This window comes from Benincasa hispida, chromosome 11 (assembly GCF_009727055.1).
Source record: "Benincasa hispida cultivar B227 chromosome 11, ASM972705v1, whole genome shotgun sequence".
In the NCBI taxonomy this organism is placed as follows: Eukaryota; Viridiplantae; Streptophyta; class Magnoliopsida; order Cucurbitales; family Cucurbitaceae; genus Benincasa; species Benincasa hispida.
The window spans coordinates 9,645,127-9,717,215 of NC_052359.1; the positions used below are offsets into that span (position 1 = coordinate 9,645,127).

General features: G+C 33.0%; 3 protein-coding genes across 6 annotated transcripts; 1 reads left to right on the forward strand and 2 right to left on the reverse strand.

Moving 5' to 3' along the window:
• The first annotated feature begins 21,867 nt into the window (after positions 1-21,867).
• On the forward strand, positions 21,868-42,538 carry LOC120091163 (chloride channel protein CLC-f). 2 transcript variants are annotated; one of them, XR_005485670.1, is made up of 10 exons: positions 21,868-22,697; positions 23,532-23,937; positions 24,070-24,264; positions 38,823-39,277; positions 39,397-39,501; positions 40,371-40,604; positions 40,706-40,912; positions 41,356-41,576; positions 41,843-42,087; positions 42,183-42,538. XR_005485670.1 is itself a non-coding variant. In XM_039049053.1 (9 exons), the coding sequence occupies exons 1-9, from the start codon at positions 22,236-22,238 to the stop codon at positions 41,922-41,924; spliced, it is 2,367 nt and encodes a 788-aa protein (XP_038904981.1). In that variant the 5' UTR covers positions 21,868-22,235; the 3' UTR covers positions 41,925-42,538. The 2 variants fall into 2 exon arrangements, 1 of the variants encoding a protein (XP_038904981.1); XM_039049053.1 differs by having other exon boundaries at positions 41,843-42,538.
• Positions 42,539-42,732: 194 nt separating this feature from the next.
• Positions 42,733-48,823, reverse strand: LOC120091164 (probable WRKY transcription factor 2). 2 transcript variants are annotated; one of them, XM_039049054.1, is made up of 7 exons: positions 48,454-48,823; positions 47,185-47,678; positions 44,880-45,095; positions 43,883-44,766; positions 43,631-43,789; positions 42,997-43,542; positions 42,733-42,843 (listed from the first exon to the last, which is right to left on the reverse strand). In XM_039049054.1, exons 2-7 carry the CDS (start codon positions 47,644-47,646, stop codon positions 42,840-42,842), a joined length of 2,271 nt encoding a protein of 756 aa, XP_038904982.1. In that variant the 5' UTR covers positions 47,647-47,678; positions 48,454-48,823; the 3' UTR covers positions 42,733-42,839. The 2 variants fall into 2 exon arrangements, with proteins under 2 accessions (XP_038904982.1, XP_038904983.1); XM_039049055.1 differs by lacking the exon at positions 42,733-42,843 and having other exon boundaries at positions 42,861-43,542; positions 44,907-45,095; positions 48,454-48,821.
• Positions 48,824-65,026: 16,203 nt separating this feature from the next.
• On the reverse strand, positions 65,027-67,399 carry LOC120089761 (putative 4-hydroxy-4-methyl-2-oxoglutarate aldolase 3). Of its 2 annotated transcripts, none has more exons than XM_039047149.1 (2): positions 67,119-67,399; positions 65,027-65,838 (listed from the first exon to the last, which is right to left on the reverse strand). In XM_039047149.1, exon 2 carries the CDS (start codon positions 65,825-65,827, stop codon positions 65,327-65,329), a length of 501 nt encoding a protein of 166 aa, XP_038903077.1. In that variant the 5' UTR covers positions 65,828-65,838; positions 67,119-67,399; the 3' UTR covers positions 65,027-65,326. The 2 variants fall into 2 exon arrangements, with proteins under 2 accessions (XP_038903077.1, XP_038903078.1); XM_039047150.1 differs by having other exon boundaries at positions 65,027-65,835; positions 67,119-67,398.
• Positions 67,400-72,089: the final 4,690 nt, after the last annotated feature.

A 72,089-nucleotide genomic window follows, 5' to 3' on the forward strand; every position in this document is an offset into this window, starting at 1 on the left:
TTTTAGAGCAAAAAAACTCAGTCGAATCCTCATCGATAATGGCTCAGCTATCAACATATTGCCAAAATCGACCATGAATCAATTGGGCATTTCGATGGAGGAGTTATCAGGTAGTAAATTGGTGATTGAAGGCTTTAATCAAGGAGCGCGATGAGTGATATGTACAACTTGTCTAGATATCACCATAGGGGATTTGCAAGCGAGCATGATATTTCACGTGATCAATACAAGAACTGAAGGATTTGGAATACCCCGAAGCAAAAACAATTGAATCCATGTATCTCAATTTTGTTTTACAGAATACAAAACTCAGAGGAATGAAAATATGGATAAACAAAAAATTAATTAAGCATGCTATCTCTAATGAGAATTTTACAAAGAAGAAAGGGAAATAAGAAATTCACTTTTGAAGACTTAACTCTTCACGTTTCCCCTCCACTGCCAAGTACCACTAACTCAACCTCTTCTCCCAAGACAACCTAAAAGGAACACCACCAAAAGTTCTTTCTCATTATTTTCAAGGTGAGAATCACACAAAGTTATGTGGGCTTGCATTTAATTTCGTGAAAAGGGAAGGAGATTTTGATTGAGAGAAAAATTCACACATAGAGAAAAATCGACAGAGAGTTAAAGGATGAAGATGAAATAGTTGAAGTTTTTCTCTCCACAATCTATGTTTCACGTATATGAAAAGGGAGACGGGTTGAAGGAGTGATTAAAATATCTCCCTCCCCTTTTTAAAATTAAAATAATTCAAACAATCTAAATTTTCATAATATATGTATATATATATATACACACACACATGTGAACTAACTTAATATATATAAATATTAAACGATATGTTATATCACATATAACATATAACCTATAATTTATATTATATCACATATAATATAACATATGGTTTATTCATTCTCTCATATAACCTATAGTATTAATATGAATCATATTCATATTAATTTTAATCTTTAGTTTTTATATGAATCACATTCATATAATTAATATTTGAATCATATTCAAATAGTTATTTCTCTCATTAAAACTTTATATTATAATATATCATATACGTTATGTCAATTATATCTTATATAATTACTTTCCTTTAGTGAACAGATCAATTAATTTGATTTTCATTGATTCTTATTTAGCTAACAAGGAGACCTTATGAACCTATATATTGAAGCTCCAATGATACTTGATTAATTAATTAAACTCTTTAACTAAATTAATCAACCTTCATTAACGGTCAGTCACTCCATTAAAGATCGATAGCTGCACTCTTTGTACTATAAATATATTTCTGTGTCCATTGAATATAACCAATCAACAGCGTGTTGACCCTTCACAAATTGCTCGTAAGACAGTTGGGTCAAATTTTCCGTTTTACCCTTGTAATTATATGTAACTTTTTAAGTACCACTGATCCCTCTAATAAACAATTAATTATAGTCCAACTATAACCAAACCCCTCTTGGGCCAAGAGAGGGTGTGACGCCACATTATTCAAATCCGAAATCAACCCTTAAGGGAACAATTTATCTACTACCCTAACAATAGGGAAGGATCAATTCCTTCTTGTGTAGCTACGTTTCCAGCTTCCCAATCAGATGAATCCCCAAAATGGCATATTGAGTTGGCAAAACTGGTATCTCTCACCTATGCAAATCAAAGGACTGCCCTTGTAGGTAGGAGTTCACAATTTACTTAGGATTAAGGTCAAGTCACCTTCGGTCATCCTGGTAAAATATAAGTTGCTTCTAGCAACGGTGTTATAAAGTGAGACTACTCATTTCTGGTCCAGTTTTATACAAAATCTTTATATAGGATACCCCCTCTCACATGTCTCCACATGAATGTTTAGGATCAGATCATCTGTAGCACTTTACAACAATTGTAACAACTACAAAGTGGGTCGTATCCTTAGCGTCACAAGGATAAGGTACCCAACCTTATCCATTTACTACAGACTATTTAGGTTATTACTTAAACATGATCCATATGTATGTCTCCACATATATGTTTAAGTTACATCTAATAACCTTGGATCTTAGTTTATTGATTTTGGGTTAATGCAACAAAATGTCAAATAAAATATAACTTATTTTACTAGATAAATAATATATTTGTACAAATACAAATTACAAACTACAAGACCACGAGATTTAAGGCATCAACCCCAACAAGAACCACCTACAGGCTATTGTTAGGGCATCCATGGATTCACGAAAATGGAGTAGTAACCTTCACGCTCCACCAATGTTTTAAATTCTATCAACAAGGCATCAAGGAAATTGACGCACACTCGAAGCCATTCGTAGAGGCTGAATCTCATTTTGCTGATGCAAAGTTTTATCTAGAAAGCAATTATATTAGTGAAGTTATATCGATAAAAGTTCTTGTGGCCAAAAGGCACTTAGAAGCTCGAGCAACAAATGATCATAACAACGAAGTTGAATGAAGTATATGCTTTCGACAACCGAGGGAATAATGAACCAACCACTCAAATCAAGTCTGAGGTGCTAAAGAATGAAAAGACCAGACGCCCCCAAGAAAAGGTCTCAAACCCTTTATCCTATGATATGTTCCTTTTTCTTGATGCAAGAAAGGCGAATCACCGTTTGTAGAATGTTAAAAAAAATTGATGATCGGAGACGTCATAATTTTGAATGAAAGCTTCATCATACCACTTACAAAGATGGATAAATGAGAAGAAAAGAAGGTTGAGAAAGAAGAGGTGAAAGCAATCCTTTTAGAAAAACGAACTAAGGATGGCTTCGATCTAAAGGCATATAAGCTGCTCGCAAAGGCGGGTTATGACTTTACAACTCGCACCAAGCTTAAAGTCTAAAAATATTTGATGAAAGGCATGAGCTTTCCCCTACGCAAAAGAAGCTTAAAAAACAAGGATATTCTATACCTAGTTCAAGATTTGGGCTTGGAATAAGTCCTTTAAGTTAATTCGCATAACTGGAAAAGGGAAAGCAAAAGTTGCAAACACGTGTCACGTTACTGTAGAGGAGAGCCACGATTCTAAAGAAGAGGATAGAAGCGAAAGTCAAAGGACTTCTATCTTTAGTTGTGTTACTTCTTCAGGGCACGTTCTTCAATTTTTCAAAGGCTAAGTACACTGCAGTTAAAGATAAAAGTCAACACTCAACTTCGGGCTCCACCCAACTTTTAGCCTTTCGAAGGCTAATTACAAACTCGAATAAAATAAGTAATGTGTGTTCGACTCCAGCCATGATGGCATCTTCTTTCGAGAGATTAAGTGTGACCACAACAAGAAGCCAGAAATGATCGCCCATATCGGTCTAAAACAAAGCATGCAAAGTTAAAAGTGACGAAAAAAATTCCCAATGCTATTCCATCAAGAATAAAAAAGGAAGTTGCTTATTTTCATAAATACAGAGAGCTCATTAAAAGTAAAATGACATGATGTCCTTATCACAAAAATTATGGTAGATGCCCAAAAGATGAATTTCCCTTGCCTATCACAAAAATTATGGTAGATGCCGCCACAAGGCATGAGGCTCTATCTTCCATGGATGGGTCATCAGGATATAACCAGATTCGAATGGCTCTAGAAGATGAGGTGAAAACAACATTTCAAACTCCAAAAGGCAAATACTGTTATAAGGTGGTGTCTTTTAGATTAAAGATTGCAGGTGCCATATAACAACATAAATATGTTGAATCACTAATTACAAATATTGCTATGCAAAGTATCTTTAATGATATACTACATAAATATGTTGAATTTATGTCAATGGCCTTGTAGTGAAGTCCATGAAGTGATATGACCACCTGAAAGACCTAAAACTTGTCTTTGATCGCCTAAAAAAATATCAATTAAAAATGAACCCTCTTAAATGTATGTTCGGTGTGACTTCAAGAACGTTTATGGGGTTTGTCTTAAGGCACTGTGGAATTAAAATCAATCAATCTAAAATCCGAGAAACCTGCACGAGTTAATAAGCCTTCAAGGCCACTTGACCTACATCAGAAGGTCTATATCTAACCTTTCAGGATGAAGTCAACCATTTCAGAGATTGATGAGGAAAGATACAATATTTGAATGGGACTAGACATGCCAAAATGCATTTGATAGCATAAAGAAGTATTTACTCAACCCTTCGTTCTTGAGCGTGCCTATAGTTGGAAGACCATTGATATTATATATTGTTGCTAAAAAAAGATCGTTTGGAGCATTACTTGCACCAAAAAACAAGAAGGGCGAGGAATGTACATTCTATTATCTAAGTAGAACTTTGACTGAAGCTGAGCTGAATTATTCTCCAATCGAGAAAATGTATGTTTCTTTGTTATTTGCGATAGACAAGTTGAGACATTATATGTAAGCCTTCACTGTACACTTGGTGGCAAAGGCCGACCCTATCAAATATATCTTATCCAGGCCAATCATCTTAGGATGCCTTGCTAAATGGACAATTATACTTCAACAATATGATATTGTGTGTATACCGCAAAATGCAGTGAAAGGTCAAAAATTGGCAGATTTTGTAGTTGATCATCCGATCCCATCAAATTGAAATTTATGTGAAGACTTGCCTGATGAAGAAGTATTTTATGTCAAAAGCATGGAGTCTTGGACTATGTACTTTGATGGTGCAACATGAAGAAGTAGAGTTGGCGTCGACATTATCTTCATTCTCTTAAGAAGCACATGTTGTCGTATAGCTTCACACTCAGTGAATTGTGTTCAAATAACGTTGCTGAATACCAAATGCTGAACATTGGCTTACAAATGGATTTAGAGATCGGGATAACATACATAGAGGTATATGGCGATTCGAAGTTAATTATAAATCAACTCACGACAGTATGATGTGAAACATAGAGATTTAAAGCTTTACTTCATTTATGCCAGAAGATTGATGGATAAGTTTGACGGCATAATACTGGAACATATATCGAGATCAGAAAATAAGAGAGCAGTTGCAGTAGAAAATTTAGCCACTACTCTAACGATCTTAGATGGTGTACCTATAAGCATCTCTCTTTGTTAAAAATGGATTGTCCCACCAATCGAAGATCAATATGAAGAAATTGATATGATATCTATTTATGTGATTGAAGAGAAGGATTGACGATAATCCTTATAGATGATCTCGAACATGGGAAGCTTCCCATTGATCTTCGACATAGAGCTGAGATACGAAGAAGAGCTACGCGATTTATTTACTACAATGATACGTTTTATCGACGTTCATATGAAGGTCTCTTTCTCTAATGCCTAGGGAAAGAGAAATCAATAAAAGCCTTAGAAGAAGCACATTTTGGCATCTATGGCGCTCATCAATATAGACCTAAGCTCTAACATCAATTAAAAAGAATGGGTTACTACTGGCCCATAATGATCCACGACTCAATGTAGTATGAAAAACAATGCGAAGTCTGTCAGTTCCATGCAAATTTTATACATCAACCACCGAAGCGGAGCCTTTTCAGCGAATAGTAGCTTGATGGCCTTTTGAAGCTTAGGGACTCGACCTGGTTGGACCTATAACACCTAAGTCATTAGCGGGACACTCTTATATCCTTGCAGGAACTGATTATTTTTCAAGGTAGACTAAAGTTGTGCCATTAAGAGAAGCAACAAAGGAATACATTTTAAACTTTATCTGAACACACATCATTTATCGATATGGCATTCCTTATCTTATCGTGATAGATAATGGATGACAATTTGCATACACTCTAATGGATAAGTTGTGTGAGAAGGTTAACTTCAAATGGTATAAGTCTTCTATGTACAATGCTGCAACAAACGGATTGGCAGAGGCATTCAACAATACTCTATATAATCTATTAAAGAAGGTGGTCTCCAAAACAAAAAGGGATTGACAAGAAAGAATCAACGAAACATTATGGGCTTATCAAACCACTCATCATACTCCTATAGGAGTCACACCATTTTCTCTTGTTTATAGAGTGGAAGTTGTTCTCCCATTGGAAAGAGAGATTCCATCACTAAAGATAGCAATTTAAGAAGGGCTAACTACTGAATACAATGCCAAGTTACGCCTTCAAGGGTTAAAAACACTCGATGAAGAGAGACTCAAGGCACAATAGGCATTGGAATGTTACCAAGCATAAATGTCCAAAGCCTTTGATAAGCATGTGAAGCCTTAGTCATTTGAAGTTGGTGATATGGTACTTGCTGTAAGAACAACTATTATCACAACGAAACATACAGGGAATAAGTTCACACCTAAATGGGATAGGCCCTACATTGTTAAAAAGATCGAGAAGGATTAAGAATTGACTTAATCAATGGCAAGTTTCTTAAAAAAAATTATGCTTGAAGTCATTATGTAAACAAAAAAACTCCTTATTGTAAGAATATAAATTACACGTTCCTCCTGGCCCGCATGAGCTTAAAAGATGAATGACAAAAAAAAAAAAAAATTGAACTACATTATGACTGTTGGGGATGATGTCTTAAAGTCTCGTATCCTGTAGTTTGTAAACATAGTTTGTACGAATGCTTGTGATGTATATATATGATATTTTCTTCACTACTTGACTTTGCATATTGGATGTTTTATTTGCTTTACCACAAACTAATAAACTAAAATCCATGGTTGTCATTATGTAACTTAAGCATGTATGTTGTGACATACAAGTGGATCATGTCTTAAGTGATAACCAAAATGGTCTGTAGTATATGGATATAGGAGAGAAACTTTATCCTACTAACGGTACGGATGTGACTCACTTTGTGGAATAGTTACAAGTGTTGTGACTTGCTACAAATGATCTGATCCTGATCATTTGTGTGGGGACATGCGAGTGGGGGACGTCTTATACAAAGAGTTTGTATAAGACCTAACCTCGATATGTTAACATCTCGTTATATAACTCCGTTCATGACAGAGATTTCACTTCACTATGATGACCATAGGTAACATGACCTCAATCCTGAGTGAGTTGGGAACTCCTACCATTGAGGGCGGTCCTTTGATTTGCATGGGTGCGAGTGGCCAGGTTGCCAACTCAAACCTACCACTTTGGGGATTCATCTAATTTGGGAGTTGAGAACTCAGCTACACAAGATGGAATTCATTCCTTCCCCGAAGTAGGGGTAAGTAAATAGATTGCTTCTTTAAGGACTGATCCGGGGGCCTGAAAAATGTGGCACCACACACCTTTTCATGGTTCAAAAGATGTCCACACATAGTAGGACTATGTTGTATTATTCATTAGAGGGATTATTGGTACTTGAGGAGTAAGATGTAACTACAGGGGCAAAATGGTAATTTAGCCCAACTATATTTATGAGCATCTGTGAAGGGTTATCGTACTTGTGATTTGTTATATCCTATGGACACAAAAATATGTTTGTGGTAAGAAGAGTTCAGCTGTTGGTCTTTAGTGGAACGCCTGACAGTTAACGAATGGTGGATCTCGTGGCTAAAGAGTTTAGTCAGCTATTTAACAGTTGGAGCTTCAAGCCATAGGTCTATAAGGTCCCCTTGATAGCTTGGATTCAAGTTGAGAATTAGTTTTTGGGTCAGTTTGAAATGTTCAAATTGACAAGAGAGAGTTCAATTATATATGATATGATTGACTTTATGTGTGAGATACATTAATTCTGAGGAAATTGGATATAAATATGATTTATATTTAGTGGAGGAGAAAACACTATTGTTGATATATGATATTAAACTATAGGTTAATGAATATAATATGATTATATTTGTTATTTTTTAATTGGACAGTTATGAGATAATTGGCTGCCGTTTTCTCCGTAACCATACGTTAGTAGGAAGTTCCATTCGTAACTGAAGAATAAAATGATTTTTTTTTTCATTTTGCAAAGAACACGGTTAATAGCTCACGGAGTGTTTTACATTCAATCGCTTAATAATTCAGAGCCTATACAATAGCTTGTGTTTACTGTCTGATTACTTACACTTGCACGCGCATATACTAAACAATCGCTTACCTTTTCCTAAACGATCGCTTAGCACCCGAGCTTTACTAAACGATCGTATAGACGATCACCTACTTTTTCCTATATGATCGTGTACCTTACATAAACGATCAAGCACCCTATCTATACGATAGACGTTGCCTTCTCCCACTTGTTTGATCGTTGTATACGATATTTTTTCCTCCTCCCCTCTACCAAATTCGAACAGAGCCCACTCTTTGGATTCTCACTCCGAGAATACTAAGGGTTCCAAGTGGTGGTGTCGTCCTCATTCTTTGTCTATTTGTGTGGAATCCGTTTGTGGTAGACGATCGGGTGTTGCTGAACAAAAGCTTGTTGTTCTAGCGATAGTGCGAGGAGTCTGTTCACTTGGAGAGAACGAGCTTTGACGAGAAGAAAGTCTTCAACAAGTAAGTTTCTTTGTTCTCGTGTTTATTTGTTTCTTAGCATGCCGATAATTTAGTAGTTTGATGCATATCTGTATGTGTGAATGTAAATGTGGTAATTCTATCACAATGTTTTTGAAAAGATCCGTTTCCACTCAGAGGTACTCTTGTATAAGAGTTCCTTCAATGACTTGATCTTGTTATAAAAGGGTATATAGGTAGCTTAAGTGTAATCACTCGCAAAAAAAGAAAATATTTCTATTATGCAAAACAATAAGATTGAACCGAGCAAAAAAAAAAAAAAAAAGGGGGGGGGGGGGGGGGGGGGGGAGCTGGTTAAAATCAAAGATTTCACTCAAAGTCTTTTAACTTTTCGCACGCAGTCTCCATGTTTTTACGAGCTGTAGCAAAAGCCTCGATAGTCGCATCCGTTATAGTGGGGGTGCTCTCAAATGAAATGATTTGTTCCTGGATTTTGGTAACTTCCAGTTCTTTTCTGTCTATGGCCTTTTTTTTCTTACAAGATAAACTCGACAAATTCCTAGACTTAGCATTTAGACTTTGAAGGTTGATTTCTAATTCTTTATTTTTCAAGGATAATTTGGCAACTCACTCTTGAATGACTTTGTTTTCTTCTCATAGCTAGCTTATCAAAGTAGGGCTTATTTCATGCAGGATGTCTTCTCACCCAATTGATGGTCCTTGTTGGCTGAAGGCAATTGTATGAAATATGAAGATTTTACCGCGTTGAAATTATCTACCCTCTTAAGATAACTATGCACAAATTCTTGAAAAGGAGCCAATTTGCTCTTATAAATCTTGGAAATGCCGGAAAATATTATTGCTATTTCTGGTTTAAGGTTTCGTATGTGCTCAAAAGAAGTGCACACAATCTTGTCTTGAATATCCTCCTACATAGATAAGGATGCTTTCTGATAGAATTTTGAAACCACCGTCTCACCAAAATATAGAGAAGGATTAGGGTGCCAGGCAATCGGTTCACTATCAGCAGATCGTGTTGGCTCATAAATCTTAAGGGTGTTGGATTTAATGTCCTAAATCTTGTATATCTTATACTTTGTATTTTGAAAAGAGTTAGCTTCCAAATCAGGTAATATCTTGAGTTCTCAAATTGAAAAGAACTCAGGCCCTGAAGAAAGATTTTTTTTTCTGCTGGCGGTACATTGAGTTGAAATCCCATTATAACTAAGGATTCTTGTGGTTCCAGAGAATCCAGCTACAGGAGAACCAGGAATGGAGAGCTTCCTCCCACCCGCCTCTTTGGTCTTAAGAATGTTGGTTTTAAGATAGAGACTATAGTAGCTATAGGAAAGGCATCTCCTCTTGTAAATGAAAAACTTTAAATTATTTATTTAATAAAATAAGAGATATTTTATGTGACATTCAGACTGCAATAATTCAATCCAATAAATTAAAATTGATGTCATTTGAATAGTGTGTGGTAGACATACAAGTGGTTCATGTTCAAGTTATAACCTAAAAGATTTGCAGTAAATGGATAAGGTTGGGTGCCTTATCTTGGTAATACTGTGGATATGGTCCACTTTGTAATTGTTACATGAGTTGTAAATGTTTTAGACAATATGATTAGTATTGTTCATGTGGAGACATGTGAGTGGGGGTATCCTGTATAAAGAGTTTATACAAAATCAGACCACGAAATAATTGGTTTCTCTTTATAAAACCGTTACTTGAAGAAACTAATATTTCATTAGGATGACCATAGGTTACTTGACCTTAATCTTGAGTGAGTTGCGAACTTCTGTTTATGAGGGTAATCCTTTTATCTGTATGGGTGAGAGTGGCCATTGTAATGACCCAGATTTGAACGCATACAGGAAATTAAAAGTCAAATAATAAGCAGGACGAAATTTTATATAAAGTGGTGGAAATTTAGAAGAAGAAAAAAAAATAATGAATAATTGGAAATTGGAAATTTATTCATTATCCAAAAATAATGAATAAAGGAGCAGAATCAGGGAGGATTAATTGGAAGTTGGCCGCTAACTAATTCAGGAGACAACGAGCAGTAGATAACTTTTGTTTGGATACTACTCATTGGAAGAATTGAAGGTGAATTAATTGCCCATATACTCTTAAAATTTGAAAAAAAAGAAGTGGAATCCACAAGCAGTGAAGGCAACCACGCGTGAAAACTAGCGAGATTGGAGAGAACATTGGAGAGAGCGAGAGTAAAGAGAGCGAGATTCTTAACGAGATGGTAGGAAAGAGTAGGAGCGGGAGCGAAAGCGAGAGCAAGAGCAAGAGCAAAGTGAGAGCGGGAGCGAGAGCGAGAGTGAGAGCAAGAGCGAGAGTAGGAGCGAGAGCGGAAGTCGCGAGAGCCAAACTAGCGAGAAAGTTGGAGAGAGCGAGATTCTAAGAACAAAGAGAGCGAGATTTGTACAGAAGCGTGGATTATGCGTTGAATTTTGCCACGATCTTATAGATTATACATAGAAAAACCCTAAAATTTAATATAAACAAAGAATGATGACGTAAGGGCAAACGTTAACCAAGATAGGGTGTCTTATTGAGAGGATCCTTAAACCCTAAGTAATTTTAAAGAAGCCACCTATAGGATGATTTGTCACACTGAGAAGAGTTGAAAACTACTATAAATAGGACCTTTTGCCGAAGATTTAACCCATTCTCAAAAAATCTCAGTAACAAAGAATCGTGTGAAAGAGTAAATGTGAGTGAGGAAGTTTTGTGAGGCTAAAAGAGAAAAGTTCGGGTAAGGTGCTGCCCAAATTTCTTCTTTTGATTTAAAAAGGAAAAGCTCTACTGATCAAATCATAAAGAATAATAAGGAATAATTAGATCACAGTCAAGGTAAGTAGTTTATCTCACCCTCTCTTTAAGTGTTCTATGGTAGTGTACCTTTATTAGGTTGCATGATTATGTTAATTGTTATATTGCATTACATGTTTAGAACACGTTTCTCTACAAGGAACCTCATGCATTATGTTTGTTCACGATTACGTTAAAATCAAGTTTTAATTAGGGGTAAGTTATGCTTCCAGTCTAATCTTACGTTTATGTTAATGGTTGATGTTGGATGCGACTCTGGCCCTACTGACTGCATGACCTGCTAATCATCAGATGGGTTAGTTTCCGCTTAAGTCTTCATCTTCCTATCAGAGCGGAGAAATTTATGCTTCCAGGGCTGGCAGGGCATGTATGGTTGCACCCTTCCAGGCCTAATCTTACGTTATGTTTACGTTAGGGACTAGCAGGGTATGTATGGTTGTACCCCTCTAGTCCAATATTACGTTTATGCTAATGGTTGATGTTGGATGCGACTCTGGCCCTACTGACTGCATGACCTGCTAATCATCAGATGGGTTAGTTTTCGCTTAGGTCCTCATCTTCCTATCAGAGCGGAGAGATTTATGTTGGAAGCATAACCGACCACCACATGTTATTATATGTTTTCGGTCCCAATCATATGTTTTCATGACATGTTGCTTGTGATTGTGCATTTGATCACTACCCTACGTGAGAACTACTTAATGGGTATATTATATACTCATCCCATATTTTTACAGACTTTATAGGTAAGGACACAGCGTAGATGGCAGAATTCGACGTCGCTCAAATGGCCAACCATCAAACTCACTATTATAAGCACATGCATTTTATACCACCACACTCATGTTTTATGGATCCTAGTGTTTTGATAAATAAACTTTTTATATAGCTTTTCTATCTAATTAATAAAATTTAGATATGTTCTTTAAAATTTTCACCAAAACTCATCTCATGATAGAAAAATCTGAGTATGCATGTCGTAGCAGTCGGATCATAATGTTTAAGAATCTGGGCGTTACAGCCATGTTAGCGGACTTAACAAACCTACCATTTTAGGGATTTGTCCGAGTAGGGAGCTGGGAATACACCTACACAAGAAGGAATTCACTCCTTCCCGATCATATGGAAAGTAGACAAATTGCTCACTTAACAACTGATTTCGGATCTTGAACAATGAGACCTCAACCTCTCACTGGCTCGAGAGATGTTAGTTTATAGTTGGACTATAAACTATTTGTTCATTAGAAGAATCAGTGGTACTTAAGGAGTTAGATGTAACTATAGGGGTAAAACCATTTTTTGACTCAACTGTAGTTATGTGCAATTTGTGAAGGGTCGATTCGCTGTTGACTGGTTATAACCATGGAAATAGAAATACATCTACAGTGTAAAGAATGCAACTATCGATCTTTAGTGGAGTGATTAGTAGTTAATGAATATTAGTTGATTTAGTTAAAAGAGTTTAATTAAATTAATCTCATACCATTGGAGCTTCTAATATGTAGGTTCATAAAGTCTCCTTGTTAGCTCGCTAAAGATAGTAAAAAGGAATTATTTAAATTGTTCAAATTAACTAAAGGAATTATATATTAATATGATTAATATGAAGTATAGTGAATTATGATAAATATGATCCATAATCCAAACTATATTATAATAGAGATGTATTTGAATGAGATTCAAATATTAGACTTATATGAATTGAATTCATAAAGAGATATATTCGTATAAATATATGATATTTGTATGTTAATTAATCAATTAACTTCATATTAAATTTTATTTAGTCTATAGTTATTTAATTTGTATGCTAAAATTAAATAATAGTTAATTAATTAATTAGCTAAAAAAAGGAAAGTGGAAAATCTTGGAGAAGAGGTTACCCTCTCTCCTTCTAAATATACTATTATCACTCTTTTTTTTTTTTTTTTTTTTTTTGGTGAAAATGACCTAGACTCCACCCTTTCTCTCTAATCTATCTTCTCCAAAAAGAATTTCTCTCTAAAAATTCCTTCATTAAAAGTTTTTGGAGCCCACACTTCCAACCCTTTTTTTATTCCAAGAGGATAACAAGGTAGCCTTAGAGTGGTCCTTGTTTGTTGAGGAGCTCGAGATTATCGTGACCTTCGGAGGGGAAAACATGAAGATGGAAAAGAATCCACAAGGGTGTGTTCATTTCTTCCATTCTTCTTCATTAGAAGCATGCTTAGGTGTTAGAATATACAAGCAAGCAACGGAAGCAATTAGAATCAATAAACACTTTAATTACATTTAATTTGAGTTTTAAAAGCATGCAAACATGGTTTCATCAAAGAAGAGGGTTTCCAGAACTTTTACCTTTGAAGAATCCTCCAAATCCGAGCTGCTCTCCTCAAATTTGTGCTTCAAAACAGTAGTCGATCACCAAAAGTGTCTTCTCTACTATTCTCAACTATGGATTTGAGTGGTGGAACTTAAGATTAAGGTGAACTGTGAAGGAAAAGAACTCTGTGTTATTTTTAGCATGATTCACTTCATATCATTTGTGATCAGTTATTACCTATTGAACCTGTTTCTTAGGATTTTCATTCTACAGATTGAGTTTTCCTCACAGTGATTCATCATTCTATAGGCATGAGTCCTATCCTTTCTGAGGTTTTGAAAATCTTCTCTCTGGCTAGTGCTTTCGTCAAAGGATCTGTCACATTTTCATCAGTCCGTATGTGATCCACTTTAACTGCACCAATAGTGAGGAACTCTCTAATGGTACTGTGCTTAGACGTATTTGTCTCTCTTTCCGTTGTAATAACAGTTTTGGATGGTACTGATTTTTGCCATATGAGAATCTCTGATAATAGACTTCTAAGTTAGTCTGCTTCTTCACTAGCTATTGCTAGTGCTATCACTTCTGACTCCATCATAGATTGGGCTAAAATAGTCTATTTCTTAGACTTCCAAGAAATAGTTCCACCTGCTATATTAAAAATATAGCGACTAGTAGCATTTAAATCATCTGAGAGGGAGTTCCAGTTTACTGAACTCTTCCAGGATAGCAAGAAACTTTTGATAATGTAATCTTAGGATTTGGTTTTTCTTCAAGTACCTTATAACTCTTTCTATAGCATTCCAATGCTCTGTACTAGGTTTTCTTGTAAACCTACAAAGTAATCCTATAGCATAAGCTATATCGGGCCTAGTGCAGTCGGTAGCATATCTGAGACTGCCTATGATGCTCGCATACTCAGATTGATTAACACTGTCACTGATATTCTTGAACAATTTAACACTAGGGTCATAAGAAGTACATGTTGGTTAACATTTAAAGTAATTATATTTCTTTAGAATCTTTTTTATATAATGAGATTGATTTAAATAAATTTCCTTTTCACACTCAGTTACTTTTATGTGTAAGATTACATTTGCTTCTCTTAAGTCTTTCATATCAAAGTTTGCACTCAACAAGGATTTCACATCAATTATAATGTGCAAGTTTGATCCAAAAATTAACAAATCATCTACATACAAAAATATGATAGTGCATAGATTATTTTCAACTTATAATAGATGCATTTGTCACTTTCATTAACTTTGAATCCTTTAGAAGTTTGATGAGATTATCGAATTTCTCATGTCATTGCTTAGGAGCTTGTTTCAAGCTACAAAGAGATTTATCTAACTTGCAAACCTTATTCTCTTGACCATGGACTATGAAGCCTTCCGGCTGTTTCATGTAAATTTCTTCTTCAAGTCCACCATTCAAGAATACAGTCTTTATATTCATCTAATGAACTGCAAGGTTATTTAGGGCAGCGAAAGAAAACAACACGCAGATTGAGGTGATCTTAGTCATAGGGAAAAAGGTGTTAAGAAAATCTATGTTTTCTCTTTCTCTGAAACCCTTAGGTACAAGTTTGGCTTTGAACTTGTCAATTGTTCCATCAGGTTTGAGTTTCTTCCTCGAGATTCATTTCCATCCTATTGGTTTGTAACTAGGGGGTAGGTCTACCAAATGCCAAGTTCAATTCGACTCAAGAGAGTTCATTTCATCATTTATAGCTTTTTTCCATAAATTGGCATCTAAAGAGGACATGACATCTTTTAAGTTCTTAGGCTCTTCTTCTACATTGAAGGTTTGGAATTTATCCCCAAAGTTCTTGACAGTACGAGTTCTCTTAGATCTCCTGAGGTATGGGTCTGCTTCCTCATTTAGAGTTTGAATTCTAATTGAAGGTAGATTACTAGAACTTGAGCTCTCACTAATTCTTGATTTGAAGGGAAATTCATTCTTAAAGAAGTCAACATCATTGGATTCTATAATCACTTGATTTGTTAGGTCATAGAACCTATAAACTTCACTATTTACTGTGTATCATATAAAGACACATTCGTAGGCTCTACTGGCAAGCTTCCTTCTTTTAGGGTCTGGTATTCTTTCATAGGCTAGATACCTCTAAGTTCTGAAATATGACAAGTTCAATTTCTTATTCTTAAGGACTTCGTAGGGAGAAATTGTGTTTTTAGATTTTTGTATTCTATTAAGAACATAACAAGTAGTACGGATAATTTCACCTCACCAATAAAAGACAACTCTTAAATTAAGTAAAATAACAACTATCAGTTCAAATAGAGTGCTATTTTTCCTTTCAACTTTTTTCATTCATTTCAGAAGAATAAGGTGTCGTCTTTTCATGAATTATTCCATTTGAGTTATAGAAATCGTTGAAAACATCTGAATCGTATTCAGTTCCTCCACTATGAAGTCTTTTAAATTTTTTGTTAAACTAGTTTTCTATTTCAATCATAAACAATTTGAACATGTCAAAAGCATCACTTTTATTTTTCAACAAATATACAAAAGTGAAGTCAGTGTAGTCATCAATAAAGATTATAAAGTATCTTTGACATTCCTAGTCAAGACACCATCAAATTTGTCGCAACGTCATCGTGACGCGGAGCGGCTGACGTCCCTCCCTAAGGGTCTATTTCAAGGTGAAAGGTTTGGAGTCGCCACCAATCATTTTAGGATGTGGTGGCCATCCATTAAAAAAATTAAAAATGAAAATGGTCTACTTTTCCAAAGATAGGTTCGGGGGTCACCAGGCATAGGGAAGATATTAGCACCCTACAACACTCATTTGAAAACATGAAAACATCTTATTTTGGTAATCCAATATTTTTTAAATGGTTCTTATTTGTACAAACAAAATTTTATTTTATTAAAAATATTTATTCAAAAAAATGTTAATGAAATTAAACAAAATACAACTAATGAATAGTTCCCAAGTAGAGGTGCTCCCTTACGGTCAACTTAAGTACCTCAGCCTATATATAACTCATTTCCTCAACCTAGACATAACTCATTGCATATAGTCGATTTTATTTAAAATTTATTGTCAAACTTTGTATTATTTTAATAATCTAAAATAGAAGATAAGCATTTGATTGACACATAAATATCAAAACTTAATTTGAATAGTATCTCACAAAATCACATTCTAGCTTTAAGAATAAAGTAAAGTTGCATTTTGTGAGTGGACAAATGTCGGTCACTTTATTATTATTTGAATGTTTACCTTAAGAATTTAAGATGCTTGATGTTTTCAACTCCGTTAGAGAATTGACATGATATTTAAGAAAATGTCTCATGTGAATCAATTCACATTTGAGAAGTGAACATATGAATTAATATTTATGAGTATGTAAGCCTTTCAAAGGAAGATTGTAATTCATTTCATAAGTCAAGATGAAAACCAAATTGAAATTATATTTAAAGTATTTAAATATGAATAAAATTAAAATTCATTTGAAAACTTTATATTAAAACCAAATTGAAAATTAGTTATGAAAAAATCAAATTGAAATTGAAATTGAGATTGCTTTTAAAGTTTCTAAATTGTAATGATTCAAAATTCATTTAAATCAAATTTGAATTTTATTTAGAGACTTCAAATTAAAATATATTTAAAATATATTAGAAATTGAATTTGAACTAACATCGAAATTCAATTGACAAATTTGAATTAAGATTAAAAATTATTTATGAAAACATAAAATTAAAGTTGATATTAGAATGTTCATTTTTTAGAAACTTCAAATTGAAACATAATTAAAAAAATTCATTAAAACAAAATGGAGGGCTTGACACATATTGATATTGGAGTTTTGTTTGTAAACTCCAAATTGAAATTAAAATGATCATTGGAAAACTTGTATTGAAAGTTGAAACTAATTAAAAATTTCAAAATTAAAAGTTGAATTCAGTTTTAATTAAAAATTATGAATTAAAGATCAAATTAAAATTTGTTTGTAAAACTCAATTAAAACTAAATCGAAACTCCACCTAAAATTTGTAATAAAAACCAATTGGAAATTTTTGTTTAGAACTTATTTGAAAGTTCAAAAATTCAAATAAAGTTTTATGAAAATTTTCAAATTGAATTGAAAACAAGATTTTGGAGAATAAATGAATTAATGAAAAAAACAAAAGTAATAAATAGAGAATAAATAAATAAGAAAATAGACAAATTAATAAAGAAATTAAGTGGGACCCACCACTTACCTTTACCAATTCCACCACCTTTTTCTTCAACCTCACAACTTCTTCTTCCACCATGGAAGTTGCAATAGGTGTTAAGCTTCTACCATTTTCTTTTGTTTTTGATTGCCTCTCTCTCTCACAATTTGTCTCTTTGGTTCCTTCCCCATTTCCTCGTGTATGTGTTTGTTCCTTTTATAAGCCATTAGTAAAGCTTAAATTAGCTTAGGTTGTTGAAAATATGGAGAGTAGAAAATGGGGAGAGAGTTGAGAGAAATGGAGAAGGGTTTAAAGAAGAACAAAGGAGGGGAATGAGGAAGGCTAAAATTAATTATTATTATTTTTTTTACTTTTTAATACATTTTTATCTTTGAATTAATAATAATAATAAAATCTTTTGATGAAAAAAAAAACAATTAAAGGAAAATTTTTTTTCTTTTAACTTTTAATTTTCTCTTTAAAAAAACATTAACAAAACAAAACAATAACAATAATAATAAAATAAAACAATTTAAATTGAGTCGGACCAAATATGGTGTCTACAAAATTCACATAAGTCTGAATGAATTAAATTAGAGGCTCATATATCCTAAATGCAAATTTATGCAAAGTCTTAGTTATTTTAGTCTGACTACAATTAATATCCGCATTTATCGAAGTCTTTTATTGATAACTTAGGAAATGTTTTCAACCTACTCGTGTTACTAATTATCTGTTTATTGACATGAAAAAGCCTAGAATGCCAAATATTAAAAGAACACAACAAATAAACAAACGACTTAGTTTTATTCATGTCACGACATTCCATTAGTTGCATACCCCTTTTTCACGAAGACATTAATTTTTTGTAAGAGTATATAAGTCGGATCTATGGTCTAAGTAAAGCCAGCCTTGTTGAAAAATAGTTCGAGACCAAATTCTTCTTTATCTCTGGAGTGTGCAAAACTTCCTTCAGAGTGACGGTCTTCCCAGAGGTAAACTTCAGCTCCACCTTGCCAACTCCAGCAACTTTGTTAAGTGTTGAACCCCTAACAATATATTTTTATCCTAAAACTAAGGTCATGATAGACATGGTGTATAGCGCTAGTGTCTATCCACTAAAGAGCCACCGGTCACATTTACTTTTGTGATCATGGCTACTAATGCCTCTTCTGTCAAGTTTGCCTGCTCAACAGGACGACGCCTGTTCCTACAGTTCCTGGTCATATGTCCAAGTTTGTTGCAAGTTTGTTCCTACAGTTATTGTACCACTTCTCATGAGGGGGGTTTTTGCTTCTTTTGGTTGCTAGATCCCCGATTCTTACCTTTCCACTTAGTTTCCTTTGACTTTGGTTCAAGTTTTATCACAGTAGAGGCAGACCTTCCTTTGTACGATGTTTACCTCCTCCCTCTGGTCTTGCTTACGGGCTTCCTCCTCAATCCTTAGACATGTTATTAGACTTTCCAAGGAGAGAATTTCTTGATCTTTTGCCTTATGATATTTTTAAAATCCTTCCATATAGGGGGTAACTTGTCTATAATAACAACTTGAAATTGCTCATTAAGGGACATACCTTCATTTATTATCTCATGAGCTATCTTCTACAATTCATAGGATTGGACCTCCACAAATTTTTTGTCTATCATTTGGAACTTTAGGTAACGGCTTACTGCATATTTTTTTTAACCGGGTATCGTATATTTTTTTTTTATAGGGCGTCTCAAACTTCTTTTGCTGTCTTTATTATATTGTAATAATCATAAAGATCATCAGTTAAAACATTTAAGATAAAGTTTATGCAAAGAAAATCATTTTCTTCCCAAACAATTGCATCTTTGATTTGTTAAATAACTGTCTTTTTCGTGGTGCAAAAGTCAACAACCTTCTTGATAGTGAGGAAGAACGACATCTTCTGCTTCCAACGTCTAAAGTGCGCCCCTTCAAATCGGAAAGGATAGTTGAGATCGGAGGGCATGAAGTCATTTTGTGTTGACAGGACTATAAATCGCGGTAGATGGAACACGTCTTAAAATTGTCAAAAAAAATTCCCAACGAACAGAAGAAGACAATAAACGAACGACACAGAAGATAGTCGTTAGAAGTAGATACTACAAAGAGAACAAACTGTGAAAGGTTGAGTCGTGGTTCTCACTCTCTTTAAGATGTTTTGTGGCTTTACCCTTTGTGCAAGCAGTTCGGAATAAGGCCACGCCATCCTTAAGATAAAATAGCCCAGAAAATTCTGTGTTGATTGGAACTGCACCAGAACCAATCAAAATTCTAATACCCTTGTAGATTGATAATGCTCGAAAAAACGCGAAGGGAACGAGGAGAAGAAGAGCAGAAGAATTTCTGATTTTTTTGTATCTTCCTTCTCAAGCATTGAAGGCAATTTGTAGGCCTTGAAAGTGCATTTCAGAAGGGGTAACGTGTGAATGCACGCATGATGTGAAAACGGCCGAAAGATTGTGTAAAAAATGGGTGACCATCTCTAAATTGTAAAAGACTACGTATTTTTTTAATAAAAAATATATAAAATAAAAATTATTATTTTTAATAAAAAATAATTCCACACCCATCCGAATGGCAGTGGCACACATGTAGAATGACCATCATAGCCATGTTTGGCTATCTCTTCACTCTTCTAAAACATGGGTATCCCTTGGGGCTCAAACCCAAAACTATAGGTGGGGGTATATAAAGGGACTTCCCCTTGTTGAATTAAGTAGTATGGGATTCTCATTTTCACAAAAATCCATAAAAGATCTAATTTTCATTTAAATAAAAATTCTCACCAACATTGGTTATAACAATAATAATAATGGTAGTCGTAACAATAACTATAACGGTAATGGTAACAATAATATGTAATTCTCATGTGCAATCGGATTGAGTACTTTTTATTCATCATTCAGATTGCATTATTTCATTACAGATTTAGATGTGGGACTCAAATGCATAACACAAGTAAACAATATTAAAAGTAATCAAATGAGGTCCACTTTTTTTTTTCTCATTAAACTATTATGTTTTCAATGGGATAAACGTGGACTAAATATTTTTGAGCAAGTGAATGACTCATTTAATTTAACATAAACATCTAATTAGCCAAACCAAAATTATCACATTAAATGTGATAAATTGAAACCAATGATATATGCGTTTAAAATGATTTGAAATGTTATCAAATGAAAACTCTTAAGTTGAAGAATTATTTGAAGAATAGCTTAACCTTGGCCCTCTTAAGTTGCCTTATACATAGGTTGTTTAGTTTCTAATTATTTGTCTGAATCCCTTTTTCAAGCAAAGATCTGTTTGAATCGACATGACAAAATATATTTTTTTAGAATCATTTTTATTTAAAATCTTTTGATAAAAGCGGTTTAAAATATACTTAGAAAGTGTATTAAAAAATATTTTTCAATGATTACTAAATACTTCAATTTTTTTCCAACATAACTTATTTTCAAATTTAATCACTTGAAAAGTTAAACCAAACATACCATAATTCGACTGTTCTAATTTCTATGTTGTGAGGCAAGTTCGTTAAATAAAAAAAAAAAAGTTTTATTGTTACACACTCTTTAGAGAAAATGACCTCTCATTATGAATTATCATTTAAGAGAACTATGGTGTAGTTGAGTTGAGCTAATTGATGAAATCAATCAAATTTTGTGTAAATGACTATAATAGTTGCCATAACCTAATTCACGTTGAATGGACTTTCATAACTTTAGTCGATGAGAATGCTAAATTAATTGTCTTTTAAAAACATATCAATCTGAATATAACTTGACTAATCAAGACATATACACATTAAATTCTTCCACATCCACATATTGAATTACAATAAAATCGCATATTCAAACCCATCATCGTGTCAATTAATTAAGATTAAGAAGAAAAGCACCAACCTTTGAGACATTAAATATTCCATGGTCTTTCTCGATTAAGGCTTTCTTAGAGAGCTTTTAATTTCCACCTGCTTCTTATTAATCTTCTAATAAACATTTTTCCAGCCACATAAAAGTTTGATCATAAAAGTTTAATCAACAATTCAACATACTTGAACTTCGAGGTGTACTTTAATTAAAAGGGAAAAAAAAGACGATTATAGGAGTAACGTGTAGCATAGCTAAGGCTGTTATGTATTGATGAATTGACCCACAAAAACATTCATATAATATATCTCACATTTTGAACGTGTAAATTATACATTGGATCGAACTTTCGATCAATAAACACATAGCAATCGAAATCCAGAAGAAACTTGGAAATTAGTGCCCCCAGAATTTGTACGAATTTGAATCCATCCCACAGCATCTAATACGGAACGTGAAGCGGCGTTGTTCCCTGTTTAACTTTATGCGTCACTTCCTTCCGCCGGGTTCCTTCCCGGCTTCAACAGAGCTCGTCGGAATTTGAATTCTGAAATTTTCCATTTGAAATTCGATTCCAATCATTACCCAATTCACCATTTTCGTTGATTTTGCCTTTTTGATTTCTGGGTCGGTGATAACTAACAAGAGGGTCACCGTCCTCGAACTTGGGGAGTAATTGGGTATGGCGGAAGGGGAATTTTCCGATCAGAATCGCCTTCTTAGATCTATGGAAGATCATAATGAGGAAGATCTTGATTTAGAATCACAAGATGGAAATGGAGTTCATCCATTGAGAAATAACAGTGGAAAACGAGGTGGGTTTCTGGATCTGCTTCATCATCTCAATCGAGGGAGCAGCTTCTCTGGTCGTCGTTTAAGTTATAAGCGTCTTGATATTGATAATCATAACGTTAATTTCAACCCTTCTTCTGTTAATATTGTTGGTAGAAGTCGTACGGCTTCTTCTTCTTCTTCTGATCGTCACAACAATTTCAATTCGCATTCTCTTCATGCCCCAACTGCAATCGATGGCGAAATTGACGACAATGTTGATGATACTGCCCCTCCTGAATGGGCTTTGTTGCTTATTGCATGTCTCCTTGGCCTCGCCACCGGTCTTTGTGTTGCAGCTTTTAACATTGGGGTTAGGTTCTCAGTTCTGTTCTTAAATTGGCAGTATCTGTATATTTTTCTTTACTAGCACCATTTGCCTGCGCCTTAATGTTCTGGTTGGTGTCTGCAATGATAGTGAAGCCTTTTCCTTTCACGTCTTCATTTTTTTCTGATGTTTTCATTACTACTGACTTGATTGTTATATGCTTATCTATTTAACTATTCAAATTTGCACCTGTTTTTTGTTTGTTTGATTGGTGAAGATGTTCACAAGTTTAGGATGAAGCCTTTAGCTGCAGAAGCCCATTTTGGCTCAGCCAAATTCCAAATGTTCTTAGTCACCAACTGTTACAATGCTTCTAATGTTAATAACGATAGCGATGAAATGATTAGCCGTTAGTGACTTTGTCTGCCATATTGTCTTGAAAAAAAAGATAAAAGTTATATTTTTCGTGAAAGTGAGCTTAGCTTAACGGTAATTAGCATGACTATCTTCCCTAGAGATTGAAGGTTCAATCTCGTCCCGCAATTGTTGTACTGTATTAGCCGTTAATTGCAAAGACAAGTCTTCTAGTAGCAGCATTCTTGAATCAGTTTTAATGACTGCATCGACTTGATGCTAAATTTTGTAACTCGCCTTTATGTAATTATGGTTTAAATGGTCGTTTGGCCTCTTGGATGACCTTTTTGTAACCCCCATGGCTTGTGTTGGATTTCCTCCATTTTTATAGAACTAATTATTTTATTTTGTTGTAATCTTCATTCTTTCAATGAAAATATGTTTCCTATTATAGAAAAGCACGGTTAAGCACTTAGATAGCAAGAGGAATTATGTGAATTTGCTGACGCTATGGTTCTCAAGTAGGTACATGTTATCCATGAGTGGGCCTGGGCTGGCACTCCAAATGAGGGTGCTGCTTGGCTTCGCTTACAGAGAATCGCTGATACTTGGCATCGCATTCTCTTGATACCGGTAACCGGAGGTGTTATAGTGGGTATGATGCATGGTTTGCTTGAGATACTCAGCCAAATAAAACAGTCAAGTGCTTCCCAAGGGCAAGGATTTGATTTACTTTCTGGAGTCTTTCCTACAGTTAAAGCCATACAGGCAGCCATCACTTTAGGTACTGGTTGTTCATTGGGTCCTGAAGGACCTAGTGTAGATATTGGGAAATCTTGTGCCAATGGGTTCTATCTTATGATGGAAAACAACAGTGAAAAGATAAAAATAGCATTTGTTGCAGCTGGTGCAGCAGCTGGAATTGCTTCAGGTATTAGATTTCCTCCTACCAATTATTCGTCAATATGGCTTAATCTTTGCATACGCTATAACTTGACCTTTCCTCTTGGTAGAGCCATCTACTTGTTCAGTAGCTAATTTGTTTCATCTCCTTTTCTTTTAGGCTTCAATGCAGCTGTTGCTGGTAGCTTCTTTGCAATAGAAACTGTATTAAGGCCACTGCGTGCAGAAAATTCACCTCCTTTTACGACTGCAATGATCATATTGGCATCTGTTATTTCATCTACAGTCTCAACTGTTTTACTTGGAACACAGTCTGCTTTTACAGTACCTGCATATGATTTGAAATCTGCTGCCGGTATTTTTGTCACCCTCACCCTCCGTTTTGGTCATTTCAGTTATCCAACACCATCTCATGTTTAGTAGGCATTTTTTTTGGTGCATGATAGTATCTATGTATGTCACATTCTATATTTTTATTAATTATTTTTTTACTTTTAAATTTAGTGAGGAACATAACAAAATTCATTAATCTTGAGAAGAGACAGAAGAGGTACTAAATAAAGGAAGGTAAATAAGATATCTGCCCATTAAAACATTAATATCATGGGTTTCTTAAAAATAGCCAAAAATCCATAATCAAATTTAATATATATATATATATAGAGAGAGAGAGAGATTAGAAAATTCTCTATATAAGGCATTCCAAGTGAATGAAGTATGCTTTACTGTCTCTAAAAGAATACAGTGAGTCCTAGATTAATTATGGAAGGTTGTATTTTCCCTCTCAATTCAACTAGCTAAAGTATGATCAGCCCAAGCCTGATGGAAGTACAACTAACATTGGAAAACGGTGCAGATCAAATCTTGTTCAGTTAGTTCTCTGTAGCCTCTTAACAATTTTTTTTTCCTCTTTTTTCTTTGGCCCCAAAGTCCATCTCCAAGATGATGGATATAATAATTCGATGTTTGTTGATTATTTCCTTTATTGTGAAATTTTATATTGTATTTATTGTATTATATTTGCTGTATTTTGTTCTTTCCTTATTTGTAATTATTTTATTCTTTCCTTATTTGTAATTGGGTATTTCTTCTATTTAAGAAACCCTTTCCTCCTAAGATTAATAAGAGAAAAAATAATGGTTTTTAGCATGGTATCAGATCAACAAAATTTTTGAAACCCTACCCCCAAAAAAAAAACCCTATTTTTTTCCTTTTTGAAACCCTAGAAAAAATCTAACCTTCTGTCGGCCACCTGAAGCTCCACCGCCGGATGTCCGCTGTTTCTACTGCCGACCGGTTGCCGCTGTCCGACAGCTATAATTTTCCTAGTTACTGGTTCGTTTAAGCCTCTATATTTTTTTTTTTCCAGATCTACTGGTTTTGTATTTTGGGTTTCCTTTTTTCAATGATATGTCGGACACTAAGGTACCCATCATTCGAGTTTGCGAAAATCATGGCCATTCAACTGGTCCCACTGTCCAAATAACTACCATTTTACTCAATGGGGATAATTTTCTTCGTTGGTCCCAAAATGTCCATATGTATATTCGTGGAGAAGGGAAGATTGGTTACATCACAGGAGAAAAAACCATTCCTAGTCTAGATGACCCTTCATTCGCCGGATGGGACGCTGAAAACTCCATGATTATGACTTGGCTTGTCAATTCCATGGTTGAAGACATTGGTTGTAACTACATGTGTTACTCTACTGCCAAGCAATTATGGGATAGTGTAACTCAGATGTATTCTGATTTGGGCAACCAGTCACAAGTATTTGAGTTGAACTTAAAATTAGGTGATATACGACAAGGAACTAACTCTGTTACACAATACTTTCATTCATTAAAAAGGATTTGGCAAGACCTTGACCTCTTTGATACGTATGAGTGGAAGTCTACAGAGGACCAAAAGCACTATAGGAAAACTGTTGAAGATGGTCGTATTTAGAAATTCCTTGTTGACCTCAATGTTGATTCGATGAAGTTAGAGGTAGAATACTTGGAAAAACTACTCTTCCAACTATTAATGATGTTTTTTCTGAAGTTCGTAGGGAAGAAAGTCACATGAATGCTATGATTTACAAAAAACTTATTGACTCAGTTGAATGCTCTGCGTTGGTGACTGAAAATACTGCAATGAAGGCTTCTAATCAATCCAATAAGCCACATGAAAAGCCTCGTGTCTGGTGTGACCATTGCAATAAACCTCGACATACACGTGAAACTTGTTGGAAACTTCATAGAAAACCTGTGAATTGGAAAAGTTCTAAGCAACATGCCTCTAATGCTAATGTTGTTGACTCCAGCCCGTTTAATAAAGAGCAAATTGATCAAATTTTGAAGCTGCTACAGATCAATTCATCATCTGATAATCCTAGTATTTCCTTGGCACAATTAGGTACTTGTCCTCAAGCTCTCTCTTGCCTCAATTCATCTCCATGGATTATAGACTCTGGAGCTTCTGATCATATGACTAGTTCCTCTTGTTTATTTGAATCATATTCTTCTGTGTATTGCAATGAAAAAATTCGCATTGCCGATGGCAGCTTCACCTCTATTGCAGGAAAAGGAACTATTCCTTTGACTACAAAACTTATACGACGTCCTATCCTTCATGTTCCAAAATTAGCTTGTAACTTGTCTGTTAGTAAACTCTCTAAGGATGCTAACTGTCGTGTTATTTTTTGTGAAACTCATTGTATCTTTCAGGATCAGGAGTTGGGGGGGACGATTGGACGTGCTAGGATGATTGATGGTCTCTATTACTTTGATGAAGTTTCTGCTAGTCATAAAAAAGTTCAAGGCTTGAGTAGTGTTTGTTCTCCTTCTGTTAAAGAAATTATCATGCTTTGGCATCGTAGATTAGGGCATCCAAATTTCTTTTATTTAAAGTATTTGTTTCCCGATTTATTTAAAGGATTTGATTGTTCAGTTTTTCAATGTGAAAGTTGCATTTTTGCCAAACATCATCGATGCACCTATTTGCCTAAACCGTACAAGGCTTCATCACCTTTTTCTTTAATTCATACTGATGTTTAGGGTCCGTCTAAAGTCTTAACTCATAGTAGTTACCGTTGGTTTGTTACCTTTATAGATGACCACACTAATTTAACTTGGCTTTATTTGTTAACAAAAAAGTCAGAGGTAAAAGAGGTTTTTGTTCGGTTTTACAATATGATAGAGACTTAATTTCAAACTAAAATTCGAATTCTTCACTCTGATAACGACACTGAATATTTCAATGAACAATTAACCAATTTTTTGCAAGAAAAGGCCATTTTTCATCAAGCTACGTGTCGTGACATGCCTCAGCAGAATGGCATTGTTAAGCGAAAGAATAGACACTTACTTGAAGTTGCTCGTGCCCTTATGTTCTCTATGAATGTTCTAAAATATTGTGGGGTGATACTGTTCTTATAGCTGCATATCTGATCAATCGAATGTCGTCTAAGGTTTTGAATTTTAAAACTCCTCTTAATCACTTCAATAAGTTTTTTCCTAATAACCAGCTGTCTTCTGATTTGCCAATTAAATTATTTGGGTGTACTGCTTATGTCCATACTTCTCCTCTTTCTCGAACTAAGCTTGATCCTCGAGCCACTAAATGCATTTTTGTAGGCTATATTTCTCATAAGAAAGCTTACAAATGTTTTGATCCTTTGACACACAAGTATTTTGAGAGTATGGATGTGTCTTTTTTGGAAAATCAACCTTTTGTTGGCCCAAATTTTCTTGAGGGGGAGATATCTAACCTTCAAGATAATTTTTGGGATACTTTATCTCTCTCAAACATCAGTGGTCCTGCAATTATGAGCTCTAGTCCTTCGATACCAAGTATGGAGAGTTCTTCTTCAGGGGGAGAAACACTACAAAACGACAAGTCGAAATCTTGAACTTCAGATTTATACTAGAAGAAACTTGACTCAAAGAGTCCGAGATCAGACAATTGACTTATCACAAGACCAATCAAATACTCCGACGAATGATCCTGAAGATCTAGGTTTTAGACACTCTACTCCTATTTCTCCTAGTTCTTCATCTCCTTCTAATCTTTAACCTGACGTCTCTGATCTTGATATTCCAATTGCCCATAGGAAAGGTACTCGTAAATGCACCAAATATCCCATTGAAAACTATCTTTCTTATCATAGATTGTCTGACTGTCATAAAGCCTTCACATCCAAAATAACCAACCTATTTGTTCCAAGGAATATATAGGAAGCCCTAAATGATTTGAATTGGAAATTAGCAGTGATGGAAGAGTTCAATGCACTGAAACAAAATTGCACATGGGACATAGTCGAACTACCAAAAGATAAGAAGACGGTGGGATGCAAATAGGTGTTCACTATAAAATGTAAAGCTGATAGTAGTATTGAAAGGTACAAGGCCAGATTGGTTGCCAAGGGGTTCACTCAGACTTATGACATTGATTATCAAGAAACATTTTCTCCAGTAGCTAAAATTAATTCTATTAGAATCTTGTTATCTGTGGTAGTTAATTTTGATTGGCCTCTTTATCAACTTGATGTGAAGAATACCTTTCTCAATGGGGATCTTGAAGAAGAGGTTTTTATGGACTTGCTACCTGGTTTTGAGGTGGATCTCGGAATTAACAAATTGTGCAAGTTAAAGAAATCATTATATGGGTTTAAACAATCTCCCATAGCATGGTTTGAATGGTTTGGAAAGGCAGTCACAAGTTATGGGTTTAAACAATCTCCCATAGCATGGTTTGAATGGTTTGGAAAGGCAGTCACAAGTTATGGATTCAGTCAAAGTCAAGCTGATCATACTATGTTCTATAAACATATTGGAAGTGGTAAGTTGGTCGTTTTGATAGTGTATGTTGATGATATCATTCTTACAGGTAATGATGAGACAGGACTGAATATCTTGAAGAAAAACCTTGCTAATGATTTTCAAATCAAGGACTTGGGAACCTTAAAGTATTTCCTAGGAATGGAGTTTGCTAGATCTAAAAATGACATTCTTGTCAACCAGAGGAAGTATATTCTTGACCTATTGAATGAGACAGGTTTACTTGGTTGCAAGATAGCAAAAACTCCTATTGAGCAAAATTTAAAATTGGTTGCTGCAATTGAAAAAGAAGTAAAAGAAAAGGAAAAGTACTAGAGGCTTGTAGGGAGACTTATATACCTCTCTCACACACGTCCTGACATTGCTTTCGCAGTTAGTGTAGTAAGTCAGTTCATGCATACTCCTAGGTCAGTTCACTTTGAAGCAGTTTATAGAATTTTGAGATATTTGAAAGGTACTCCAGGAAAAGATATATTATTCACAAAGCATGACCACCTAAACATTGAGGTTTACACTGATGCTGATTGGGTAGGAAACACGACTGATAGAAGATCTACTTCAGGGTATTGCTCTTTTGTTGGAGGAAATCTGGTTACTTGGCGAAGTAAAAAACAAAGTGTGGTTGCAAGAAGTAGTGCTAAGCAGAATTTAGGGCATTAGCCCATGGTATTTGTGAGGGTATATGGATAAGAAGACTACTGGAAGAATTGAATTTCTCTCGGACAATACCCATACGCATCTATTGTGATAACAAATCTCCATTGCCCACAATCCAATCCTTCATGATAGGACCAAACATATTGAAGTTGATAAACACTTCATAAAGGAAAAGATTGATGCAGGAATAATATGCATTCCCTTTCTCCCGACAGCAGAGCAAATTGTAGATGTGTTAACCAAAGGTCTTCCAAAGTGGCAATTCAACTAGTTGATTGACAAGTTGGCTATGAATGATATCTTCAAACTAGCTTGAGGGGGAGTGTTGATTATTTCCTTTATTGTGAAATTTTATATTGTACTTATTGTATTATATTTGCTGTATTTTATTCTTTCCTTATTTGTAATGGGTATTTCTTCTATTTAAGAAATCCTTTCCTCCTAAGATTAATAAGAGAAAAAATAATGGTTTTTAGCAATATTTCTTATGGGAGGGTGCTTGCTCTTATGAAAGTTACCATCAAATTAATGGTCTTGGCATTGGAAGAACTAAAGAGATGATAGGGACTCTTTGCTGGAAATGTTTGAGGAAATTTTATGACTTATTATGAGGGCTAAAAGATCTTGGAAGGAAGTTATTTTCAGCTAACAAGAAATTTCAATGTTTGTCGAAAATAACTCACGTTTTCTTGGTGGCCATCCAAAAGGACATCTCGATCTTGGAAGCTTGTGGCCATGGAAATGATTGCTGAGATTTTTTCTTGTCCAAGCGATACCTCATGAACTATGAGCTAGATGATTGATTTTGTGCACCTTGTAATCTCACCAGACAACTTCCTGATTCTACAACATGTGGTTGCCAAAGAAATTTGTAAATGAAGGAAAAAAATATTTTCACCAGCCAAACGCATGAAGAAAAACCAGAGCAGAGGAATTGTCAAAAGTAGCATCCTTAGGCACCACAAGAGCTCACCGACTGAACTCAAAGGATCCCCTTCCTTCTATTTTCTTTTCTCATGAAAGTCTGCCATTTGAGAGAAGCTAAGAGCAAGCTCAAAACTTGATTGCAGACTTGCATGATATAAATAAATGCCCTTGAGTTTTGCATTTCGCTTGCACATGCATGATGCGCCAATTTGATGAGATGGCCGTGTTAGTAGATCTTCTCTGAATAAAGTCACGTGTTTATGACAGTGTGGTTACACTCCCAAAGGAAGAACTTGATATTCTCAGGACATTTATGCAGATCTTGCTGTAAGTGTTTCTAGGCATCTTGACTGTGGGGGAGTTTCTTGAACATAGATCTTACAGAAAAGCTTTTTTGACTTTATTTGTTTGTCATCCAAAGAGGCTGGGAGGATCAGGAGAGCTTGTGGGAGAGGGCAATCCATTATAAGTATTTTTTCCCCATTTAATAACATTCGGAATTTGCTATCCCATGATTGTGTAGTTGATAAACATGGATCATTGACCATTGCTGCCATAATGGAGTATATGTCGCCTTCCCGTCATGCCAAAAAATGATCATTGACTGTGGGGTTTGTTTGCAAAAGGATCTACCCTTGATGAGGTCAACGAGCTTCAAAATAGTTGTCCATGAAGCCTTAAAGTAGTGGGGTTTGTTTATTAGCCAAGAATTTGCATCTGACTTCCCTATTTAGCATCAAAGAATTTTCTCAAATGAGATTTTTTTTTCTTCACATGCTTCTAAAAGATTTAGATAGAAGTGCTTGGTTCTTAATTCTAATGTTGCTAATGCTGTGTCCCCCACTTAAAAGTGGGAGTGCGACAACATGTTGCCAATTAACCAAGTGCGCTTTTTATAGCTTTTCCGGGGGTATGCTATTTTATGGGTTCTTTGGGGGAGCGGAATAATAGGGTGTTTAGAAGGATGGAGGGAGATCCTAGTGATGTTTAGTCCACTGTTAGATTTTATGTTTCCTTTTGGGTTCAATTTAGGAGACCTTTTATAATTATTTTTCTATCGGCACTATTTTGTATAGATGGAGCCTTTTTCTTTAGCGGGATTCTCTTCTTTTGTGGGCTTTGGTTTTTTGGATGTGATGTAGCCTAAAGGAAATAAAAGGAGAATTCTCTCCAAGAATCAAGATTGTGGATCTTTTATTAGAATGAATAATGTGTTTGATACAAGAGGGAAATGTTCTATTTATAGAGTTTTATTACAAGTGGGGTAAAAAGGGAATTAACCTAGAATATTATCTAATTATCCAATTAACCCCTATTCTTCTTACATTAGGTATGTCCTTGTATTCTTTCATTTTTTCTCTATGAAAGTTGTTTTAGGACCCATCCATTAGAAAATTTTGTAACTATTCTCTGTGAAAGTTGTTTTTGGATGTCCTCTCTTTTTAGCACTCATCCATAAGAAAATTTTGAAGATAGGATGACTGGCCACAATTGGAATTGAGAATAAAAACTGTAGTATTTGTTGCAAGTTAGAAAAAATAAACTTGGATGATGCTCAATCTACAACCTTTGGATATTTAAGATTAATTCCATTCGGGAAGCACGTTTTCAAAATTTTCAATTATAGGGAGCCAAAACGACATGGAGTGGTGTTTACCCATTTGAGGAAGTCTCGCATAGGATGATGGCCATGATCTCACCCCTACAGCCAAAAACATGAGCAATGTTTTTGATGGAATTGGTCTTTAAGTTAATACCCAAAATTTATGATTTACCAAACTTTTTATTGATGCTTGGTTAAGTTTACATATATATATATATATACACACACATATACATACTATATATATATATATGTATTATATTGGAAAGATTCTAGATGAAACCATAGCCTGAAAAAAGCCAACCTCTTGTATACAAATTGTTAACCATTTACACAATGAGAGACATTCTTTGAACCGAAGCTAGATATTAGTCCATACCTAACATTGGGGAGATTGATCTACCAAGGCAATCAATCAACAATCAGTATAAGGAGAGGAGATAGGGGTCCATCTGTCCAAGGCCTCTAGAAGTCAAGATTTTGCCTTTTGGTTTATCATTAATGATGATATGAAAAGCATTGGCTCTGGGATACAAGCGTATATCAATGTCCTCCATTTAATGCTGAATCCTTTGGCTTCAAGAATTATGTTAAGAAAGTTTTAATCCACTTTGCCAAAAGTTTGACATCATTAGGATTGAGTTTGATGGCAACCTTTCTCTTTTCCAAGGTTTCAAATTTCAATCATCTATAATTTTGTTAGCAAATGGCAATTAATGATGCATTGAGGATCTATCACTCTTTTACAAAGTTGATCGTTACTCTATGACAATATGAGGTAGCACGACTTTAAGTCTTATGGATTGGACTCTAGCCCAAATCTTATATGCACTTGGAGGAGGTATAGTCATGGGTTGTTTTGGCGTCTTTTTTCTTTGGTATGAGGGATATTAATTTTTCATGAAGGTTAGAATTATGGTATGATGGTATCATTTTTCAAAGGAATCTTGAAACATTGCCAAAGTGAGCATAGGTCAACTAGCATTATGTACCCTTGACTAAAAAGTCTGAGATTCGAATTCTCCCACCCAATATTGAACTCAAAAAAAAAAAAAAAAAATCTTGGCACTTTGCCAACACTTGAAAAAGGCTGTTTGGGTGTAGTGATAAACTGCTTTGACGTCTTTTTCTTTGGTACAGAACTTATTCATCGAGGTTGGCATTATTGGTAACTTTCTTTAAAAGATTGTGGAACGTAGACTTGATGTTGATGATGTTTTGATATTCTTTTGAAAAACTATGCTATAAACCAATCTGAATGTGGTGATTTGTTAGAGGCCATGACCTCCCTAAGCTCTTTAGGTTTGAGAATTCCTTTTCCATCAGAGAGCTTTGTTAATGAGAAATGGCTCTCCATGGGAGATTTAGAAAGATGATGCTTTCATTGATTTTTCTGGAGAAAAGTTGCTAGTGCAAGAATACAGTCAATCCCAGTCCTAGACTTTATAAATTTTGTGTCAATATTCTTGTCAAATGGTACTCCCAGTAAGATTTCTGTAATGGTTCCTAACCTTTTCTTGTAATGGGGTTTGAGTACTATAATGGTCGAAAATCTTCCCCATTTTATTTTAGACTTCCAACTTTTAGAATTTCAAATTGGTTCTTAAACTTTATGAATAAGGAAGAAACCTCATGGTAATAGTAATGATATGTTTCTATAAAAAGAAATAATAATAGTAACGGTTCATATAAATCACCTCATGGTAAATGCCTCACTAACAATCCTCTCATACAAGGAAAAAAGAAAAGAATAAAAAATTAGTTGTCTTGCTCTTATTGGTGACGCAAGGTACAAGGGGTTACCCAAAGAAATTTATTTATCCCCATTTTGGTTATTTTAACTTTTAAAATCTCAATCTTAGTAGGACTTCAGATATAGTTATTGAAAGCATTAACCTTGAACTTTTTTAAAAAAAAAGTATAGTAAACATAAACTATTTCATTGATTGGTGAAATAGATTACAAAAGTAAGTTCTATCTATGGAATAGTTACAAAAAAATACCTCCATTATGAAGCAGAGGGCAAATAAGCTATAATTAAAAGAGGAGGAGAAAGATGGGGGGCATGTAGAATTTAATGGGGTTTGAGTACTATAATGGTTGAAAATCTTTTCCATTTTATTTTAGACTTCCAACTTTTAGAATTTCAAATTGGTCCTTAAACTTTATGGATAAGGAAGAAACCTCATGAAAGAAATAGTAATAGTAATGATATGTTTCTATAAAAAGAAATAATAATAGTAACGGTTCATATAAATCACCTCATGATAAATGCCTCACTAACAATCCTCTAATACAAGGAAAAAAGAAAAGAATAAAAAATTAGTTGTCTTGCTCTTTTTGGTGACACAAGGTACTAGGGGTACCCCAAAGAAATTTATTTATCCCCATTTTGGTTATTTTAACTTTTAAAATCTCAACCTTAGTAGGACTTAAGATATAGTTTGAAAGCATTGACCTTGAACTTTTTTTTTAAAAAAAGTATAGTAAACATAAACTATTTCATTGATTGGTGAAATAGATTACAAAAGCAAGTTCTATCTATGGAATAGTTACAAAAAAATACCTCCATTATGAAGCAGAGGGCAAATAAGCTGTAATTAAAAGAGGAGGAGAAAGATGACTCTAGATAAGCTGTTACCTTGGCCTTCCTTGGGGGTAACCCGAGGGCCTTGGCTTTTTGGAACCCCATTTCTAAGAAAATTCGTAAAAGGTTAGCCTCTTGGAAGAAAGGTTTCTTTTCCAAGGCTAGTAGACTAACTTTGATTAGATCGGTGCTAAGTGGCATTCTCGTTTACTACTTTTTCCTCTTTCGGGCCCAGTTCGGTTTGCAAAAGCCTGGAAAAGTATATGAGACTTTCTTTGGGACGGGGTGGAGGAAGGGAAGGGTTCTCATCTAGTTAGTTGGGAGGTCATTGAGCATTTTGTGAACTAGGGTGAGTTGGAGATTGGTAATTTAAGGCTTCGAGACACGGCTTTGTTTAAATGCCTTTGGCGTTTTGCTCTTGAGCCTGAATCCTTGTGGCATAGGATCATTGTGAGTAAGCATGACACTAATCCCTTTGAGTGGGTGGCAAAGGGGCTCAAAGGCACATATCGAAATCCTTGAAAAGATATTTCTTCTGAGCTTCTCTCATTTGATCCGTTGCATTGTGGGGCACGGTAAGGATACATACTTTTGAGAGGATTAGTGGGTGGGGGATAGCCCCCTCTGTTCTGTGTTTCCTCATCTTTATCATTTGTCTTCCTTTAAAGATCATTTGATCTCTAACTTTTAGGTTTGACCAGATAGCTCTGTGTCCTTTTCTTTCGGGTTCCATCGTCATTTATCCAATAGGGATATGACTGAGGTTGCTTCTCTCCTTCTTTGTTGGAAGAGTGCAATTTTAGGGAGGGGAGAAGGGATGGTCGGGGCTGGAGTCCTAATCCTATGGAGGATTGTTCTCGTAAGTCTTCTTTTAGGTTGTTGTTAGATCCCTTTCCTATTATTGAGTCGGTTTACGATGTGGTTTGGAGGATTGAGATGCCAAAGAAAGTCGAGTTCTTTACCTTGCAAGTTTTACTAGGTTAGGTGAACGCTTTGGATAGGCTTGTTAGGAAGATGGCCTCGTTAATTGGTCTTTTTTGCTACATTCTTTGTCGGAAGGCGGAGAAAGACTTAGATCACCTTCTTTGGAACTGTCAGTTTGCGAGGTCTATGTGGATTTGCTTCTTGTAGGAGTTTGAGGTTCAGATTGTTGGTCAGAGGGATGTTCGCACGATGATTGGGGAGTTTCTCCTGCATTTGCCTTTCTGAGAGAAAGGCCTTTTTTTTTGTTTGCTAGGGTGTGTGCTTTATTGTGGGATGTTTGGGGGAGAGAGGAACAATAGAGTTTTCTGAGGTTTGGAAAAGGATCCTAGTGAGGTTTGATCCTTAGTGAGGTTACATGTTACATATTTCACTTTGAGCTTCGGTTTCAAAGGTTTTTTGTAATTATTCCCTACATAATAATTTATTTAGTTGGAAACCCTTTGATGTATACTTCGAATTTTGGAGAATTCTTGGAGTAGAAATATTATTCATTAATTGTTCATACATGAGGGGAAAGACTCCTATTTATAGAGTTTTAAAACAAGTGGAGGTAAAAAAGAAATTAATCTAGAATATTACCCAATTAACCTCATTCTTCTTACATCATTCTACCCCTTCAAAACGAAAACTCGTCTTCAAGTTTTAAAAAGAAAAGAAATTGAAACAATCAAGAAATAAAATAAACTTATTCAACGGAGTATGGTCAAACCAGCCTCCTACATCTTGAACAAAAACATTGTGAAAAAAAGTCCAAAACATTAAATGTTTCATCAAGTTCATCAAGACTCCAAATATTGTAGCTGTTCGAGTACCCGTTGACCAAGCTAGTATTTTTAAGCAAAGAAAAAAGCTCATTCCTTGGTGAATCAATAGCCTTCACCGATTGTATAGAAAGGAAGTTCTTCCAATAGAAGTCATATCCACCAAAGTTCCTCTTAGCTTCTTTCCATTTCCCCAGGCACGGATAATAGCGAGGTGGTCAATTTTCATTCTATTGGCTATCTTTCTTACTTCAAAAGTCAAATTCTCAATTGATTATTTCATAACAGCCATTGAAGTTTGCATTGCAATCGTCCTATCCAATAAACCACTTATAGAGATTTCCAAATTGCGAAGTCCTCGATCCACGGTTTGAGGAGATGTGGAGAAGGATGCTTCTACATCACGAGTTTGGAGGTCGGGAAGCTTGTTGGTGTTCTTGATTACCATTAGGCCCTTTCACGAAGGCACTCTGACACCAATTTGATGTGGACTACGAATCTTGGAGAATTCTTAAAATAGAAATATTATTCATTAGTTGTTCATACATGAGGAGAAAGACTTCTATTTATAGAATTTTAATACAAGTGGGGTAAAAAGGAAATTAACCTAGAATATTACCCAATTAACCTCATTCTTCTTACATCAATTTGATGTAGACTATGAATCTTGGAGAATTCTTGGAGTAGAAATATTATTTATTAGTTGTTCATACATGAGGGAAAGGACTCCTATTTATAGAGTTTTAATACAAGTGGGGGTAAAAAGAAAATTAACTTAGAATATTACCCAATTAACCTCATTCTTCTTACATCACCCTTCCTTTAGAGAAGGTGCTTTTGTGTACTTGTTTTTTGGATGCCCTTGTATTCTTTCATTTTTTTTTTCAATGAAAGTTGTTGTTTTCATTATTTTTTTTTTAAAAAAAAATGTAGAAGCAATAAATGTATGATCAATCTGTGTTCTAATGAACTTTTGAAAGCTTAAAGTCTAAAATAGTGGCTAGAAATCTAGGGACTAAATCAAAATTCTTGAGTTTAAAGATGTAACACCCAAGCCTTCATAGGATTCCTTGTATGGAGGGAAGAACTCAAAATTCAAGCCTTGGAAGGGAAAAGTTCGACTAAGTACCTAAACTTTTTTACTCTCTACTATCCAAACTATGCTATGAGAATAAGAGTTGGATTCATAGCATAGGAGAAATTGGAGAATTTTGGCTCAGTTCAACTCATAGTGTAGTTGAGGAAGTAGGTCATAGCATAGGTAAAGTCATAACATAGTTGATAGTGTAGTTAACCAAGTCATAGCATAGCTAGTTGGATGCATAGTAGGTGCATCCTAAGGGTGATTGTGGATAATTTTGGATGCATGGGGGATGTTGGAAACTATGTTATGAGAAACAAGAGATTATGCTATGAGTATAAGGAGCTATGCTGTGAACATTAGGGGCTATGTTATGAGGATCTATGCTGTGAGCTTGAAGAGCCATGATTTGAGGTTAGGGACAAGGTGAAAGCACAGGGAAGATTGGGTTAAGTGTTGAGTGAACTTTGTGTTGAACTATGCACCACCAAGAGAAGAAAGTAGGGATGGACGCATAGAGTGAGCTTAGTGGGCACATAAGATATTCAAGGGAGAGAGTTGGGCTAAGTGTTGGACAACATAGGACACTACAAGTGGAAAAAAACCCTAAAGAGGAGAAGTGGGCGCATAGATGGCCATGTGGATACATACTTAGAGATGAAGAGAGGTAAAGAGGACACACTGGGAATCGTCCTATAGACGGAGAAAACCCTGTTTTACATTTTTTTCCTCCTACATACGGAAAAAAGTATGGTGATCGCAAATTTGATCATGCAAGAATTGTATAATAATATGAATTGATTAGGCTAATTTGAGCATATGACTCAATTGGTTTAGGCACAAACACTCAACCAAGAGGTCAAAGGTTTTAATTATCCCACCTCTAAATGTTGTTGTACTGCAAAATATAATATGAATTGATTAGAAGGAAAAATAATAATAATATTTTATGAAGCCGTTGGCTTGGGTATATTAGATTTCCCATGCCACTAGTGACTAGACCCATTCCCTTTATTTATTTATATATTTAATTTTTTTATCTTCTGCCCTAAATGTAGAATCTTGTCCCTATAAAAGAAGAAAAGTTTGTTTATATCATCTGTATTCGTTGAACAATGTTTTGGTGACTGACACTCTGGCTCACCACCCCAACTTTGAGTTCTGTTGTTGATTGTATGAAAGGGAAACTATCCTTTCTTTGTTGGCTGAGTTTTAGGGTTCTTCTTGGAGAAGGGACTTTCGTTTATGATGCCCTAGCCCTTCAAAGATATAGACATGTGGAAATGCCCACACAAATACCAAAATTGATCTGCATGAAATCTGATTTTCCCACATAAAGATCGCCAATTTAAAAATAAAAAGCACACGAATACCCTGTGTTTCATTTTAGAATTGATGGCACAATTTAATTGTGACAAAGCATATAAATTGATTAATAACAGACAAGCTTATTGGTTTTGACTCATTACTGATTACCTCGTGTTTCATTGTAGAACTTCCATTGTACTTGATATTGGGAATGCTATGTGGCGCTGTGAGTGTAGCAGTGACACGTTTAGTTGCTTGGTTTGGTAAATCATTTGAGTTCATCAAGGAAAGGTTCGGCCTTCCTCCTGTTGTCTGTCCTGCTTTAGGTGGTTTGGGAGCTGGAATAATAGCTCTCAAGTACCCAGGAATCCTATATTGGGGTTTCACAAATGTTGAAGAAATCCTACATACTGGGAATCGTCCTTCAGCTCCAGGGATTTGGTTATTAACTCAAATAGCAGCTGCAAAAGTTCTGGCTACAGCTCTGTGCAAGGGTTCTGGGCTCGTAGGTGGCCTTTATGCACCTAGTCTAATGATTGGTGCTGCTGTTGGTGCTGTATTTGGGGGCTCAGCTGTTGAAATCATTAATATTGCAATTCCTGGAAATGCGGCTGTTGCACAGCCACAAGCATATGCACTGGTAACTTCCTTCCCCCTTCTTTTTTGGGTTAAAAGTAAATGATGCGTTCGTTGATTCTTTTGGTGGTTACTTCCTACATTACTTTGTTCTATTCTTTATAATCTGATGCTTTTATACAGGTTGGAATGGCTGCTACGCTGGCCTCAGTCTGTTCTGTACCTTTAACATCCGTTCTACTTCTGTTTGAGCTGACAAAGGATTATAGGATACTTCTTCCTCTCATGGCAAGTATTCTGTGATATCTTTAGTACATTCTTCTACAGATGCCTTTTCTTTTTTTCTTTTTTTTTTATTATTTTTTTTTTTAAAAAAAAAAAGCTTCTGTGAAAAATAACCATGTCTAGTTGAGAAACTGGATACCAATTTTCCTTGGGTAAATCTATTTATGCTCGCCCAAAAATCTCATTCCCCTATGAACTTGGTGCAACCACGTATCAATTTAAAAATCTAACAATATTTTTAATCCACCTCCAAGGGTTACCAAATTAACTTCATATAATACTCCCTGGCCCGTTTGTGGAAATCAAAGGCATTCATAGAATCTTGGGTTAGAGTCTCTCTGGAATTAAAGGAGATTCTCTAGTATTTTGCCCATAATGCTTTTGATAACAACATTTATGGTAATCAAGGATGTAATAATATGGATAGTGGGTGTAGTTAGTATTAAATTCATTTACATTATCCTTTTGAATTATTATCTTAGAAGTTTCATTTTTGGATATTTGTTTATGAAATGTTTATTTCTGAACCTCTCGCTCGGTTTATCATTTTCTAATCCAATATTGAGAGTTCATTTACCAAAATAATGATAAAAATTAAAAAATTAAATCACAGCGTCAATTTTAGTCTTTTAGCAGTTGCATTAATAGGTGAGGAGTCCTTACCTTACTACAACAGTTCAAACGTAGGGAGGATACCAATCTAAAAAAATAGTGCAGGATTGCCAGTTGCAATTTAGAAACTCTTTTGATATCTTATTATTCCAACACAGTTCGATTGTATTGTCTCGGTTATTCCTATTACTAGGCATATTGTGAGGCATATACTTCTCAAAGCCTGATTCTTATTTTCCTTAGTTCTGACATTTGCGCAGGGGGCCGTAGGCTTAGCCATATGGGTACCTTCAGTTACAAAACAGACCAAGGAAATCGAATCATCTGATAAGCGGGGTCTTGCCAGAGGTTATACTTCTCTTTCACCATCTGAACATAAAGATGGGGCACGTTGGAGATATGATAATGGTGACAATGACTTGGAGCTCTCTGAGGTAGTAAATCCATCTGGCCATGAATCTAGTTATAAAGATAATTTGCTCGAAGACCTAAAGGTACTTGTTTCTCCATTTCTGAAACCCTGTCTCCTTACCTGCTTCTCTCTCTTCAACTTGTTATTTATCCTAACTTTTATTCTTGATTTTCTGCCTTCCAGGTTTCTCAAGCGATGTCAAAGAACTGTCTGAAGGTTTCATTGTCTATTTATCTGAAAGATGCTCTAAAATATATGAAAGATAACCAGCAGAACTGTGCATTAGTGGTTGACGATGATGATTTCCTTGAGGGGATCTTGACACATGGTGACATTAAACGATATCTCTTCAAGAAGTATGGTGATGCTTTCATGAGTGATTCACTGAGCGTACGTATCAGCTATGCCTGGCAATTTTTGTTCCATGCTTTATTTTTTCTTCTTCTGTTTTCTTCTAAGGCCCAGTTGGTTCAAATCCTGTTTGCATATTTTACGAAATTAGATTAATAAAAATCAATTAGTGTGAAATCTGATGTCTAGGGATGGTGGTCATAAGTTCTAGAAGTTTTCTTGTGAGATGTCCATGAGTTGGTAGATGCCTCAAAATCTTGTCTCCAGAAGAACTCCATATCAAATCCAAAACATTTTCCTATGCATGCATCCTTTTATGATCTGTACATTGACCGATGATCTTGTGTTGATTCACGTAGTGTTTTGTTCTATCTACAAAAGCAGAAGATTTTCCATAAAAAATTTGTTCTCAATATAATTGTTTTTCCGTTTCATTTGTACTCTTGAATACAAATAACAAAGATCCCCCGAATTCTTTGCAGGTGGATACCTGTCTCGTGTCCTCTATTTATACTCGAGGGATCAGTTATCGTGGGCGAGAACGGGGGATCTTAACATGTTATCCTGACACTACTCTGGCAACTGCCAAGGAACTTATGGAGGCTAAGGGTATAAAGCAGTTGCCCGTTGTTAAGCGTGGTAAAGAAAGGAAAAGAAGAATTGTAGCTGTTCTTCACTATGATTCAATTTTTAGCTGTCTCAGGTTGTTAATAATTCTTAAATTTTTGTGTTTTATTAAAAAATTATCGTTTACCTGTACATTAATTGGTACTTACTGGATTTATATTCTTAAAAGGCTCAGGCCTCCTGAAATACCAGGCTGGGTTTATCCCGGGAAAAGAAATGTAACCAATAAGAAAATCTTTCAAATTTTTTGGATATTACAAGAAATAAAACAAAGTCGTTTCTTGAGATTAATGGTTATGCATCTGGATTTTTCTTGTAAAAGGCATTTTTGTTTCTGTGCAGAGAGGTCATCAATCAAAGGGAAACAGTATATCCTAGTGGAAAAGAGATAGTTGCCCAAGAGACTGTTGCAGATGGTCATTAAGGAGCTGTGGAACATATTCAGAGCTCAAGTTTTCCAGCATTCAGTATTAAAGTACAAACTGAATGATGAACTGCAATGATCTTGTTTATTCAGAATTATTCCCGCTGATGACAGAATAGTTGCAACCATCTGGTTGGTCTTCAGAGAAGAGAGAAATTATATGGTGAGTAAAGTTGATATGTAATAATTTTCCAAGTGATTTAGCCAGTTGTATTTTACACAAAGTCAACTATCCAACATCTGTAACATAATACACAGATTAATTCAGAAGCAGAGATGAACATTGAGAGAAAAACATGAAAAACATGTTGGCCTTTGATGGTGTACTGAGAATTCAGGCTGTGAGGGATCCATATGGTTTATTAGGGTATATATGGTCCATACCCGTTGAAAGGATTCAGCCTCCTTACAATTTAGGTTTTATTGTAGCCAATCAATTTTCACTATTTTTTGCACTGGAATGTGTACTCCTGATCTGTAAGTGTAAATGGTCGGGTATAGTGGATTCATTTCAATGAATTAGCTCATTCCCACTTCTCATGATTTGTTTGTATTGTTTGCTTGGAGAATTTAGTCGAGCAATGTATTCTTCCCCACCCTTTTCATATTGAAAATACCACTTGGTTCCGTCTTTGAAAAAAAAAAAGCATAAAGAAGTCATAGCACCCGTTGAGATAATATTGAGGATCAATCTACCACAATCTGAGTACTGAGTACCCTCTTCGGTCGAAAAGCAAAAAATGATGATGAAATTCTGAAACACGTCGATGAAAGATTTGAAGGAAATAATTGAGTTGTTCTTTTTTTCTTTGTAGTTGCAAGTTATGGATCCTTTTGGTTGAAATTCTTGAATTCTGATTATGTGAATATTGTGCCAATTGTTTCCACTAGAATTATGTCGTTTCGTCCGATCAATCATCTAACCAAAAGCCAAAGAGAGAAATTTTAGAGATTTACTGATGGAAATGTCACATGTATATTCATATTATGACTATGTGTACTAGTAAGGACTTTTACTTTCCTAGTGAACAAAGATTGGGAGAAAAAAGGGTAAAATATAAACTCAACTCACATCTCAGGTCCAAGTGGAAGCCTACTCATAATTTGCTGATACACGGTTGAACCATTAAAGTTCAGGCCAAGATCAGATGTAGGTTCTACATTGGGCTCTCCTTTAGGCAACAAGAAACCCATTTCATTAACATGGTGTGCTTGTGCTAAGTAAGGATGCATTGGCATAACAGGAAGCTTGGCTTGGCCAACTGCTGCCATGTTCAGATTTCCCAGTCCAGGTTGGTTCATTCCAAAAGCAAAGCCATGGGCAGTGCCCATTTGCTGTCTTCCAGAAAAGCCAAAGGCTGGCCTTTCAAATCTTGGAATAGTGTTTTGAGTCTGGGGTGGCCCTGACCTATGAACATGCGTTTGCATTGCTGCGGTCGTGTTTTGACCTGTTACTGGACTGGATGTACCAGAACTAATGTGGCTGCTGTTGCGAGCGGCAGGAACATCATGATTGTGTTTTCCTTCATATGTGGTTATCACAGATTTCAGGTCATGTGATGCCCGCTCGACATGCTTCCTCACCGTGCAGCCAGGATTCGTGCACTTGTAGTAACTCCTGTACACAAGCAATTAGCACACCACAAACTTGTCAAAAATACACTTGGTAACAGGACGAGAACACACAAACATGGAATTTGGTGTACCTAGGATTTGGATTTCCTTTCACAACCTTCTGTCCATATTTGCGCCAACGATAGCCGTCGTCCAGAATATCTACTTCACTGGTAGTCTGGACTACAACTCTAGGCTCACGGATAGCTCTAGTGGCTCCGCTCATCTCTGTTACATAGGCATCGAGTTTCCTGATACATCAAAGCAAGCCAAGTTAATTTCATGCTTCTTTCCAAATCTGATCGGTTTTGTCATTCATAAAATAAGATGGTAACGTGAAGAACCTTTTTTTAGACTCAGATTCATCTCCTTCCCCCTCATATCCCAATGTTATACTGCCATGTGTCCCCCTATCATCTTCATCTTCATCATTAGAGAATGTGGATGAGGCATCAATAGCCTCAACTGTTTCAATATGACTGTTATTTTGAGCCTGTAAAGGGTTAAGGTGATTGCCATATTCAGGACCCAAGGATGCTGAAGAAGTCACCTCAAGGTTCTCTTGCATCCAATCAGGAGCTCCACCTGGAATCCCTTTTTGTGAATCTTCCCAAAGGGGAACTTCAGCATTCTGATGGCCTGCTTGTGCTTGGATGTCTAGTTGCATATTGATATGGGAATCAGAAGATCCGATTGCTGCTCGTCGGTTTGGTGAGGGCTTTGGGTGTTTATGTGCTCCTTTATAGATGATCTCTGTTATATGGCCCTCGTGAGATCGCTCGACTTTCTTCTTGACCTGACAGTTTGGATGTGTGCACTTGTAATAACTCCGAGGATACTCACTTCCTTTAACTTGTTTTTGTCCATATTTTCTCCAGTTATATCCATCCTCCGAGGGAGCACCACAACCACCACCAGCCATAGAATCCCCACTGCCTCTTTGCTCCCCTTCATCTGGTTGCTCGTTGAGTGGCGAAGAATGTTCACCACCACCACCACCACCACCACATAGAGAATCAAAGGGTCCTTGATCATCCAACACAGTCTTACCGCCATCATCCTTCTCCACATATGATGTAGAGAGTCCCACTTGAGGATGGTGACCGATTTGATTTTGGGGTAAAGACAGAGATGGTTCTACAAGATGAGATTGAAAAGAATTTTCTGAACGTGGAACTGGAACCTCAATTCTTGGACAAGATTGTGGAAGAATAGTAGCAGAAGCTGTCTACAACCATATGTTGGAGGGGAAAAAGATTAGCAAACAATAACACAATATGCAGTCTCTTGGTGTATATGCATCTTATAAATTGGCTACAAATTTCATTTTTTTGTTCCTACTTTTTTGGGAGATGGAAGTGAAATTACTTTGCTTGCTGCACTGAGAAAAAAGGAGGATCCAGATTCCACACTAGGTCTGAAAGCAAATGATGTACTGTTATCATCGAAAGGATTGTTGTTGCCTTTATTGTTGGCCTCCGACATAATCGTCGAGCTCCGATTACTACAAACATTTCCTAAAAATTGGAACTTTCCAGTTGTGGGAGATTGCTGAGCCTGCAGTAAGACAGATGAAGGAGAACATGTCAAAGTGACAGAATAAACAAAAATAAATTGAAAGAAATTGCAAGAAAAAACAACTTATTGACAACATTAGAACAGAAATTCTTCATGAGTTTGAGAAGAATGAAGCAACAGAAGACTTACAACTCCTTTCTCATACTGTTCATCCATCAACTTTTTTTCCTCAGAAATTTGGATAGAAATTGGATAGAAATTTGGAATAACTTTAAAAATTAATGTTTTCAATAATTTTTTTTTAAAAAAATTGATTTTTCTAAAAGCACCTTTGAGAAAATCAAGTTCCATTTGGTAACCATTTGGTTTTTAATTTTTAGTTTTTGAGAATGAAACCTATAAATACTCAATTTTTTAAAAACTTGGCTATTTTTACCAATGTTTCCTAGGGCAGATTTTTGTTTACATTGGTTCTTGATTATTCCTAGGCTAGATTTTTGTAAACATTGGTTCTTGATTTCTTATCTATTTTTTACCAATGATTACAAAAATCTAGCCAAGTTTTGAAAACTAAAAACAAGTCAATTTTTATATTTGGTTTAGAATTCAACTCTTTTACTTAATATATATGCACTAGAACATAAGCTTAATTTTCAAGAAACAAATGATTACCAAACGGAAAATTTTACTGTCTATCTGTGATAGATCGTGGTAGACCATGACACAAATAGATACAGATAGTAGTCTATCACGATCTATCACAGATAGACTGATATTTTGCTATTACTTGTAAATATCTTCAACAGTTTTGTCATTTAAAATAAATTCCCTAATTTAAATAATGTTTCATATAGCTTATTGAGTGATTTAAAATTATTAAATGGTTTTTAAAACATCTTAATAAAAGTAGTTAAAAAAAATAGAGTAATTTAAAAACAATTTTTGAAGAAACATAATTAAAAATATTTTTTTTTCTCTAAATGTGTTTAAATTAGAAGATAATTCAAACGGAATCTAAATATCATGACATGTAAACACATCTTCAACCAATTTTAACATTCATCAACAAAATGAGTATAATTAAACCATAATTAAGATACAGCCTTAATTAAAAATACATCCAAGCACTAGGGAAAAAAATAATTTTAATTTCAAATATTAAAAGTGTGTCATTTCTCATTCCTATATCTTCTGATCATCCTTAAACTTCATTTTCCCTTGGTAAATGGTACAAAAACTTTTTTAAAAAGTCATATCAGTAGCTGAATGCATAGAATACATTTTGATGTCTAGTTAAGCAATATAATAAAAAAAATTAAAACATTAAAAAATCATTTTCAAAATTGAATGCCTGAGGCATCCGCTAAAACGAGCATAGTTCAAGTACTATCAATTTCGAGGGTAAAAGTTCGACTCTCCCTTTCCACATAAGGTATAAAATAATAATAATAATTTATTAAAAAAAACTTAGAACAACATGGATTGCAAGTTTAAGTTTGAATTTGATATAGGAGTCCATAATCAGGATTTGCTCATTTTGGGCAAATTTCTTCAATTTCTTTTATATAAAAATTAAAAAACTTGGGAGAAAATTAGAGAGTTAAAATTTTTAAAAAGAATTAATTTTTTAAAAACTTTTATAGTTTAAGACGACTAAGGAAAGCAAATAATATCACCCAATAGGATAGATATTAAAAAAAAAAAAGATAATTTGGAGTACCGGTGGCAATGACAATAACTTATTAAAATCAAAATAAAAAATTTGGAGGTGTAATTAAAACTTTTTAAAGTTTAATGATTAAACGAATGCAATTAATTGAGCTTAGAAACTAAATTTAATCCACTAAAAGTCTGTTTGGATTGATTAAAAAAAAATGATTTTCAAAAATGTCATTTTTATTTAAACTCTTTTGGTAAAAATTGTTTAAAATAAACTTTGAAAGTGTTTAAAAAACTATTTTAAGTGATTGTCAATCACTTCAATATTTTCCAAAATGATTTATTTTTAAAATTAAATACTTGAAAAGTTAAACCACACATTTTAAAACAAACAAACATAATGATTGTGTGCTTCTCTAAACAAGAAGATAAGGTATAAAGTTCCATATATTTTGAATGTTTAACTTACCAGTGAATTTGAAAGAAAAACTGGAGAATCTAGCAATGTAGTTGGACTGAGACCAGGTGGTATTGTCAAGTAAGGGGACTTTACTTCTGAATTCAAAGAATGGTCTGTTGATCTAATGCTTTCTGTATTCAATCTTGGAGCATTAAATCCAGCTCTGGCTGCAATCCTTTCCACAAGTCCCCCGCGGAATTTCTGCTCTGATAACGTACCGAACTCCGTTGCTCGATCACCAGAATTGGCACCCGGGACCCCGCCTCTTGCAGCGGCATTTTCTGATACCGTATGTTCTCGAGGCCTGAGAAAGATTTTTTCAGTTTTATGATCATTACTGGTAGTATCCATGGTAGGTCTAGAACTAATATCCTCCCCTAGCATTTGCATTGCTGAGAAAAAGGTTCTTGGGCTGGGACTTGGAGGAACCCAATCTCCAATAATAGCAACATTATCATCAGTCCTCCCCATTTCTACTCGATCCCGAGCTTGAACGATGAATCCTAAAGGGTGACAAGGTAAAAGAAATCATGTCATAATTTGAACTTCAGCCAATAAATCCAAGTTCACCATAAAAATCTAAGTTCAACATGTAAAACAAATCAAATAACAATTTGAACTTCAGTCAGTAATAATCTAAGTTCAACATAAAATCCAATCTTCTTTGCAACAAAATTAGCATTTACATTTGATTTGGAAGATGGAAATGGAATGACTATGCATGATCCAATCCTAGCTCTCAAACAAACACAAAGCAAAAAAAGAAAACTCAGCTGAAAAAAGCTAAAAAAAAGGTTAAACAAAACATCAACATGTCTTTCCATTCTTGTTATTCCTAATTCTTATTGTCTTTATGTGAACAAGGGGTTTAAGATTCTTTAACCATTTCATCCTGGAAAAGGAATCAAAACCCCAGAAACCAACAAGAACATGATAATAATCAAGTAGTGATTTCGAAAATTTATTAAAATCACTTTTATCAGATTCAAAATCACTCTCGAACATATCTTTCATCCTTCAAAATCAATTTAGCGTATGGTTTCACACTTTTAAGTACAATTTTGAATGTTTAAAAGCATACTGGAGATGATTTTAACCGTTTCAAAATCCCTAGAACCTTCAAAATGGTGTTGGATCCGAAGATCCAGTGAAGATCTAAGCATTTAACATTGAAGCTAACAAAAACAACATTTCAGAAACAGAACAGAACAGAACCCTCAGACAGAATTAACAAAAAAAAAATCACAAAAATAAAAACTAGATTCCGACATGGATTACCTGAGTGGATTTGAAGGTAGGAAAATGAAATCAAATCAAAGAAGAAGAACAAGAAATGGGTTTGAACAGGGGGAAAATCCCAGAAGCAGAATCAAGGTTTAGGGATCATTGAAGAACAGTCACCCCTTAGCACCAAATTCTCGTTTCTCAAATTGGTTTTTTGTGATTCTGGTCAAAACCCAATTGATGAACAATGGCCATAAGTGAGATGATTGTATTTTGAGAGAAAATTACAAACAAAAAGATAAAACTTTCACTGTTTGTAATTAACCCAGAAAGAAAGAACAAAAAAAATGGTCGGACCCTTTGAAGAGGAAAAGGGGAGAAAGGGGATTGTGTTTGGACGACAGGGAATGGAATGGATGGAATCTTTGAATTTCAAGAAACAAAAGCAAAAAAGTGAAAGGAGATTTTGAAAATTTTCCTTTTTAAAAAAAAAAATAATAATAATAATAATAATATTTATTTATTTCCAATGCTTTTCTTTTTAAGATTTTACAATGAGTATGTATTATTGTCTTGAATCAATAATAACAATTTTGTTTGTTTTTAATAAATTTCTAACTAAATCATTCCAGTTTTTGAAAAATCTATCCTTTTTTTAGGGGCCCATTTTGGTTATGTTCTAACACTTTAATTTTTTTTTTTAATACTAATTCCATTAACACATTTAAGCTGTATGGTCAAAATCAAAATGAGAGAGAGAAAATGAGCACTACTCTAAATCTAGTTATTACAATAATTGGTTATTTTGCAGAATAGACAATAATAGAGTTTGATTTGGTGCCTTAAAATCAGCAATAATATATCTTTTTTTAATTAAATTAAAAAAAATTGTCAATAATACAAATATAATGTAATAGATCTTTAGGTCTTCAACTACACAATGACCTAACACCTGTAAGCTCTAGCTTTGAAATGGGGAGGGTGTTATAACTTATAACTAATCCCTCTTCATTTGTCTTTATCTTTTTTTTTTTCTTTTCACATTTTGTTAAATTTATAGAATTTTCAAGAGGCCAAGTGGGACAGATATTGTCAAATTTTTAAATAAATATTGTCTCGTAGTTATTCAATTGAATAAGTTTAAATTTTTAAGATGGATAGAGTTAGTAATTATTTCGAAAATTGATTTTTTTAATTAAATGGATCAAATTAATTATGTTGGGTATATTTTACAAGTAGCCAAACAGGAACTTAAAAAAATAAATGTTTATGGGTGGAAAGATTTAGGAGTGTTTTTAAAAATTAGAATATATATATATATATGAAGTGGTAAAATTGATTTTGCACTATTAAAAAGCATGTTTCATCTGATTTTTAAAAATGACAAAAAAGATTTTAACTCTTTTAGAATTATCCGTAAAATCTCCTAATAAAATTATATTTATAATTTAAATTAAACTTCATTTTTTTTTCTAATTAGATTTTTTAAAAATAAAAAAAAGCATACAATGTTTTTTTTTTTTTTTTTTTTGTCAATTATCATGCATTTAATGATACCAATTAATTTTGAAATAATATTAATATTATTGAGATCACATTTTAGTTAGAATTATTTTCAAAAGAATCAGAAAAATAAAACACCATCTAAATTATAGCTTATTTTTTATGGAAAAAAACAAATAAACAAGAAAAACAAAAATATAACATATATATATATTTCAATTATGGTATTTTGTATGATCAATATGCTTAAATTTTGAAGGGGAAAAAAATATATAATTGAATAGGATGTGCCCTTAGTCCCACTGGTTGGCCCTACGACCATTACAACTTTACTAGAGGATGTTAGATATAACCAAAGTAGGTTAGTTTAATAATTTAAACAAAAAATTTTAAGGTTGGTTTTAAGTTTATTTTTTTTCTTATGGAAGATAAGTTGGTTTTAATTTATTCAAAGAAAAAAAATTAAAAATCTAGTTTTCAAACTTTAATACTAGTTACTTGTTATCTAGTATGACTAATAAAAAAGAGTGTTTCAAATTAATCGCGTGAAATGATGATTAGTAAACGATGTTTTTAAAAAATTACTTTATAAATTTAGTTTTCAAATTTTCGGCCACTCGATGACGACGGAAAATGTATTTCATCTATATTACATTATATTAGAATAACATTAAGAAATTGCGGTTTGGTTAGTATTGTAAACGGGAAGTAAAATGTAAAGAAATGACTTTAAAATACTTTTTTTTTTTCTTGTATAAATGGAAGTCACCATCCAAAGTTTGAAATAACAAATTTGAATATTTTGTTTTTAGGCCAAATGGAGGGGACAACAAGAGAGGACAACAACACATAATTAAAATGCCCTTTAAATATTAATACCTATGAAAAAAAAAATCAAAAAGTTAGAATAAGCTTTTTATTTTATTTTATTTTTCGGTTTTTCAAGATTAACTTTATAAACATTATTTCATCCATAGTTTTTTTTTTTTTAATTATCTACTTTTTAAATATATTCTCAAAAACCAAACTAAAATTTTAAAACTAAAAAAATATTCTAAAAGTAATTAAAAAATATATAAATTTTCTCTCTAAAGTTTGTATTTAGTAGCATATACGTTTTTGAGGACATATTAACTCTTGAAGTTTGAGAAAATAGTTTATTTGGTCTAAACTACCCGTTTTTCATTAATGTAGTGAAGATAGCTGACTTGTCTTTTAAAAAAAAAAAACAAATGATTTTTTACATTTTCTAAAATAAAAGTTAATAATATGCAACAATTTAGACTTTTTACTTTAAAATTTATAATTAATTTATTCAATGTCCTAAAAAAATTTCTTGAGATATAATGCGAATTCATAAACATGCATGTATGTTTATATAATTGATTAGATACTCCCCTCCCTCCAATTGTATAATCCTAAATAAAATAATAATAATAATAATAATAATAATAAAAAAAAAAAACTGAAACGGTTTACAAGGTACCATTGCATGTCCTAAAATTCATAATTTGTAATTTTGTTAAACATATTCCATTTGCAATAAAATAATTATTGAGGTTTATTCAATAAAGTTGTTATTTAACATGTAAATTGCACTTGTAATAGCCTAAATCCAATAAACTAGCGAACCTCTAGCTATAGCATGAATACTTAAACTTTATATAGAGACATAAAAGTGGATCAAGTTTGAGTATATAGCCAAAACTGTCTATAAGTATAAGGATAAGGTTGGGTACCTTAAACTTTTATTTATTCGAGATTATCCTTTAATCTGCAATGGTGAGATTGACCCAACATCGCTGCTCAATAAGCCTCTCATTTTAGGGGTAAGGCCCGGTAGATAGCTAGAGACATGGTCCTACAAGATGAAATTCACTCTCCTACCCATTAACACAGTGATGGTAGATAGGTTATTCCCTTCCCTTAAGTACTGACTCCTAGTCTTGAACTAGGGTCCCGCCTTCTCTATGACTGAGAGGGACTCAACTTATTGGTAGGATCATAAACCAATTGTTCATTAGTGGATCAGTAGAGACTTAAGGAACAAGATGTATTACAGTGATAAAACGATAATTTTGACCCAACTATTAATACGGACAACTTGTGAAGGATTGACTTACCGATCATGGTTAAATCAAGTGGATAGAAGTACATATACAGCGAGGAGAATGCAACTATTAGGTTTTAGGGTTTAATCAATTAATCTTGAATCGTTGGAGCTCATGATCTGTAGGTCCATTAGGTTCTCCTACTAGCTTATAAACGGACTAAACCTTAGAATAGTGTGATGAGAAAATTTGAAATGTTCAAATTCGATTTGAGGGAATTATTAATTATATATGATATAATTAAACATTTTGATTTAAATATTATATACATGAATAGGGATTCATTTCCAAGATAGGTGCTTTATTAATTTAATATTTGATATTAAATTATTTTGATAATTAAATTATTTAATTAATTAATTTTTATTTAAAATTAATTTTTTGATTTATTTTATTTAAGAATCAGAAACCAGAAATTATGTTTTTTAAATTTAAAATTAAATTTTCAGTTTTAATATATTTTAGTGAAAATCAATTTAAAATTGAAAAACTTAGTGGGTTTTCCACTTTTACTCCTTGAATCCCACTCACCTATTTTAGTTTTGGTGTCAATATTTCATAAATTACAATTGCATGAAGAGATTTCATAAAGAAGAAGGTTTTGATTCAGAAAAGGATTCATGCAAAATCTGGAATTTTGGGAAGAAATAGTTCTTCATCCATTTTCATGCCAAAACTCAACGTCTCTCTTAAAATTCTCTTTTTAATTTTTTTTTTTTTTTTTCCATTTTGGATCCCACAATCTAATCAAGTTGAAGATTGAAACTAATTTAGAGTTCTTCAAAGATATTCACTGAAACTCTATTATTAAGTTTCTAAACAAGCATGCTTTATATCTCAAATTAATGTAATTAGAGTGCTTAAGATCCTGATTGCTTCCATTTGTTGAATGTCAACACCATCACATTAGAACAAGTAACCTAACTTCTTTGTCATTCTAAACTCTTATCACTCGTATGTACGTGAGATTCCTTGAGCCCTAAGCATCTTGTGGTGTCCTGGTTTGGCCTCTCTTGGTTTGTAGGCTAGTTGTTGTACTTTGAAATTCCTTGTGTTGGTGTGTTCTTTGCAATGATGGATTGAGTATAGGACAATTTTTTATTCTCTTTAACTAGCTAATTGAGATATGTTGGTTGACGTAGATAGGATTAGGATAATTTGGGTAAATCTTTAGATAATGTCTTTTATCTTATTTTTGTATTAATCCCAAGTAGGGAGTTCATTTTCATGTCTTACCCACAATATTTTTATACGAATGATCCACTCTCAGACACCTTAACGTTTAATGACTCAAAAAAAAAAAAAAAAAGGAAAAGTAATCTTCTACTTACATCATTTACTGCATTTGTAGCATCAACCCGATCTGTTGGACTATGGCGATTTTCATTTTTTTTCAGACTTTTGTCATCAGTCTCATGGGTGCTCTATTAACCCCCCTTTTTTTAGCGTAGCTTTGTCGCGATTTTAAAATTAAATAGAATCTCGAAAGATTCATTGAAGGAACCATTAGGTCCAATGCGGAAGTGCTGATCGTTTCCAATTTTGTTTTTCACAGTAGTTAAAATTACAGTACAAACAAATTATGTATATATACGGAATAATTTACAGCGTGTTTTAGAATAAAAGGAAAAAGGGTTAGGAAATAAACTTACCCTTGAAGAACAACTTCTTCACGAATCTCCTCCTTGATCGGTCCCGTACAATTCAAAAAACTCGCAAGAACATAGCAATCCAAGATGGCCACCACCACAAAATCATCATCTGTATTCTCCTTAAGGGATGAGAATTACATGAGGAGTATGCTCTTCTATTTTGGGAAGAGGGAGAGAGTTGTACAGAAGAGGAAATTTCTTGCAGGGAGAGTGTGCCTTAGAAAAAATTCACAGAGACCATCTCTGTATTCTTCTCTAATGAAGAAGATGAAAAATTGTGAAAACTGAACAACGACCCCCTATACGTCTTCCACTAGAGAGAAAAGAGGGGTAGGGAGTTACAACTCCCTTCTAAAATTGATTTTAAAAAAATCATTTATTTTTTAATAAATTATTATTTATTATTATTATTTATTATTATTATTAATTATTATTATATTATATTATTATATATATAACACTATAATAACCACCTTACATAAATTATATATATTAAACTATTATTATATCAAATATAACACATTAACGTAATAATATTTTATATTGTTATCATAATACAATGTAAATTTATAGGTTTTTATTTCTCTCAATAATGCATGAAATTTTAATTATAAATCACATTTATATTACATATAATTATTAATGAATTTCATCTAAATAATTAATATTTGAATCATATTCAAATACTTTAAAATAAACCTTTTATATTATAATGTATGAAATACATTATATTATTATATCACATACAATTAATTTTTATTTTAAATTTATAATTATATCACATATAATTAAATTCCCTCAATTAATTTGACAATTCAAATTAATTTCAAAATTAGTCCTCAATAATCCACGTAAGCTATAAATGAGGACCTTATTGAACCTGTTAGCATTGAAGCTCAAATGGTACTTGAATTAATTAATTAAGCTCCTTTAATTTCTAAAGTACTTCAACATCCTATTAACTGTCGTCACTCCACTTAAAAATTGACATCTACCACTATTTCACAAACAGGATATACTTTCTATTCCATTAAATAATAACCAGTTAACAGGGCGATGACCCTTCACAGATTGCTCGTTAAGTACGGTGTGGCCAAAATTCCGTTTCTACCCCATGTAGTTATATCTAACTCTTTAAGTACCACTGATTCCTCTATGAACAATAAGTCATATTCCAACTAATGACAAACCCCTCTCAGGCAAGGAGAGGGTATGACGCACATTTGTTCAAGTCCTGCAATCAGCCCTTAAGGAGCAATTTATTTACTTTACCCTGACATTAGGGATTGATAATTTTTGTCTTAGTGTAACTATATGTTCCCAGCTCGCCCAATCAAACGAAATCCCAACATGGTACGATTGTTAAGTCGACAATGCTGACCACTCTCACCCATACCAAATCAAAGACTGCCTTCATTAGGCATGAGTTCACAACTCACTTCAAGATTTAGGTCATGTCACCTATTGGTTATCATGGTAAAATGTAAGTCTCTATTGTTAACAGATGTCATATAATGAGACTATTCATTTCATCCAATCTTATATGAACTCTATCTGTATAGAACACCCCCCGCTTCATACGTGTCTTCACATGTAGATGGACAACAATTGTAACATTCTATAAAGCGGGACCGTATTTTGTAGTGCACAAGGATAAAAGTATCCAGTTCTTATACACCAGTTATACATCTACTACAAACCATTTCAGGTTTATCATATTAAACATGATCCACCTATATGTCTCTACATATTGTTTCAGTAGTAGAAGATACCTTGAATGTTAGTTTATGGTTTTGTGGATTATGATACTAAATGCAAATTTAAATATCTCATATGTTATTAAATTTAAATAAATTCATTTGATATTTACAATTACAAAACTACAGGATCCACAAGATTCTTAGAGCATCAACCCTCAACATTTCATAAACTTCCATTCGCGTTACCTCTGCATTTTTGTTTTTTCTTCTTCTTCCGGATTGATCAGTTGTCTTCACTAGTCTTTCCCCAAGTGCCTTCGTCTTATGAATCCCTCATTTACTGTGCTGTGTATTTTGGATTCCAATTGTTTGATTTTCTTTGTCTATACGTAATTTTTTTTTTTTTTTTTTTTTTTTTTTTTTTTTTTTTGTATTGTGGTATCCTCTGTTAATAGAAATCAACATTTTTCGTTTATAAGACATTAATATTGTGTGAAATCATGTCTTTTATTTGTTTGTTTTGTTTTTTGTTTTTTTTATTTGTTTTTTTAGTATTATTTGATATATTCGATATGTTATAGATATTGTTAGATATTTAATTTTAGAACCACGATATCTTTTAAAATTGCGACAAGACTACATTCAAAAAATCGCGATAACAGGGTTCTACGCTGAGTGGCAAAAGTATGAGAAAAATGAAAACCACAATAGCCCAACACATCGAGTTAGGGCTATGACAATTTCAGACTTTCAGGCTAGGAGAGACGCCCTCACACGATGCTACATAAAATTTGGTAAGTACTCTTTGACGTAAGTAGAAGGTTACTTTTCATTTATTTTTAGGCGACAAGTCATTAAAGGTTATGACACTTGGGAGTGGGTCATTCGTACAAAAATTTTACTACACACAATAAGTGATGATTGCTCTATGAGGAAGTGGTTCGACGAATATGATTCTTAATAAGGAGTTCCCTTAATCCCCTATAATTTAGTTAGATCTCTAGGTTAATCCCTTTTACCTTATTCGTACCTCTTTCAAGGGTGATTGCTCTCATAAGGATCTCTCTTGAGGGCAGAAAACTTGACTAGATTTGTCATTTTATGATAGACAATCATTTGTGATGCAAGATCTAGATAGTAGCTTGGTCTGTAATTATCTATCATCTTTAAAAGAAGTATTAAGCTTCATGTCCATGGTGATATCTTGCACCTCTCATATGATTTGTCAAATCATTCAATATGATGTGCTCCTCCGCTATTCTAAGTGGCGAGGGAATTCACATATGCACTTCTTTTTGGGATTTGTTTCTTTGAGTTGTGTTATTTGGAGATTATTTTTATGAGTTTGATTGTTTTTTTGGTCTGAGGTCATTTTCTTTTTCTTTTAATTTAATATAAGAAAATTTTGACAATTCATTTTTTTATATAATTTTTTTTTTCACGATAGAGATTTTATTGTTACAAAATTTGAGTAGATTATTATAAATTCAAGTTAATAATTAAATTGTTTCAAATTTAAAAATACATCAACTAAGTTGTACAAACTAAGGGTTACTTTTATAAAACTTATTCGGATAAAAATTGTTTTTGAATCTATAAATTGATCCAGGCATGTTCATACTTAAATTATAGAATTATGATAAAAGTAAATTAAATATATGAATAATTAAAAGAACTACATCACTTAATTAAAAAAATGAAAAATAAAAAAGTCAACTAAAATAACACAAGGTCCATTTTTTAGGACAACATAGCTACTTGAGACATTAAATAATAATTTATAATAATATATTTGGTTTTTTATTCAACAATGTTATGAACTTTTTTATATTTAGTTTTTTCGTTAAATTCATGACTTTATACTACAAAATATGTTGAATTTATAAATTAAAAAATTATATTTCAAGTGTAGCCCTAAATCCTAATCCTACATTTAGGATTTAAGTCAAGGGAACACCAAGATTTTTCTACAAATTTTCAACAAAATTAGACACTGAAATATAATTCAATCGGATGAAATTAAAACTTAATTTAAAAAAAAATAATTTCATTCACTCAACTAATATTAACATGACTAGACACTAAAACATATGGCTAGCATTCAGATCTCGTTCACATTAGATTTTGTTATAGGTGTTTAATAGCCTTGATTTCTGATCTGTTCTCTTAGTCTGGTCTCCAAATGCTTCGAAATGACCTACATAAGAAATCTTGTCATGGTATAGTGCTGAACATACTACACTTTGATGCATAAATCAATATTAAGAGTAAGGTCGGATCTTTCCTTTTGAGATTATTTACCCTATCCTTTTGGATAGTTGAACTGGACTTTATAAATTAATTCTCTAATACACGCTAACGGTTGCATGTGATGACAGGGGTGTTAGAGACATTTTTTACGCTCGATGTTGTAGGATGTTAGTTCAGCTCGACTCATTTATTTCCCAATTGGTATACATTTATATTGGCTCGACTGATTGATCCAAACCCCGAAGCACTGACATTTACCTTTTTGGACGTATGCTCTCCATGCCATTTCTCAATATCTTTTGGATTTTGGTCTTGCCTTGGTCAACCCTCAACGATTTATAACTCGAAAATTTGTGGGCTATATCAATTATAACTCTCAACTAATTACTGTAACAATTTAAATTTTGAATATTAAAAAATGTATCAATTTATAGTTTCATATTTTGTTTCAAAACACTATGTGAAACTTATAATTTGTATCAAGTAAACTATCTTTTTTAATAGTAAATCAATTTGGACCTTTCATTATGATTACATCAATTCCCACAAGTGTGCAAAAACTTCTTCAAATGTTGCTTTTACAAAATGGACAATTAGAATTTATGCATCAATCTTTCTCAAAACAAATCCCTAACTAGAAGTCTAAATTGATACATGTATGAAAAATTAGGAGTTTAATTGATACAAGTTATAATCTCACACGATGTTTTTCTTAATGAAACATGTGTAAGAACATGTTTGAGAGCGTTTATAGAAATAGTGATTTTAACAAAATTGATTTATTAACAAATTTTTTTAATGTAGTTGTTTGATATTTGGTTCTACACTTTTTATTAAGTGATTTTCTTTCTTTTTCTTTCTTTTTTTTTTTCCAAAATATTTTTATTTAAGATTAACTTTTAGAATAAATATTTTCAACTAAATATTTAATTATGATTAGTTTTTGTAACAATATAATAAATCATGTCAATATTTGGTTCAAAACATGATTTATCACATTTTTACCAAACATGTTTTGCCAAGAAAAAAATAAAAATGTGAAAAATCATGTTAATATTTGTTCTTGCAAATGATTGAAATTTAATTATGTTTAAGTGAATAACGTTTGTTATCAAAGGTAGTTCCAGAATCATCATAATACTAAAAAAATTACATTTGAAATTGGAAAAAAAAAATAGAGGATGAGAAAATTTTATACCGAAAAACAAAAGTTTAAGAGAGAAAAATAAAGAGCTGAATAATACTAAAAAAAATGTTAGAGAAAGGATATAAATTTAATAGAGGCAACAAAATTTTGAAGATAGAGAGAACAAAAAGTTAACAATGAGAGAGAAAAATCTAGAGATAGTTAAAAACTATTGGAGAGAAAAAAAAAAGTGAGAAAATGATATTAAAAAAAAAAAAGAATGAAATGAGAGGTAAACATTATAAAAACTTTATGGAGAGAAAATTAGAGAGAGATTAAAAATCAGAGAGAAATAAAGATAAAAATGGTAAAAAAAAAAAAAAATTAAAAAGAAAGGTATATTTTTTCCCTAAAAATTTTAGGACAAAATAATGTGAAATAGGAACAAAATTTTTAATAAGAAATACTAGTCTTTTTTTAAAAAAGGACTTGATTTTGATAGTATTTATTAATTTAAAGTTTAAATTGGTACAACATAAAATTCAAGGTATAAATTGATTTTATTTTATTATTTATTTTTTTTTTTTTTTGTACATTACGATGATTGAGAGACAGGGAAGGAAAGAAAATAAAAACACTTTATTCCATAAAAGCAAGTCACCATCAAAAGTTTGAAATAAACAAAGTTGAGCATTTTGTTTTAGGCCATCCTCAACTGGAGAAGGAAACAGCCGGTAAAGACACTAAAATCAAATGCACTATAAATTTTTAATTTTTCTTTTTCTTAAAGATAGTAATTTAGAAGAAACAAAAAAAAAATGAAAATTTACACCGTTGAAAAAAATTTCAAGCTATTTATAAAAATGATAATAAAAAAGATATATTAATAGACTTCTATCAACCTCTATGAAAGAAGATTAAAATTATATATATAGTTTTCTTAATTTTTTATGTTTAAAAATAAAAAAAAACTAATAATTAATTAATTAAATTAAATATGTTGTATTGGTGTTGTTTTATGTAGCCGGTCGGCAACCAAGACGGTCGGACCCGGTCAAAAAAGGAATTTGGAATTCCGACCAAGTCTTTGTCCTTTCTTGCTAACGTCACTGGACTGTCACCAATCTTATATGAACAGCCACATGTAAACGCGTCACGTGGAAAAGACCACGCGTGCTGTTCACCACATAGTTCACCCACGCGCAGTGACAGTCAGTCACCTATGTTGCATTCTTACAACTACTTTCTCAAACTATTCGGACTTCGAATGTTTTACATTACAAATGCATCTTAATTTTATTTTTCTTGTTAAATTATAAATTAGGTTTTTATGGTTTAAAAAAGTTATCAAAATCTAGGGTTTATAATTTAAAAGTTTGAATTTACTCCTTATAATTTGATAAAATTTCATAAATAATCTCTATAATTTGATAGTCTTTTTTATAAATAAGCACTCCTTTTATTAAATTATTGGAATTAAATTTAATTTTGCCCAATCTATATAGATCAAATTTACCATTATTAAATTATTTTTTTTATAAGAATGGTTATGTTTTATTTTATATATAATTTCTCAATTGAATTACATATTTAGTTTAATACTTTTAGGATGGTATTTTTTTTGTCATTAAGTTTTGAATTTGTATTTTTTTGCACTTAGATATCTAATAAGTCATTGCACTTTTAATTTTGTGTCTAATTTTGACCTATTTAATATGTTTTTAAAAAAACTTGTGGACTTTATTCACCACCAATTTTGTGTTAATATTAAGGGTAAGAGGTTGTTTGTTTCATGAAAATTCAAGATTTGCATTATATCACCTGAGACAAATATCTATAGCACTTTGCTCGTTTTGCAGTAAGGTAATATATCCTAGCATCTAAAAAATTTTGGATTCCATCGTAAAACATGGGTTTTTGGAGATTTTCATTTTGAGAACATTTTCTTTTTATTTATTTTTCTTTTGTGTGATATATATATCAAGCTTCTTTATTTGCATTCTATAATCAGAATAAATCGATATATTCATATAGTAATAAACAATCATATACTATTAACTCTATTTGTTATGTTATTCATTTACACATACAGTAAACTCTTATTTAAATGATATAATATATAGCTCCTTTTATGTTCAATTAATTAAAATGTAAAATGAAATGGTCAATTTATTATACTTTTTCAATAATACATAATTCACTAAAACAAATATTACTGACCATAAAATTGTCTTCTTTAATATTTAATTTTCAAATCTCTCACAAAATTTTCAAATCAAATATGTATTAAACTTTTTCTATAAAAAAAAAAAAAAAACATATAAATTTGATATAAACTGAATTCGCATAACAAAAAAATATTAAATTACTAAAGACACTACAATGAAATTATAAATTTAATTATAGAAGTATATGATTGAAATGATTAATCATTTCAAGGCACTTTTATTTAGAAATCTTTGAAAACAAATATGATTATCTTAATATTTTTGGATGTCTTTATAAATTTTCTTGTAAGACACATAATTATCTAAAGAAGTAAGATATAACTATATTTTCGAGCATCTACAATTTTAAATATTAAGATTTTCTTTATCCTGATTTCAAAGAGAAAAAAAACGGCTCGTGAAATAGTTTTATTCTTTATATTTCATAATTATGAAAATTGTTTAGAGTGGTTTGAGTGAAATAATGACAGAAAGTTGCAAAAGAACAAACATTTTGGAAGCATGCCAATTAGATAAAGTAAGAGTGGTAGGAAAAAAAAAATTAAATTCTATTTTAGTTCCGAACTTTATTCTATTTTGGTCAACTTTAAAAAATATTGGTTTGAATCCTTAAACTTTTAAAAAGTATTTATTTTCATCCCTACCACTTAAATTATGTTAACTCTTCAACGAAAATGGGAAGGAACTTGTATTTGTGGATAACTAAGTTCTAGATGAATTGAACAAGATGAAGCCAAAATAGTGAACCATTACAATTTTGAACTAAAAAAGTCTTTTAAATTCTCTCCTTTTGCCACCTTCAAAAATTGAAATTCTAGATTTTTTTAGCGTAGTTAATTTATTTGATAGTCTACTCGTCTAAAAATATAATTAGATAAGCACTTTTAAAAAAATTTAGGGATTAAAACAAACATTTTAAAAAGTTTAGGAATCGAAATAAGATTTAAATTAAAAAAAAAAGTATAGTTTAAAATATTTTGTATTTTCTTGTTTCCATTGACTTTTTTGGACCTTCTTTCTTTATCCAGCTGTATACTCTTCAATTTATTACACTGTAACAAATTATTACTTATTACTTCAATTTATTATTATATGTCAACCTTTTAAGTAATGATACTAATAAAAAAAGATTTATTATACTAAAAATTGAAAATTTAGAAATTTAATTAAAAATTATTTTTAAAAATTAAGGACTAAATAGACACTTAATATCAAATTTAAGATAATACATATATATTTGTTCCTAATATTTAGGCGATTTTTCAACAGTGTTATAAAAGTTTCAATAGTGCCCCTTCCATTTTTACATTTTTTTCAAATTGACTGATATATATATATATATATGAGTTGATACATAGCGAGTTGTTTAAAATCCAGAAGAGGAATTAAAATTCCTGTTCTTTTCTACTAGAAGTTTGAAGGAATTAGGAAATTTCTCTCTTGTTTAGTTCAGTAATCTCTCTAGACAGACATATTAATTCACTAATATGAAGATAACTCAAATGACATAAAATTTATACTATCCATCTCAATCTCGATATTAAAGTTTGATTCTCTTCGATCAATTGTATTCTTGTTTTAAGGAAAAGAACTCACTAAGCCATGCTACAATTTTGAGATTCCATGGCATCATAGGCAATGCAAATAAAGGTAAGAGAGAGAGAAAGGTAATGGGGGCATTTTAGGTAGGAAGAAAAATAAAGTTTTATGTATTTTTTAAAATTATTAACGAATTTTTTTCTCTTAAATACAAGTTTTTCGTAGTCATGAAAATGATGAATCACCAAATATAAATTCTCAAAATAAATATCTCTTCTCAAAATTTAGCAAAACAATGTATCGCCAAATACAAAGATAACCAACAAAGGAATACCTTCTTCAATCATGGAGAACCTTTTAAGTGACCACAAAAAAAGGGACTAATTTGAACCGTAAAAAAAGATCAATAAAAATATTCATTGCTATGAATTTGGGAGTGTATACAAGTTTTCTTTCTTTTTCTCTAATTGGTAATCTTCAAAATCATGATCTAAATTTTCAATGTGAAAGAATTCGAAATATAAAGGTTCGCATTGACCGTTAAGAGTAGGTAACCTATTCCCTATATCTTTATTTCAATTGCATTTTATTTCACCGTATCAAATTTTGTTCTGCGATATTTGAGAATTACCATCAACACCTCTTTATTTGTGAACTACAAATGAATTAATTTAATGTACAACTTTGTTAAAGTAGTTAAGTCCTAATGTTCTTCAGTGGTTTTGTAATTCTTTTTTCTTGTTGTAGTTATATACCTTGATTAAAAGGGGTAATTTTAGAGATTGAGAAATGGAAGAAGAATAGTAGGAGAGTATTCAAGAAAATAGAGAGAGGAAAAAAAAAAGTATTATGCCATGGATTGAAGTAGATGAGAGTGAGAGTTAGAAAATGGAAGAAGGAGGTAATGATTCTAGATACTAATGATAAGAGTATATACGAGTTGTTTTCAAATAAAGAAAAATGAGTTAATTTATTTACAAATATAACAAAATGTCACTATCTATCTGTGATAGATCGAAATAGACATTAATTGCAATCTAATCTATTAGTGTCAGTGATAGATGACTATCATGATTTATCATTGATAGAAAATGACATTTTTATTATATTTGAAAATATTTTCAATAATTTTATCATTTAAAACAATTATCTATATATATATATATATACGACATGTTAAAAATATTAAAATAACTTTTGAAAATTCATAGGTATATTTTAAACTATATAACAACGATTTTCATCCTATATTGACGGTAGAAGTATTTTTTTTAAATTTTTTTCAAAATTTAAGAGTAATAATGAGACTTTTAAAAATTCATTGTTACTTTTTTAAACAAAGTAGTAATAGTTGTCCAAAAACTAATTATAAGAGTATCGATGAAAGAGTATTTTCAATATAAAGTGCCTATCAAGGATATTTTCTATAATTTAGCTACTGAAATTTACAAAAGAAAAAATTGATTTTTTTAATTTTTTTTTAAAAAAAAATTGGATAAGATTTAGAAAACTGATTTTTTATTAAATAAATTTTTAAAGGTTAAAACGTAAGGTTTTTGCATCAGGAAAAAAAACGTAAGGTTAATCATGGGCGAATAATGCGATTGCGTGAAAAAAACGAAAATTTTATGCCTTATCCAAGTATATGTTTGTGAGTAATTTTTAAATGGCTAAATTTACTTTTGTCATATATAAAATGATATTAAAATACGATGTTAATCACTTAAAATTATTTTAATATGCCTTTAATTATTTAAAATTAATTTAATATTTAATTTTATACTTTAAAATGTAATTTTTATATTATCAAAATTGGTTTTAACTTTTGAATGATTAAAAACATGTTTTAGAGTATCTTTGAAAATGACATAAGTGATTTTAACCATTCGAGAATTACTTCCAAACATTTTCCAAGTATCTTTAACTTTCAATTTTCTCCAATGAGGCATTAAATTTATAATTATGATCTAAAAATTTGTATCTTAGCATTAAATTTTTAATTTTGTGTATTAATACATCATTGGCCTATTTGACATTTTTAAATTCATAAACCTATTGAACACAAAATTGAAAGTTTAATGATCTATTGGACACAAAGTTCAAATTTTTGTATACTAAATTCATTGATTGTTTTTTTTTTTTTTTTTTTTTTTTTTTTTTGAAAAAAAAGTTGAATATACCACTAACCTATTAAACACAAAGTTAAAAGTTTGAAACCTTTTGACATTTTTAAAATTTAAAGCCCATCAAACACATAATTAAAACATACCGAAAAATTTAAAGACTAAATTTATAAATTAACCTTTTTTTTTTCCATCAGCCTTGATGAAAAATTCTCAATGAAAATTATATTTTAATCATAGTCTGTCATCTTGAATTTATGAGGAAAAAAAGAGAGAAGCAATTATGCAAACCTTGTGGGTTGGTAGAAAGTATGATTCAAAAGCTAGTCTCAAATATAGGGTAAGAATTCCCTCTTAATAAAATCAAGTCATAATTTCAACATTAAATCACAACATTATTTAAAAATTTTAAAATAATTCATAAACTCAAAAGACAGTAGATGCATGACCTTGGTTTCTTTTCAGATCTTAACTACAACGTACACAACATTCTAATAAGTGCTTCCAAAACAAAGAACCCAACAATTGACTTTCTAATCACCCCTTCATTTAGAATCACAAATACATTGAATATAATGAAAGAGATAGCATAACTTAATCCAATACACTTTGAAGGAACTCAATAACCAGAGCCAAGAAAGCCTTGAAAACAAGCAATAGAGAGTTTTCCTATGCTCCTCGATCAGGCTATCTATTCATACAGACAACTCAAATTTGGACACTAAAATGCCATCACTATCAGCATACAGCCACTCTCCTTCATGAATCAAAGTGCCACCAATTTCAAGAACTACATGCTTTTCTCCCATCCCTTTCTTGTTTGACTTCAATGGATTGGTCCCTAATGCTCTCACACCAATATCACAATTATTGATCTCATCGACATCTCTTATACAACCATTTACGACAATCCCAGCCCACCCATTGTTATGAGATAACTGCCCAAGATTACCTCCCAACAATGCACATCTCCTACTTCCATTCCCATCTATCACAAGAACCCTCCCCTCACCTTTGGTTTCAAGAAGCTGTCTTACCAAAACATTGTCTTCAAATACCTTGACTGTCACTATCTGTCCCGAAAATGCTCGCCGTTGCCCGTAAATATCAAATTTCGGTTGCAGTACTCGGAGATCACCATTTGTGACATGTGCTGCATTTGCATCACAAACATCTGCTGTTGCTGGAGCTGCCATGCCTTCCACTGCTGGCAAGGATATGTCAACAGGTAAGATATAGTTTTGAAGTAACTTTTACAGAAATATCAGAAAAGTGTAAATATTACATTTCCTTCTTTCAAGGAGAGATGAAAGTTTTAGAAGCAAAGCAAGAGAAGATTGGGGATGAAAATAATCATTATTGTTGTTAAAAGAATGAATTTCCAAATGTTTTAATAGAGTTTATTATACTAAATGTAATTACTAATTAGTTAGTTAGTTAGTCTTTTACATTGTTACTTCCCCTGTATTTGGATGTACTATTTAACAACTTGCTTCCACTTTAATGAGATTATGCAAGTTCTATTTACTTTCTCAAGTTATGTTAAAATCCTAATAGTCTTAAATCTAATTTGGTTTTGGACATTCAAATATGCTGTTTTATTTTTATCTTCTACGGTTAATATTAAAAAAAATTAGTTAATAGAAACTTATTGGAAGCACATTACCAATTGATGTTCGTAAAGGCAAATGTTTGAAGCTACATATATTCGGTTAGATGTTTGCTGTTCAGGTTCCAAATAAATATGAGTTTTGATAAGTAATTAATAGAAATTTAATTATATGGACTAAAATAGTTTCCAATGCATAGTTTAGAGACTACAACAAAGCAATTGAAAGTTGAGGGACTAAGATATATGATATCTGAAAATTCATTGGCCAACACAAAATAACTGTGGAAGTTTATGACTCAAACTAGGATTTAATCTATCTAATAAACTGAAGTTAGTCTTGTTTAATAGTGCTGTGATATGGTACCAAAACAAAAAGATAAATGGAATTCAGTTTGTTCCATAAATCATATCTAAAGTCCATACAGTTTATTAAAGTTAGGTGTGATTGAACACTTGATTGACAGACAAGAAAAAGCTTCAGCATCAATGTATAGGATGGTACAAGTGAAACCATGGGTTAAACTAAAATTTTCAAAGCCCAATCAGGGTCATCTTCCCTATGTTCACAGTGGCAAAATTTTCTCAAATTCGATGGAAGATGGTTTAAATACTCCTCCCATGAAAAACAACCTTGCATAAAGGCATAAAAAAACAGCATCCAACAGCCAATTGAGGAAGAAATAAGACCCCATTTTCAAACACTCACACAGCTAAATTCTCACTGTACGAATGAAACAAAATTCCAAGGATGATTTTCCAGAGGAAGACAAACTAAACTGGATTTTCAAGTCCTCAACACATCTTAGAACTATTTGAAACTCATGTAAACAGTATTAGAAGAAAGAAGTGAAGACAAAATGATGGAGAAAACTCACCCAATTGAAAGCTGAAGCCCTCGTCTTCTGTGGAAAGCTCTAAGGCCCGAAACCATCCAATTGAACAATCAAACAGGCGGCTGAGTCAATTTAAGCCACCCCCATGGCGTAGAATTTTCAGAAATGGCGAAAAGCTTATCAAGATGATGGAATAGACCAGGGCGTTTTTGGTTGTTGTGCCCCGACAGCGATGATCGTCGCTGGTGCCTTTGGGCTTCAAAAACCAATGGATTTGTGAGCTTCAATGCTGGGTCTATGGTTTGAGATTTCAAAGATTAAACAGCCCATTGGCAAGGGCCTGATTTAGTATCAGCTCTAACAATGAAAGGGATAATAAATAAATACTCACAAAATTCTCTCCACACGTTCTAAAAATTTGAATTATTTTAATGAGAAATTTTTGGCTTTCTTATTCTTATCAGTCTATTCTTGTCTTTTTAAAATGACATTTATTAAATTCAATTTCTATTAGATTAATGAAAGATTTGTCACAATATCATTCCCTTAGTTTTATGAATTTTTTTTATGAAGGATATTTTTCCTTGAATTACAAATTTTCTTTTTTATAGATTCCGTATTTTGGCTTAAAATTCAAAATCTTCGATAAATCAATCCGTTCATGGACGTCTGTTCGTGGAGCTCTGCAACTTCATACCCCACATTAAATAGTTCTGATTCATAAGCCTCGCGTTGTTTCATCTTAGATCCGACATCTGAAATGTGTTCACCACCCATATATGTTCATCCAGATCCACACTACTAGATCTGGCAAGGGTCAGGGGTTGACAAGAAAATTATTTGAGGAAGCCATGAATGAAGGAAGATGAATATGAGAGTGAGAGGAAGAAAGAATTGGTGGAGGCTGTGTTAGTGGCGTATGGAGAATACCTTTGTAGGGTTAACTAATAGTTAGTTAGTTAAATAATTAGTTGTTGAATCGTTTGTTATTTTTTGATTTGTTAGCATTCTTTAACAAACTTATACTTAAATTTCTCCTATAAATAAAGGTCATTTTCCCTCATTTAGAGGTAAAGGTTCGTTTGATTCATTTCTAAAAATTGGTATCAAAGCTACAAGTTTCATTGGACCGATGGCCGACCAAGAGGTGGAAGAAACCCCTACCCTCTCTCCAACATTATCAACGGTATGTTTATTGTCTGTTGAAAATTCTTTGGGAGATCTTCATAATAAGATGAATATGATGCAAGAAGCTACGAAAACCCTCACAAGAAGGATTGAAAATATGACAGTGCCTTCTCAAAATTTGCAAACATTCTCGTTTTGTTCAATAATGGGGAAAGAGAGGAAATAGCGGCATGGCGCAGCCAAAATATGCTTGAAATCATCAAGAACCTATGCAAGAAAGAGGACAAAGGCAAACATTTTCATCGAAGACAACTCCAAGAACACCAAGAACCTTGACTCAATTTCCAAGAACGATGGTAATATTTCCAAGAATGGGATTCTTCAAGTGTGGAAGACCAAGAAAATGACTTTGTTGACTATAGAATGAGACGAGACAATCGATATGGAGTAAGAGGAGATCCACATGACTATAACATGAAGAATAGATATATTGGAAGATGTCCTTTTGAAGTAGTGTACATTGCTAATCTACCTTCCTTTGTGGATGTTGAAAATATGGCTGAAAGAATTAAAGAGCTTCATCGAGAAGTCCTTGATCATCTGAAGAAGACTACTTTGTCTGGTAAAGAAGCTAAAGACAAGTCTCGCTGGTCAGTGGATTTTGAAGAAGGAGATCTAATTATGATTCATCTGTGAAAAGCTAGATTCCCTGTGGCTACTTAGATGTTGGAAAAGTATAGTTTCAATAACGTATTGAATTACCAATATGGTATTCAACTTTGCTGACTTAAAGTCTTATTTTGCCCCTAACAATTTCCATTTGGCTTCATGATTTCCTCGATGACGGATCATGGTGAACCAAGAAGGCAACATTTGTAAGGTTAATTAATAGTTAGTTAATTATGAATTAGTAGTCAAATAGTTTGTTTGTTATCTTTTGATTTGTTAGCTTTCTTTAGCAAACTTGTACTCACATTTCTCCTATAAATAAAGGTAATTTTTTCATATTTGGAAAGAGATTCATTTGATTCATTTCTAGAAATTGGTAGCCAATTATAGATTAGGACGAAGATGATTTTTTTTTTTTTGTAAGGTGCTCTTAAAAAGCTAACAGAGTTGTGAATTACATTTATTAGAAGATGATTAGACGCCACATGGACATTTTAAATTTGAGATAAATTAGGTCGGACTGGATAGGCTAGGTCGAGTCGAGTCTAATTAGATCTCAATGTTCCCTAGTTTGAAAAACAACTAATTAAAGAAAGTAAGATTTATTGAACAAATTCAAGAGTTGAGAGATTACAAAGATAAGTCCTCACCACACTCTTTAATTTCTTGTAAATTTCTAACTCTCAACATATATCAACTAAGCTATTTATAACAATTTTGTAGTTGAGAGTAATGTTAACTTCAACTATTAATGGTAAGTGACTTTTACGTTCTCCACCTTTGAATTTTTTTAAGGGATTTTTTTAGCAGAGATGTCTATCCTTTACATTTAATAACAATATTTCATATGATATTTGGGGTCCATTTAAGCTGCCTACGTAGGCTAGATATAGATTTTTTTCCCCTTAACCTTGGTTGATAAGTTCATGGTTCACTTGTGCTTATCTCATGCAAGATAAATTAGATGCACTTTTCATTATTTCTTAATTTTTTTAGTTGCGATTTTCCAAGATTACTAAAGTATTTAGATCAAATAATGCTCATGAGCTTAGATTTTCTTTTCTTTTTTTTTTTTTTTGGCTAAAAAGGAAGAAGCATTGACACCTTCTTAATGTTGCTAGAGCCATGTCTTTTTAAATAACGAGTTTCTTTACAATTGGGGTGATTGTATTCTTACTACCACTTTTCTTATTAATCGGACTCCTATGAAGTTGCTTCCTAATCGAGCTCTCTTTTCTGTATTGTGAAGTGAATTATGGTTCTCTCCGTATTTTTGGTTGTTTATGCTATGCATCTACTCTTTCTACAAACAGATCTAACTTTGATCCTCGAGCATTGTCATGTATTTTCCTTGATATCCTCATAGAGTTGAAGGATAGCTTTTATGACATTACCAATAGAAAGAATGTGGTTTTAGGGGATGTAGATTTTTATGAATAATGTTTTCCATCTCACTTATGTGATTCTAATAATGGTCTTACTCTAGATGATATTTTTGCAGAATTTGTGTTGCCCTGTTGTTTGCCAGATATTTCTACTACAGATGCTTCAAGTTTGCTTTCTTGCTCACAACTTGGTAATACTCTAGTGACATTTTTATAAGCTTCTTCGATTGAGTTGCTTCCTCAATCATCATAATATACTCGATTCATCGGTTGATATTTCTGATCATGTGCTACCTATAGATCAACCCATTCAATATTCTACTTGGTCATGTAATCCTTTAGGATTTCTGCAAGATAATCATTGTACTTTGTTGCTCAATTATCCACAAGATCTATCCATGGTTGTCAAAGATACCAATGTTCCTTATTTTATTGAGAATTATTTATCTTATAACAAGTTTGTTGGTTCTCATGAAAAGTTCATTTTGAATGTCACTACTATTGGGGTTGATGTCCTAAAACCCGTGGTCTTGTAGTTTGTAATTGTATTTATACAAACTTATTATTCATTTAATAAAATAATTTATATTTTATTTGATATTTAGTTGCATTAACCCGAAACCAATAAACTAAGATTCAAGGTTATCTAATGTAACTTAAACGTGTATGTGGAGACATATAGGTGAATTATATTTAAGTGATAACCTAAATGGTCTGTAGTAGATGGATAAGGCTGGGTACCTTTGTTGGGGTTGATGCCCTAAATCTTGTAGGGTTCTGTAGTTTGTAAACATCTGTATGAACAAACACTTGTGATGTAATAATATGAGATATTTTCTTTACTGTTGTTTATGAAATATGAGATATTTTAATTGCATTAACCACAAACCAATAAACTAAGATCCCTGGTTATCATTGTAACTTAAGCATGTATGTAGAGACACACAAGTGGATCATGCCTTAAGTAATAACCTAAATGGTCTGTAGTATATGGATAAGGTTTCACCCGCTTTGTAGATGTTACAAGTGTTGTAAAGTGCTATAGATGGTCTGATCCTGATCATGCATGTGGAGACATGCGAGTGGGGGTATCCTATACAAAGGGGTTTGTATAAGACTAGACCACGAAATGTTTAATCTCGTTATATAACACCGTTCATGACAGAGACTTTCATTTCACTAGGATGACCATAGGTAACATGACCTAAATCCTGAGTGAGTTGGGAGCTCCTGCTTATGAGGGCGGTCCTTTGATTTGTATGGGTGTGAGTGGCCAAATTGCTGACTCAAACCTACCACTTTGGGGATTCATTTGATTGGGAGATGGGAACTCAGCTACACGAGATGGAATTCACTCCTTTCTCGAAGCAGGGGTAAATAGATAGATTGCTCCCTTAAGGATTGATTCTGGAGCTTGAACGATGTGACACCACACACTTTCTCATGGCCCGAGAGGTGTTACTCATAGTAGGACTATGATGTATAGTTCATTAGAGGAATCAGTGGTACTTAAGGATTTAGATGTAACTACAGGGGCAAAACGGTAAATTGGTCCAGCTATACTTCCGAGTGATCTGTGAAGAATTATCGTACTGTTGATAGGTTATATCCAATGGACACAGAAATATATCTATAGTAAGAAGAGTGCAGCTGTCGGTCTTTAGTGGGTGTCCGACAGTTAACGGATGGTGGATTTCATGATTAAAGATTTAGTCAGTTATTCACGTACTATTGAAGCTTCAAGCTACAGGTTCGTAAGGTCCCCTTGGTAGCTCAATGGATTCAAGTTGAGAATAAGTTTTTGGATTAGTTTGAATTGTTCAAATTAACA

Bases quoted from the DNA above. Each gene is read 5' to 3' on its own strand.
- LOC120091164 (XM_039049054.1), bottom strand. From the start codon at position 47,646: ATGGGGAGGACTGATGATAATGTTGCTATTATTGGAGATTGGGTTCCT. The intron at 45,096-47,184 runs GTAAGTTAAACA...GTCTTACTGCAG, and splicing joins TTTTTCTTTCAAATTCACTG to GCTCAGCAATCTCCCACAAC. The intron at 43,543-43,630 runs GTACACCAAATT...GCTTGTGTACAG, and splicing joins AAAGGAAATCCAAATCCTAG to GAGTTACTACAAGTGCACGA.
- LOC120091163 (XM_039049053.1), top strand. From the start codon at position 22,236: ATGGCGGAAGGGGAATTTTCCGATCAGAATCGCCTTCTTAGATCTATG. The intron at 22,698-23,531 runs GTTAGGTTCTCA...GTTCTCAAGTAG, and splicing joins TTGCAGCTTTTAACATTGGG to GTACATGTTATCCATGAGTG. The intron at 24,265-38,822 runs GTATTTTTGTCA...GTTTCATTGTAG, and splicing joins TGATTTGAAATCTGCTGCCG to AACTTCCATTGTACTTGATA.
- LOC120089761 (XM_039047149.1), bottom strand. From the start codon at position 65,827: ATGGCAGCTCCAGCAACAGCAGATGTTTGTGATGCAAATGCAGCACAT.